Genomic DNA, 71,689 nt, shown 5'->3' with positions numbered 1-71,689 from the left:
AGTATTACTCGCTGCTGGTGCTGCTGATGCTTGTGTTTCCATATATGCTGATGAGATTTCTCCACCAAGATGAATTTATTCATCTATGGACACGACCTGGCAATTTGGAGTTCAGCAGCAAGCAACTACATTGCCTGCATATGACCGATCAAGCGAAAATGTCATCTCTTGGTACGAAGGTGCATGCTCGGCTCTCGCATTTGAAGGTGTATAATATATTAATTAAGCCTCCACTCATTTGGATCAACTCTGGGAAAAAGGAAGAAACAACCGACTGATTCTATGGAGGCTTTGGCAAATAATCTCTGTTTATAGGTCAAGAAATGTGTAAATATGCCCATTTTTATTTTTTATTTTACTTTTATCTTCAATTTGTCCTTCTGTATTTCTTTAGTATTTTCGTTTTCTCTTTTCCTCTCTTTTTCCCCTTCTCTTCGTACACATTAACAGCTGCAGCAACTTTGTTCAATTTGTATAGTTGAAATGGTTTCCAACTAATTATAGTTTAATTGTTAATCTTAACTGTTATTCTATCCCTTCAGCATTTATTATATTTTATATAACTGCAAATGTAATATGCTTGCATAACCATCATGATTAGCCTGTATGGAAAATGTAATATGCTTACATTACATGGTTTGTTGTTTTTCTTGTTTACATTCAAATTCTTGAATACTATATAACAGAACAGATGCAATTGCTCACAGGCTGAAAATCAATCACATCCATAAATTTATAACCATTATTCAGTTGAAAAACATATTTTCTGGGAGTCAAAAACTAGAATAAACATTATTCAAACGAACCTATTACTTACACCAATCGAAAATATGTGAAAAATTAAATATACACCAAGCTAACAATCACATCCTCCCTCCACCCATATTTTGGCTTGTGGGCCCGGACAAGCTTGGTGTCGCATTACTCGTCGTCGGTCTGAATCTCCCATCCCCACTGCTGAACACATCAAGATCTTAAAACAATCTATATGAAGGGATGAAGGGCTGCACAGCTGGCCCATGGGTCTAGGAGTCGAGTACGTATACATAGGATTATGACTGCTGAAGTAGCCTGGCCCATGGTGGAGGAGGGTACGCATACTGGGGATTAAGAGGATATTGGTGTTGATATTGTGATGACTGCTGCTGAGGCTGAGTATTATATACTGATGATTGTTTGTTGTATGGAGGTTGTTGCGGTGTCTGAGGCTGAGCCCACGGAGATAAGCCTCGGGGGAAACTGAAACTGTATGGTCTGGAGAAGAATTCTGCTCATTCGAGCTGCTACCTGTTGACAAAACGATGCTAAGGAATGCAGGCGCGCATTGCTCATTGCATGGCTCGACAGAGCTTGGATGAGTTTTGAGAAGCATCGCTCCCAGCTTTTGAATGTGTGCAGGAATTAAGTTCAGAAATACTGAAAGGCAGAAAAATAAGGTTAATATAAAAGTCCAATTAAGTAGAAAAGTAGTATCTTCAGGTTTAGTTAGGAAATTGTATAAAAAGGCAGGCACTATACAAGTATTTACCCTCAGATCTTGGTGAGGATATCTTCTTCCCAATCCACCAAACATGTGATCAGGGTTACAACTTTATCACTCTGAAAGCAGCATCAAACAAAAGAATCACATCAACGTTTAATCATGTATTTGAGCATTAGCAGAGCATCAAAATAAACACTCATTCAATGTGCACTTCATCCTACCATCACAAATCTATACAAACTTAGCCTTTTTCTTCACCATCTCCTCAACTATCTGCAATATGAAAATGCACATAATCACCACACTTCTTGGCAAACATCAACCAAAGCAAGCAACTCCACTTTCGGTTTCCTGTGCTGCAACCGTTTCTTCACAACATCTTTTCCACTGACACACAACCAAATTCCATCTTGAATACAAAACCCGATACATACAGATATATAATCAATCAAAAACACAACTAAAAAATCCTCCATCAACAACCATCAATTCCTTTTTTATGGATAAAATCATAACATTAAAAATTCCCTCACTACACAAGAAAGTATCCTCCTATTTTAACATAACTTGAATCAAGAATCTTGATTTATCCCAATTCCAAAATGCAAACACAAGCCCAAAACAGAAACCAACATGTTTACAAAACATTTTCAAAAATAATAAAGCTGAAACATAAAAAAGAATTGACATGTAAAAAAATATTATGTAATAGCTTTTTGTTTGGTATAATGGTTTGTAAATAGGATTAACTTACAAATAGACAAAATTAACCCAATTAATTACCAACCTCTGTTGTTTAAATACTATTCATTCGTAAATCCTAGTTTTTTTTACCGATCTTCATCGTCGTTGTTAGCGCAGATCACTTCAACTTTCTCCCGTCATCCATTATAGAAGAACTTATTAATTCCTTGTTGTATTCACGCGTTTTCGTAGACCAATCAACCATTTTATATGAGATTTTTGGTGTTTATGTCATTGTTACTTCGAAATTTAAAGGTTGTCATTGATATTGTTCCATTATTTTTTGCGTTTATGGGAATACAATGTTCAAATTTTCAAGGTTATGATTTTCATATAGGGGTTATGCATCCATTCATTATTATTTTATTAGATTTTGAGCACAAGCGATGCTATGTTAAAGATTTTTTAATTAGGCTACTTGATTTTTTAATGTATTTGATTACTACGCCTTACACAACTCCATTAATTAATTAGTTATTTGTCAGTTCATCTATCAACTGCATTTTTTCATACATAATTCATTTTGAGAAGCTAACCATACGATCTCCCAACAAGAAGAAGTACATTGACAGAGAGGTTCATACAAAATCAGTAGAAAGAGGTTTCTTTCTGAACTACAAGGTTCATAACAAAACATGCTCCTTCTTGGAGTTTACATGATGTCCAAGTAAAATGAAAGCAAGGTCACAGAATAAGTTTGTTTACACCAATTAGCTTAATATAAAACCAATACTATTGCCATAAATAGAACAATCAAAATCACTCTGAATCAATAGCTATTGACCTAGCTTTGATGGAACAACATATTGTTGTCTGCTTCCTTTAAAAGGCTGCGTCACCACAAAATCAGTCGCTCATTGGCGCCAGGTCCATCGTTTCATACCTCGTTGACATGAGCCTGTAAAAAAATCAGCCAAATAATTTTAAGCCATTTATGATTAATAACAAAGTTCAAATCAAAATAAATATCTTTCCCACATTGAGCCACATATCATTCGCCATATCATCCATCTTTCGAGTCCATTATGTAGAAGGTTCAACGCAGTCAACCTGATATGGATCCATGTAGATCATCATCCATTAACCCAAGCAAAACTCAATTGTAGATGCTTGATCAATATTTTTGGTGAAGTAGATTTTCTATTTATCAAAATAAACAAAGACAAATCATAGATCCAACAAGAATTCATGAATCTAAGATGAAACAAGAAGGATTAACATTGGATAGTGTGGAAATTGGAATATAAAGTCATTGATGAAGCAAGCTAAGACTAAGGAATATGATTTCAGCAAAAACTAAGGAATAAAATGCGTCAATTTGCCCGGCCGGGTGAATATTAGGGTGTTAAATCATCCGGCCGGGTGAAAGTCTCTGGACTCCGGCTTCCTTCCGTGCACTACCCGGCCGGGTGGACGAGATGACCAAAAGTCACCCTGCCGGGTGGAACTCTTTGACCCTCTCACGCCTTGGACGGGCCACCCGGGCGGGTGGCAGCATGTACTTGGCCGGGTGGGGAAGTTTGGCTACAGCTCCTCTAGAAGGTTGTACCCGGCCAGGTGTTTTGGTGCGTCAAATCCCACCCGGTCGGGTGGAATGCTTCCTCCTTCAAATTTCAGCAAATTCCTCATCGCGGGCTCCCCGTTCTTCATGAATCCCAAAAGGCTCGTTCTATAATGTTATGTGCTTTTGTGTGCCTCAAGTTAAACAATTCTTGAGCATTTTGAGATCTCTGTGTATTAGTCCCCCACTCCATCAAATGATATCTTACCCCTTTGTACGGCGTTAGGAACGCATTACAATTTGCATAGCCATTATCATACAAGTAATAATATCCTATAATACACAATGAGTAAAAATTGTGTTTATGTTACGACAACAAAAAATAGATAGTTTTGAAAGAATAAACAGAATTATAGATTTCAAATTATTTGTCACCTCTAGGGGCTTTTAATCCGTTTACCTTGTTCACTGCATCGTGTAGCACGCGACTATCACCTGCCAACCAGGTAAAACATACACAAACCTCATATTTCGATTTCAAACATCCAACGTATTTGTTGAAATTTGACACTTTCTTGTCCTATACCTCGACTTATATGTACTACTGACCATTTCATTTATGACCCATCTAATGCTCCTAAGCAACCCTAATAAAAAGTTACAAATAAACCACCATTAGAAAATGTATTGCATTAGATGCAAACACAAATAATTACAATAACCAGTAACACCATAAACCATTTCTATAGTGAATCGATACAATCTTCATTAACAGGCTCTGGCTTTACAAGAAGTAATGTGTGAAGCTTCAAAATGACATTCATAATCAAATGGATGTAGTGGGACATTGTTTCACCTGATCTCCAAAAATCAAACCTGAAAATCCTATTCTTCTTATGGTGTGCCAAAGTTGACAAAAACAAACTTGTTCTACTACGTTTACATGTTTCCCCTCTTTTAGGCACCCTATATGTTTTGATAGGCGGCAAAGACGACCAAATGTGTTTCGGTCCATACGAAGTGTTAGGGTTTGTATACTAGAAATCACCTTTCGAGTGATTGAATACTGTAAAACTCTATATTTTATTTTCCAATGAATGCAACAGATTATTTTTGTCATAATGTTGTTATGTTTTACATTTAATGGATGTTTATTGCATATTTAAATGTATAAGCAACGTAACAAAGTCTAAGTCTTTGTTTTAGTAGACCAGTTGTGGGCGTCGTCCACTTTAAGGTAACACGGTCAGTTTTGAACAAAGAAAAATAAAAATTTCACAACCTAGATAGGCCTAGACTACCTATCTTGAAAGGTTGCAATGTCAGTCCGCATATTTCTAAGCCTTACTGAAATAAGATGACATTGGTGTGGTATAGCACTGAATTGGATCTAACGGCAAGACGAGTCTTTATGCTATCTACTGAAAGACGAGGTCTTGATAATTAATTTCTTAATCAATGTACGTTAGGATTGAGCATACGATATTGATCATGTACTACTTTGACTTACCAATAGGAGCATGTTTTTCGTAACCCAAGGATCCTGGTATATTGGGTAGTGGTGGTTAATATCTAGCGGTGCTAGGATTGCTATTATGTTGAATCGTGCGCGAGGTGAGTCTCGTTTGATAACATCCACAAGAGGAGCTCGAAACAAGGTTTTATTATTCGAAACCTAGCTAGTTGGAGTTTGATTACTCTATGAATAATGAATAAGTGTTTCTTGTTAAGTCCACTCTGGGAGTTAATAATATATTAATTAATTAAGTCCATAGCAGACATTAATTAATTAATGGATGTTTCTATCTTAAGCACGAGAAATAAATGACAAACAAATGGAAACCCGGAATACTTGTAATTTCGGATTTGGATGGGCAGTGCAATATTACTTCTGTAGTGGCTGCTCGTAATATTCCAATATAAGCTTATATTAAATTGTGGGTTCAATTTAATTAGTAAAAAGCTAATTGGGGGAGGCCATATCCAAATTCTTCCTTAGATCCCTGACTGGGCCCAATATGTGACTTAATATAAATAGGAGAATAAAGGATATAGAAAATACAAGATTTATTTTATAAAATTTTCGTCTCCCTCTCCTTCAAGCAGAGGGACAATTTTTGCTCTCCTCCGTGAGTAGATTTTGTCTTCTTTATTTAAGTCTTAGTACTCTGGTGAGATCAGCCCGCACTGATATCAGATTATAGTCCGGGAACCAGTCAGAAGATCTGTGGTTTAGTATACAAGATCTTCACATGGAGAAGGCGCGAGCTATGTTCGATTCTTCAGTGAATCAACAAGGTAAATTGGCTTACTCCGTAGCAAACATGTTTTAGGTGTTAATAGCGGTAAAGCATGTTTAAATTCAAGTTATGAGCATGATACATGTGAGAATTACGCGAATAGAATTTGTCTAAATAATCTGCTACATAGATCAGAATTATTATGTGATCCGTTTGAATGCACGCTTCCGCTGCCAACCCCTTCACGAAGGTTATTCATGCAATCTGAATCCGTTATACCTAAAAGTCTGTCCATATGCTTCACTTGAGTAGGAACCCTTCCAATCATGGTATATGTTGTACAAAATCAGTACGCCTTTGCTTCCTAGAATTTTTTAGCTTTGAAATACATGTTGATGAAGGTTCACAAATTCTGGTACGAGATGAACAAAAAATGGTGGTGGGAGAGAGAAGAATCGCAGAGATGGCATTGGGAAAGAGTTGAATCGAAGATGACGGTGTCAGAGAAAAGAAACGCAGATAATGGTGGGAGTGAGATGAATCGCGTAGATGTGGAAGGAGAAATTTTAGAATATGAGTCTCAATTCGCTGAACTATCAGAATTTAGGATTAAATTTACTGACCTTTCAGAATATGGGATCGAGGCAAGCGAATTTTTCAGAATAAGAGCTTTTTGGTTTTTTCTCATTTTTCTACGTTTTTTCTTAGTATTTTCCAAACAAAATAAATGAAAGGATCATCCTCTCCTTATCCCTCTCTCTTCCCTTCTCCCTCTCCTTCCAGTTACTTGTTGTCTCTCACCCTCATCCTCCCCTTTGCTGCCTCTACCCTCCTTATTGCGCCCCTCGTCACCTTCTCCTACCTCTTCCCTTTACTCCACGACCGCCTCTGCTCGTTCTTCCTCAATATGAGGATTGCCATACTCAACCGCAATCTGAGCCATACTCAACCTCAAGCTCACCCAAACCATCCTCTCATTCTCCTTCTCCTTCTTCTTCTCACTCTCTCTCCCCTTCTCTCTCTTCATGTCCATAGACTTCAACAGTTGTGTCCCCTCATCCACTAGTCCAACATAACTCCAAGGAATAAAAACTCCTACATATGTAACCTGGTTAGATTTTATGCCTTGTTTCTTCATTCTGATGAAGAGATCCAGAGCTTCTTGTACGAAGCCAAACTATGCGTATCCCACAATTTAACTACTCCACGAGACAACACTCGAATTGGAAATGCAGTAAAAAAAACCTTTCCAGCTCTTTCAAGTGATCCGCACTAGGCATACATATCAATCCATTCATTTTCTAGAGTTGAGCCCATACTTCATAGCGCAACAGCTAACGACAAGGAGAGGGTGAAGGGGAGAGAGAGGGAGAGGATGGTTCTTTCATTTATTTTGATTGGAAAGTAATAAGAAAAAGAATAGAAATAAAAAGGAGAAATGCCAAAAAACATTTTTTTCTAAAAAATTCGCAAGCCCGATCCCATATTCTGAAAGGTATGTGTATTTAATTCAAAATTTTGAAATGTCAGCGAATTAAGACCCATATTTTGAAATTTCTCGATAGAGATGGGAGACGTGATTTTACAAATGAGAATTATCTGCTAGGACAACAAAATTCAGGGATATATATGTAATTCTACCTTACCAATCTGGTTGGAATTTCAAGGCGGATAAATAAACCACCACTTTATTGGGTTATATTAACAAGGTAAAACATGAAGAAGAAGATGGGCCTGACCAGGCTAGAGTATAAACACGGTCCGTTGATAAATTAGCCAACACACCAAACAACTAGTAATACCAAGATAAATTATTTTATTCTGGCAAAATATAGCTATCAAACGAGGCCTAAGAATTTATAATCTGCTTCTCGTTTTAAACAATAAACTCTTTTAAGTGATTGCTTTTGTCAGACGATGTTGTAGACAAAATATCTGATTAAAATAATACTAGTATCCACTCTAACCATATTATGCAAGATTGATTGTTTTATTAGGTATGAACCATAAAGAGTTTGTAAGTACTACTCTCTTTGTTCCATAAATATATGTGCACTTTCAATTTTCATCTGTCCCATAACAATATGACATTTCCATTTATAGAAAGTTGTCCCCAACTTATTACCCATTGAAAGTCTATCTTCTTTTGAGTGTTGTCTGTCACTCTTCTGTCGTTTTGGATCACTCAAGTTAAATCGTCAAACTGATCCAGCTGGCCAGGTGTATGTCTTCTACCTGCAAAATGCCGGTGAGTGGATCCAGTGGAGATTCAGCCTGGTTAACTTGACTTAGATCCGACTTGAGTGAGAGCTCAAAAGCACTTTCAAAACCTTAACCCACAGTACTATTAACTAGTATATGGAAGTAAGGATCGATCCCACAGAGATGATTTGTTTTACATTGGTTGCGGACACGAATGGAAATGACTGCTGCCACGCTTCACTACGGTGGGTTAAGTTAAGCTACTTGACTGGAGAGACTAAACTAACTAAACCGATCCACTTGCTAAACCGAATGAAATCTACTTGCTCAACTCATCATGTAGTTTCCTGAACTGGACAAACAGAATAAAGTGAACGACTGTCAGTCTCCTGCAAAACGTACTATAGAGTAAAAGTTTTCTAACAACTTCATCTACTTCACGGAATCAACATAAAACACAGAGCATAATCAGATCTGAGTATTCACGAATAACACATCTTTTCATAACAACTTGTAAATTTAAAATTTCCCCTAAGAACTAAACTATACTCACGTAAACAAGAAACTAACTCATAATCATGCGGAAATACCAACTATCCTTCCCAGTGTCAGATTTCTCCTCCATCCAGGAAATCATCCTTCCCACAAGGTCGACGACCTTGATCATCTGCTTTTTCTTCTCATTCATCAGTGTTCGTTGCGTTGTATTTTCTGCAACCAGCCCGTCCACCATCTCCTCTATCCCTCTTTTCCATGTGGAAGGTACAGTCACCTCGTCATCTCCTGCCTCAACTTTATCTTGAGTTTTCTAGGGCTGGACCTTCTTGGTTCCCTATCGATTTCCCCTTCTTTTTTCTTTCGAATTCTTGCATTTCCCTAATCGCCTCTCTACCCCTTGCTTACTGGCTTGACTAGAGCTGCCCTTCATCTCCTCCTCATCCTCCTCAGAATCTATCACCACGATCTCCACCAGATTATCTGTCTGCTTACCGCCTGCTGCTACTTGTTCCATTCCTACCGACCGCCCTTCGCAGATCCTCTCCCCTTCGGCCTTATTACTCCCCTCTCCTACGCTATCGGTGTCTGCAGGTAAGTTGTAAGAGGAGGAAGAAGCAGGGGAGGCGGCCTCGGTATCCAGGAGGGATACTGCATCGCTTGAACTTTCAGGGAAGACCGGATCAGAGGGAATAGTTTTGGCTTCCCCGACATTTGTGGCCTGGTAAGTGAACGGGTAGGGCATCTCTCCCGTTGGCCTGACTCTCCTCATTACACTCCTAGGACTTCCTGATTGTGACTCGCCTGGGGACGTCCCCGAAGACTGAGTGGTGTCGGTAGTTGATGACGACGAGGTTGTGGGTATTGAGGGTTCCTGGCGAGGTGTCGACGGAATCAATCGTACTCGTCGGCCGGATAAGGGGTTCTACAAACGGCCGGAAGCGGAGGCTTTGTCCATCGTCAGTAATTAGGGTGGTCTTCGCCTGGAAAATTGATGAAAGGAATTGGGGATTTCTTGTTTGAGAGATTGTGAAGGTAAACGAAATGTGGGAGAGTGGGAGAGAAGCGCGGATATATGAGTATAGGGGGAGAGGAAATGGTTGCTATGACGACAGCGTCTGTTCGCCTTCCTGCGCAAATTTTCAAATTTCAAAGTTAAATGATTTCGCTTTTTACTTTTCTCGGTTAAAAATAAAATTACACTGGATGTTCCTCTCTCTCACTTATCCTGCCAAATCCTAACTAAAAAAGCGAAAGAAACAAATTAAGAGATTTTTGTGGAGTACTGGCCAGAGATTTTCTTTCAAGAATTTAAAAGATTTAGCATTTAAATTTAAGACTCCCTCCAGATACGTTAAAAAAAATTTGAGAAAAAATATTTTTGCTATTTTCTGAAATAAATTTGTTTAAGATTTTTTTCTTAAAATAAAGCAAAAATTAAAAACATTTATTCCCAGCTGTGGGCAATTCTCGAAGTCCATTCGATCAAGTGCCTTGCTCAGGCATGTGAACTGAGTTGAGTAAGTGAATCTCCAAGAATTGTCCAACGAACACTTATTCACTTGATCAAGTGGACTGTGTATAGCGGGGTTTCTTCCGATACACATACTGCCTATTTACCAATTATAGATCAGGATACTCCCTTCAAACTTTGTAATTCCCAGGAGGTGGTGGATTGGTGGAGGCGAAAGTTGTTCCTTGCTTTTCTGATTTTGACCTGCTTCGGTTTCCACCAAGACTTGGGGAGTAGTACTCTCTGCCCAATTAATCATCTCTGCACCTCTATGCTTACAGATTGGCAGCTTCCTTTTCTCCTTATAGTCTCCATCCTCTGGTTCCCGTTGCAATCTTTGCAATCAACTGGATCAATTGGTTTTGAGTTTCCTTTCAACTTGATCAGTTCAGAGGCTGACAACCCGTTATGCGAACGATCATCAACTGGGGATCCTGAACTAGCTTTTCTTCTTCCTATCCACTGATTTTTCTGAAGATACATTACCATCATGATAGCCTGCATTTTCTTGTGATTCTTGTAAGTCCCCTGAATTTTCTTCTTTTCCTTGGGGCGTAGTCCAGTGTCATGAGACTTTTCCACTTCAAATGGCTCAAGCCATGGCTCTAGTTGCACCCAGTAGATGGATCTTGCGGCTCCTCTTTTAGGCCTTCCCTCCTTCAGCTCTGGGTCTTCTTCATCGTAGCATCAATCTTGCTTATCTATGACCGAGGGTGGTCTCTCTCCCGGTGCATTTTCTCCCTTTACTCTGGGTGCAATTTTCTTTATTCCTTCTTCGAAGTCATGCCTTGTTCTTGTCTGGAGGTAGAATACTGTAGAGCCGAATTCTTCACGACCCTTGAGGGTATTTTTTTCCTTCTCTTGAGGTTCATCACTCGCCTCCTCTGGCACTTGCTGTGCAGTTCGTCCTTGAGAGGTATGGCGATCGATTCATCCTCTGCTCGGGATTTCTCTTCTATTAGTTCGGCCTCAACAATTCTTACCTCTTCTTACTTCTCCAGTGGTATTTCCGACTCTTGCTCAACATTCGTCGGTCCCTTCTCTTCAAGTTGTCTTACACCCTCTTCACCTAGTATTTGTTCATCTCCCCTAGACCTTGCTCTGCCCTCCTGTATCCCCTTCATGATATCAGCTAGCAGGGAAACTTTCTTAATCATTTCATCCATGCTGGATTTTTGCTCATCATACGATTCGTTGTATTTCTAGGGTCAGCTCGTCATTTGACCTTAAGCAACGCCTCATTCTCTGCTGGGATACAATCAATCCCTCAATCCTTTCCTCTGTAGAGTCTGTATAATGATTCTTGTCTAAGAGTGGTCAAAGACTCTGTTGCGGCTGAGGTTGATATTGATGTTGATTAGGACAAGCTTGGCTTTGGTAACACTGGGGATCTTGAGTTGTCAGTTCCCTCCTTGCCATGTTGGGAGATGATCTTGGGAAGGTGGATAATAACTGGAGTAGTTGGTTTGGTATTCTGGCTGACTAGATCCATAATCTTGAGAAACGGAGTAAGATTCGGGATCTGAATATCCCATTTGCCATGTGGACATTTGGGTGGTAGCTGGATATGGTTCTGACTGGTATGAGAAAGGTGATTACTCTTTCGCCCAGCTCCATTGAGGTAGGGCTTGGTTCATCTCCTGTTCTCCATAGTGGGGGTAGTTGTATTGGTACACACCCTCCTGTCCTCCAGGATTCCAATTCTTGTTCGAACTCCCAATCTCACCCGTGTTCTGGCGATGACTCACTTGATCAGTCTGGAAATGGGGTTTGATTGAAGGTGCTTGCGGTTGACTTGTTTCGATCACTGATTGGAATGCCCTCTCAAGCTCGTCAACCCAGTTCTTCAGCTGCTCGTTGTCCTTCTCCATGGGGGTATTCTCCACATCGCCTTGGGGCAGAGTTTCTAATGTATCATCGTACCCTCTTTTTGCACTTAGAAGTTTCTCCAGGACAATCTTGGCTTTACTCAGCTGGAGCTGGGAAAAATTTCCCCCACTTGATGAATTCACCATGTCCTTATTTTTCGCATCCATCCCATCGTAGAACCTTGAATAGATCTCCACTTCTAATATGTTATGGTTTGGGCATGCATCCAGAAGACCTCTGTATCTGTGCCAATATTTGCTTAAGCTCTCATCATACCCCTGAGTAGCTTCTCTGATTTCCCTTCGGAGTGCACTTGTCTTCGATGCTGGAAAGAATTGGTTGAGAAACTCCTTGAATTCCAACCATGTTTTGATGGTGTTGGGTAACAATCCTCTGAACCAAGTATCCGCTTCACCTTTCAGGGAGAGGGAGACGACCCTTAGCTTGAAGTCCCCCTCACATGACCCATTTGGCCTCTTCTGTACTTTGCAAATTTTGTCGAACTCACGCAAGAACTTGATTGGGCTTTCGGTACTAGCTCCCAAGAATGCGGGTAAAACGGCCACCAAGTCTGGTTTGACATATATTGCTTCTTGCCCGGAGGTGTTGGAGATAGCATGGGCTGGTTCGTTCTCATCGTGGGCACAGAGTGACCCTATCTCTGGATCATCCTCCTCATCACCAACCATGGTAGTTTCCACCTCCTTTGGGTAAGCCATTGATCCTAGCGGACTCATGAAGGTGATGTCCTGACTTTCTTCACGCTGGCATCCGAGTCAGTTGGTTGACTAGAAGGTGGTCTAGGTTGGACAACGTTTGATTCATCTTCTTCCTCTGTCTGCCTCCTGAACTCGGTGCCTTCGAACTGGGAAAAACAAAAAACAACAAAGAGTTTATTTACAAAATTTGCACTAAAATTCTTAAACAAAGCCTGAGACGCTCTGCCCATCTATGTGTTCTCTTGCTTCAGTAGTCCCTTTGGTCCACAACAACACGGGAAACGCTTGATCCACATAGATGAAGACATTGATTCTCTACAGTTGTTGCCCTGAGATGTCTCTCAACTGAAAACAAAAGGAATGAAATATTAACAATATGTGCACCAAAGTGTCTTGCAACAAATGTAGGATAAACGCCATCATCCCTGGCAACGGCGCCATTCGAAAGTCTATCTTCTTTTGAGTGTCGTCTGTCGCTCTTCTGTCGTTTTGGATCACTCAAGTTAAATCGTCAAACTGATCCAGCTGGCCAGGTGTATGTCTTCTACCTGCAAAATGTCGGTGAGTGGATCCAGTGGAGATTCAGACTGGTCAACTTGACTTAGATCCGACTTGAGTGAGAGCTCAAAAGCACTTTCAAAACCTTAACCCACAATACTATTAACTAGTATATGGAAGTAAGGATCGATCCCACAGAGATGATTTGTTTTACATTGGTTGCAGACACGAATGGAAATGACTGCTGCCACGCTTCACTACGGTGGGTTAAGTTAAGCTACTTGACTGGAGAGACTAAACTAACTAAACCGATCCACTTGCTAAACCGAATGAAATCTACTTGCTCAACTCATCATGTAGTTTCCTGAACTGGACAAACAGAATAAAGTGAATGACTGTCAGTCTCCTACAAAACGTACTATAAAGTAAAAATTTTCTAACAACTTCATCTTCTTCACGGAATCAACATAAAACACAGAGCATAATCAGATCTGAGCATTCACGAATAACACATCTTTTCATAACAACTTGTAAATTTAAATTTACCCCTAAGAGCTAAAACATACCCACGTAAACAAGAAACTAACCCATAATCATGCTGAAATACCAACTAATATACCAGATCTAAACACCCTAAAGCACTTCATCCACAAATTGCTTAACAACTGAGCAAGATTCATCGACAACATAACAGATCTAACAGAATTAACAGCAGCAAAACATTTGAGCTAAGATGTACGACATAAATCAGAAATAAATCATAGATCAGAGAGTTCATGCAAAGTAAACCAGCTTTGGAAGCAAACCAAGGTCGTTAAACTAAAATCACTGAATCAAAACGTACATAGTTTGAAACATCAAAACATAAACTAAAAATGAACAAAAACCAAAAGGTAGAAATTGTTTCATCGCTGAGAAGGCCCGTTTCGTGCACCTATTTTAGATATAAATTATGTGTTTTCTACAGTGCTAACACACATTTATAAGTCCAGGTGCGTGCAAAATCTGCCAGACCCAGGAAGGAAGAGTAATAACCAGGGCAGAGAAATAGAAGAGAAAAAGTGAAGAAAAAAAGAGTGAAATCCGTAAGGGCACAATTGTCAATCCACGAAGTCTGTTGCCCTGGGATTTGAGCCACGCTTATAAATACAAGGAAGTTAAAGAAAGAAGTGAGCACTTAGTTATAAATTTCCTTGGGTATTCCGGCTCAGTCTAAAAAATTCACTCACTTAGTTCACGCACTTGGTTCCATGGGAGATATGCGGTAGTTTAATGTGGTGTTTTGTTCAGTTTGGAAGTGTAACACCGCTCCGATAAAGAGCGAAGAAACAATTTACTTTTCGCACGTACTCTATCTCGCCGATTTCCTTGTCGGAAATTTGGCGACTGTTTTGTGACTTAATTTGCAGTTTATGGTTAATCTAGCTTTGTTTTCTGTTTTCATCTGATTCTGTTGTTTACTGTTCTGTTTTGCTGAGTTGGATGCTTTTCGCAATTGAATTGTTGATCGGAGTTGAGATTGTTGAGATCGGAGTGGATCTATTGAATCGGAGTTGAAATGGTGTTGGAAGTTGTGGATCCGATTTAGTTGGTGATGAATCTGATAGATCTAGCTTAGATTTCATTTAATTGTTTGAATCTGTGTACGTAAGTTTGGATTTGCATGGGAAGCTTTGTTATTGTTGATTACTTGGTCCAGTAGATTAGATCTGATAGTTCTTAGTTTAATCTTAGCGTTCGTTGTTTGATTTGAAGTATGCTCTGTTTCATGCTCTATTTTTTTCATTTCGTGTTTGATTATTGAAGAAGATGAAGTCGATCAGTAGTTATTGTCGAGTTTGCTTTAGTTTGTTAATCGCAGCTTTCTGTCAGTAGCTAGTTAGGGAAATCTATTTTTGTCGCTTACTTTTACGTGCTTTGTGTCTGGCTACTTTAGGAAACTCTTTTACTTGACCCAGGAAGTTTGGTGAATATTCTAAGTTGAATTATGTTCAGAATCATGTATGCATTTATGTTCTACGTACTTTCAATTTTCCAGATCTGGTAGTTAGAATAGACTAGATTTAATTTCTCAGGCCTAGTAGTTAAAACTCAGCCCTCATGTTGCGTGGCAGCAGCCGAACCATCCAAAAGTTCTCTCAATGCATTCTAGCCCTTCCATCCTCGTGGATTCGATCCCGACTTCCCTATACTAGCCAATAGTGTAGAGGGTTGAGGTTTTTTTTTAAAAAAAAAATTAACTCCTATATAAGGGAGGAAATTACAAATAAACTCCGATACTATAGATAGGAGGAAAATACAACTGATGTCAAGAGGGCTCGAACTCGGCACCTCATGCAATAATGTCTAAGCTCCTTGCCGCTAGGAGAAAAGCTCTGGACATGTAGAGGGTTGAGGTTTTGAAGTAGGGGGTTGTTGTGACAACGACTGCATTCTGAATGTTCACGATCTCCTAGACCCTGTGCTCTAGTGTATCCTCTGGACCTAAGAATTCACCATCAAAAGAAACACAACAGTCACACCCAAAGACAACACTTCAAATGGCGCCGTTGCCGGGGATGGATGGCGTTGTTTATGTTTGCATTTAGGGATTTTTGGCGTACATAGTTTTAATTTGTTGTTTTTTATTTTCTTTTCAGTTTATGAGCAGAGGCTCAAGGTCTGGACATTGGAATAACTCATTTGGTTGGAGAGACACTCAAACTAGTTGGCAGATAAAGAAAACAGTCTCCCCTGTTACTACCCGATCTGGGTTGACAACAGGAGATCCGGTCCAGCTTAGTTCAGAAAGTGACGACGACCTAGTCCCACCCATCAAGGAGGTGGCGGCTGAACCAGACAACGATCCAGAGATCGGCTCGCTTAATGCTCATTTGAACGGCGAGCCAGCACAACCAATAGTGATCACCCCAGCTCAGAGATTGATAGACATCCAGACCAATGTACTGGAAGTGATGTCACACTTTTATGGCCGCAAGATAGAATGTCCCTACGAGTTTCTACACGAGTTTTGAAAGCTCTGCAGCATTTAGAAGAGGCCACTCAACTCAACCGAGGAAGATTATAGGCTACGTGCTCTTCCTTTCGCACTGAAGGGAGAGGCGAACACCTGGCTACTGAGGCTGCTGGCAAACTCTATAAACTCATGGGCGGATTTCAGGCTACTATTTTTGGACTATTTTTTTCCGTCGAATAAGACGAATGCAATTAAGAAAGAGATTCTAGCATGCCGACAGGATTATGATGTGTCTCTGAGCCAATATTGGTCGCGATTCAAAGGATTGCTCGATTCAAGCCCTAACAACCGAATGTGTGAAGTAGAGGTTTACAACATCTTTTATGAAGGGGCGAATCCGGAATCCAAGGATTTACTAAACTCTTCGAGCGGGAAAACTTTTATCAAGAAACGAGTAAGCAAGGCCCGAGTGATTTTGGGTAGCTAATCGATGCTAAGAAGGCTTACGACTCACCTCGCACCATCCTTAAGAGGAGGAGTGTGGAGGTAGTGAACGTGTAGAGTGAAGATCGGATAGATGCAAGGATAGATAAACTGGAGAAAGCAATTCTGATTGCCTTAGGAAAGAACAATTCCTCAGACCTAGGAGAGAAGATCAAACAAATGCCAGGTCCATAGTAAGTGTACCAGTGCTATGGTCAGCAAGGCGAGGGAGATATCTAAGCTCAAGCGAATTCCATGGGGAGCTAGAATCCTAACGGAAGTTGGAACCCAGGTAGGCAAAGGGATGCTCCTTGGAGGGATCACCCAAACTTCAGATGGTCCGACAATGATCCGAATCTGCCACCCCAATAACAGAGCAACAACTATGCACACCCTCAGGAGCGACAACCGAATTGGGTGAACAGAAATCAGGAGGCGAGCAATTGGGGCAACCGGCAGCAAAATGACCATCCCAACTGGGCCAGCAGGAATCAGAACAATCCAGCGAGTTCATACGTGCCACCACACCAGAGGAATTACCAAGGCAACCCTCAGAATTCTCAGCCCAACCATCAAGGCCAACAAGGGCAGAATCCGCAATATCACAACATAGGAGGTCCGGGGAACTTCCGGCCGAATCAAGGGCATGGCTCAAACCACCCTCAAGGACCGAACACCAGTCAACAGAGTTCCAGGCAGCCAAAAAGAATTGACGAATTGGTGAATGATCTGGTGAATTCGCAACAGCACATTCAGAACAATATGCAGTCCAACAACGACGTGGTGCATAAGCTTCAAGATGCGCAAACTGAGCAGAAGGCAGCCATGGACATTTTAGCGAAACAGCTCTCTCAGATCGTGACTTCTTTGAGTGAGATGTGCGGGAACGAAGGAAGGATTCCTGCCTCGGTTAAACAACCAGATAGGGCTAACATCAGCCAGATAACCCTGAGATCGGGGTAAGAATATGACGGTCCGAGTGCGAAGAAAGGTGAAGGGCCCATCCCAACTCCACTGCAGGAGGAAACCGCAACAGGGGAAGCTGAAATATGGGAGGTCAAAACAGAGGATGATGACCAGAACAAGAACAGTGAGAAACCAGTGCCTCAAGCAGCTGACCAACACTTCTCAGGTCCAGGAGTTGAGGCGGAGGTGGAAGAAATCAGGAGAGAAAAAGGAGAAACAATGAAAGGCAAGTGAAACCCTTTTCCTACATAGGGGAACTTAGGAAGAAAAAAGAGGATCCAGCGGACTTCATGGAAATTTTTGGGAAGCTGGAAATAAATCTGCCATTTCTCCAAGCTCTAAAGCTGCCCATCTTTAGTAAGTTTATCAAGGAGTTCATCGCCGGGAAGACCAAACCCAGCGGCAAAATAGCGATTGGAGAAACCGTGTCGGCAGTGATTTAGAAGAGAAGAATGCCCTCCAAGCGTACTGATCCAGGTATGTTCACTCTCCCCATTTCAATTGGGAACATTAAGATCGAGCATGCTATGTGTGATCTAGGTGCATCAATAAATGTTTTACCGCTTTCGCTTTATAAGAAACTAGAAGGAGTAAGAATGGTTGATACGAAGGTGGTAATTCAATTAGCTGATAGGTCATGCATCAGTCCTGAGGGCGTGTTAGAAAATGTAATAGTTAGGGTGCATGATTTTCTATACCCTGCTGATTTCAATGTTATCAAGATGAGTGAGTACCAGTCTGCTGAGCCTAGCGGAGTGCTTTTAGAAAGACCATTTTTACGCACCGTGATAAGGCTCATTTCATGCATTGGTTTGATGGTAAAATGTACGCTACTTGATCGGTTTTATCACGCAAAACAAGTGTTAAATGTGCAGAAATGCCACTTGACCAAGGCAACAAGGCCACACTGATTAAGCAAGTACAATAGGCGAAAAAGGCCAGAAAGCAGGGGAGTTGATCAAGGGGAGTAATCAAGCATCAAGGAGGGGACCGCTGGCTTCCAGAAGAAGGACACATGAGACTATGAGCTGGATGGTGCGCAACATTCTGTTATCAAGGACAACGTTCTAGAAGGGGACACGTGCTGCTATATGAGACGCAAGGACGGAGCTGAGTCACGAATCTGTTACAGAAAAACGTCGTCATTCTAGAAGGAAAGCACGTAGCAATCAATGAGTCGCTCTCTCCCAGCATGAGCGAATATTCCCTGCCAAGATTGTTATCTAGCTGGAAGTCATGCCAAGCCTATAAATAGAGGATGTGCCACCACGCAAAGCAGATCCGATCCTTTACTTTCCGTCTTTAGTTTAGTTTAGTTTAGCTCTCTAGTCTAGTTCAGTTCTCTAGACAGCTTAGATAAAGTAATGCTTAGTTAGAAAGGGCGATCGAAGGAGCGCTGCAGAATACTTGATATCTGTCGGCGTATTCTTAAGTTTCCCGCAGAGGATCTCCCCGGTTTTACTTGCTTTCGTATTTCCGAAGTGTTAGCTTAGTTTAAATTTCACGCTGTACTGTTCTGAGATTTAGTTTTAATCAAAGCTGTTTTCGTTTTCATCATGGTGTTTACTGTTTCACGTAGTTAATTTTTATTCCAGTCTGAAATTCACTTGACCTAGTAGTTAAAATTTTCTTGATCGAGTTAGTGACTTAAATTCTGTCTAGAGTAAAAATCAGTAGTTAAAAACTCCCAAGTTAAAAACTTGCCGCTTTACTGTTAAAGTAGTGCAAAATTGGGAGTTTATAAATTACATTGGTGGCGTGCGATAGCGAGATCAACTTGATCAAGTGGCAACGACATTTGCTAACTGATCCATCCAGTTCAGTTATCTCATCCATATAACTTGAATCCAAGAGAAAAATCCGCGATTGTTAGGCCCGCCAAAATGACGCCATTGCCGGGGAAGCATGGTGTTATTTTATGTTTATGTATAGCGCATAGGTGTATATAATTTTGTTTCCTTCTGTTCTCATTTGTTTTTTTTTCTTCTGTTGATGAGAAGGTACCAACGCGGTGGACACTGGAATCATCCATTTTTATACAGAGAAACTAACGCGCGTTGGAGGGTCCAGGACGCCGGCGTAGTTACCACTCATTACAGAGCCGCGCTAGCAGCAGTAGTAGCCGCTGATCAAGCGACCAGCGAAGAAGAAGGAGAGCAGAACACGCAACCTAAACCACCACCACTTGAACAAGCAGAAGCAGAGATGGCCCTCGTCGCCGACGACTCAGGAATTGGCTCTCTGTACGCTCATGATGAGAAGGAGCCCACACACGCCATCGCCGTTACTCCTGGGATGCGGACTATCGCGATCAAGTCAAGAGTACTGGCCGTTTTGTCCCATTTTTACGGCCTTTCAAAAGAATGTTCGTACGCCTTCCTGGAGGAGTTTTGCCGATACTGTGATATCCAGCATGTACCGGCTGGATCTACGTCTGAGGACTATAGGCTGAAGGCCATCCCCTTCGTCTTGAAGGGTGATGCTGGAGTATGGCTGTCGAGACTGCCAGAAGGGTCCATCAAAACACGGGCCGTGTTCCGAATGATATTCCTTGATCGCTTCTTTCCAACGTAAAAAACAAGTGCAGCGGGAGATTACAGAAGCCAGACAAGAGTACGATGAGCTTCTCGGCCAGTATTGGGATAGATTCCAAGGGCTGCTTCAAGCATGCCCCAACCACAAGCTGGGTGTGGGAGATCTATTCGATCTTCTATGGTGGACTGACGGTCGATAGCAAGAATTATCTAAACCTTGCAGCCCAAGGGGATTTCTCAAAGACCCCATTCAGCCAAGCCAAAAACATCCTGGAAAGGCTTATCGAGGCCAAACGCTCGTACGAGATGTCCCGTGGCCAGTACAAAAGGGGTGCAGTGCACGCAGCCGAGGCACGCAATGACGAAAAGATGGAGGAAGCTGCTTGAGGCAGTGGAGAAAGCCAGAACGCCTCCACCAGCTGCACCGAATGAGACGCACTATGCGCCGCCACCACCTCCGCCAGAAGAGCATCACTACTACTATTGCGAATTCCCCCTAAGGTAGAGCCGCTGCCCCAAGTAAATGTCGTTGGCCACTGGAACGCAAATGGCAACTGGATCCAGGGAAAGCAAAGAGATGCCCCATGGAGAGATCACCCAAACTTTCGATGGACTGACCAGAATCAAAGCCAGCTACCACAGCCCTCGACACAGCAAATGCAACCTTCTGAAGGGCATCCTAACTGGCCTGCTCGGATCCAGGATAGACCAAACACTGGAGGGAACAGAATGCAGGGAAGTCAGGCAGGTTGGTCAAATGGACCCCAAGGAAACTGGTCCAGTGGAGGACAGCCCAACTGGTCAAGCCAACAACAGAACGGAAATTGGAGGTACCAACACCAAGGCCCTCAGTCAAGCAGCCGGGGAAGACAGCCAAATAATCGTGGTAAATTATGTCCCACCGTACCAAAGAGGAAACTAGTATTTCCAAGGGAACCAACAGAATCATTTTCCCAGAACCAGCCAGAACGGTATGGACCTTCCGGCTACTATCAACAATGCCATGGAGGAGGTCGTTTTAATCAGAGGTATAACAAACAGCAAAATTAAGGTCCAGGAGATGTAATGATCCCACATCAGCCCCACGATGCAAAGCGAGAAATACAAGAGGCCCAGAGAGAACAGAGGGATGCACTAGATATGCTTACAAAGCAGCTATCTCAGGTCGCCATGTCACTGGGCGAGCTGAGGGGAAATGAAGGAAAAATTTCGGCTACGGTACAGCCACCACCTAGGCGAGAGAATGTCAATGCAGTATCTCTAAAATCAGAAGAAGTTTATCAAAACCCATCTGCGAGTTCTCCAGCACCCACAAACGGGCCCAATCATGAAGAAGGCCCTGAGTCCATCGCATTTGATCAAGTCGCAAAAGAAAGAGAGTCTAGTGCCCTTGAACAAGTCACTAAGAAAGGGAGGATGGTCGAAGCAAAAAGTGTAGCCGTGGTGATCCAACCAAGTGATCTTCCACCAAAGAAGACTGACCCCGGGGTGTTCACACTCCCAATTTCCATCAGAAACTTTCAAATGGAGCACGCAATGTGCGACCTAGGGGCTTACATCAATATCATGCCGTATTCTATATATGAAAAGCTGGGAGAAGCTAAGCTCATCAAAACCGGTATGAGGATACAGCTAGCAGACGGGTTTTGCATTCACCCAGAGGGGATTCTGGAAGATGAAATCGTCAAGGTTAACAAATTCAAGTACCCCACCGACTTCTTCGTCATGAAGATGACAGAGCCAGGAGCGGAGGAGTCTACCAGAGTCCTTTTGGGAAGGCCTATCCTATCTACAGCCAGCACAGTCATAGACGTCTGCCATGGGACGATGAATCTGGTTTTTAATGGAGAACAGATTACATTCGACATTAATAGAGCTGTGAGAAAGCCACAGGACAGTGAGAGCATGCAATCGGTGGATACAATTAGGCCTTGGGAGCAAGGGTATCTAGGAAAGGAGCTCTTCAAAAGACTGCCCACTGATTCCATTGAAGATGAACAGCTTAAGAAGGAAGCAGCTGAATGGTTCGATGCAACGATGACTGGGGAAATGGATGATCAAGCCATTGCAAGGGCAATTATGGATTTCTGTAAGCCGCCACGACCAGCTGAGATCACTCAACCGGCAAGGGTCGAGAAACCACCTGACCAGGCTGACCCATTGAGAGGAATGCTGAAGGAAAATCCCTCGCCTACAAGGCAACTATTGTCTTTACCTACATCGCCAGTTACCCTCAAGAGCCTGTCTAACCAGACGTACCAAAAACCAGTCAAACCAAATCCGCAAGGACATGGAGGACAATTGAAGGAAGAACTGAGACTGGGTCAAGAGGTGGTCAAGTGGAAAACAACAGAGATTAACCCAGACTTGTGCATGAATCCTGCCAGGTTAGAAGAAGAAGTGACACCCCCACCGTAATCGACAATGCAGACTCGACCCCACTTTGAGAAAGGGAGAGCTCATAGTGGGGCAGAAAGAGCTACTCTTCCAGTGTCAACTCAAACTGATACCCAGGCGGCGGAATTCAAAGTGGGCAGACCCTCGTACCATGAAGGCAGTGCACACACAGGAGGCAAACATACTCCCAGGAGACCCCCCCAATTCGTACCATGAGCAGGTAAAAGGAGTGATCGGGTACTCGTGGGTAGTCTGCTTGATCAAGCAACAAATTCTTAATCCATTAAACTGATCAGGTGACATCCCAGGGGAACTCGGTCAAATCCTTGGTAGTTAGTGTAAATAGTTTTACATGTGTTAGTTTTTAATTCTTAGAAATTAAAAGTCAGAAGTAAGGACGGAAGCTGATCAATTGGAACTATTTGAGTTTCATCTGGAATTAATTGTCCACTTGATCAGTGCAATTCGAATTTAATTGGTAGTATAGTACTTTCGTTAATCAGGGCAGGTGATGAAAGGACGTGCGCAGCCACTGAAAGGTGTTAGGAAGCGCCAACTGCTGCATTGGACAGAACGTCCTGGAGAGAGGAAGGAAGCGTATCAGAGAAGCTAAGCCAGCTGGCGCTCTGAAAGGACGCGTCTGTACGTGAAAAGTCGCAATGATCTGAACAGTCGCAGGGATCTCAACCGTAGAGGATCCCAACAGCTGCAATATCGGTATAAAAGGCAGTTTTCAGATCCGGATATCACTTTAACCAAATCGCCTACAATACATTCTCTTTGCTCTCCCATACCGCTCAAGATTCAAACCCTGCCTCAAATCATCATCTTCTTCACCAAAACCTACCACCATTACCAGAAACAATGTTTCTTGAACAACTCCCAACTTCATCCTCCTCCGCCAGTTCCGGTGCCGGCAGTGAGGACCGGAGAACCTCACCCCGAGCCCATGTCCTTGGCCCATCCTTGGCCCTAGTCCTGAAATGTTTGACCTTGATTTCTTTGTTAGAACTCAGGTACTGGAGAAGACGCAAGGAAGGGGTTTTCAATTTTATGCAGCCGGTTGGCGGGAACAACAGAGGAGCCTACCTAGAAGGAGAACGAGGCTGGAGGAGACCTCAGCAACCCTTGCCGAAGAAGAAAAGGAGAATACACATCAGGTGACCACTCCGAGGATGGAGCGAGAGGAGGCTGCAAGTGTTGATAACGCATGGAAGCTCCGAATGGAGCAGACGTTGATGCAGCTGGTGGAGAGTTCAAATACTCAACTGGTCCGATTCGAGGTATTAAATTTGTGGCAATACCGAGTGAACAGTCCTAACATCTCTGGTGAGAAATGGGTGACTGAGTGAATCCAACAGTGGTTTTTAAATTGAGCAATCTTGACGAACTGACACCTTGATCAAGTAGAAGCAAAAAGGAAGAAACATAAGCTGCTGCCAAATGGATTGACCTCGACCTCGGGTATGGTCGTTGGAAATTTATTCGATCTAATGCATCTATGTGAATATGTGTTTTTATTTCGAGTCTTGTTTTCTTTTTTTCGTTTTCTTTTAATGAGTAAACCATGCCTGAAATTTGCCTTATCTTTTTCTTTTCTTTTTTCTTTATACTTGGGGACAAGTATGTTTTAAGTGTGAGCAGTTTGATAAGGCTCATTTCATGCATCGGTTTCGGGGTAAAATGTACGCTACTTGATCGGTTTTATCGCGCAAAATAAGTGTTAAATGTGCAGAAATGCCACATGACCAAGGCAACAAGGCCAGACTGATTAAGCAAGTACAATAGGTGAAAAAGGCCAGAAAGCAAGGGAGTTGATCAAGGGGAGTAATCAAGCATCAAGGAGGGGACCGCTGGCTTCCAGAAGAAGGATACATGAGACTATGAGCTGGATGGTGAGCAACATTCTGTTATCAAGGACAACGTTCTACAGTGGGACACGTGCTGGTATATGAGACACAAGGACGGAGCTAAGTCACGAATCTGTTACAGAAAAGCGTCGTCATTCTAGAAGGAAAGCACATAGCAATCAATGAGTCGCTCACTCTCAGCATGAGCGAATATTCCCTGACAAGATCGTTATCCAGCTGGAAGTCATGCCAAGCCTATAAATAGAGGATGTGCCACCACGCAAAGCAGATCCGATCCTTTACTTTCCGTCTTTAGTTTAGTTTAGTTTAGCTCTCTAGTCTAGTTCAGTTCTCTAGATAGCTTAGATAAAGTAATGCTTAGTTAGAAAGGGCGATCGAAGGAGCGCTGCAGAATACTTGATATCTGTCGGCGTATTCTTAAGTTTCCCGCCAAGGATCTCCCCGGTTTTACTTGCTTTCGTATTTCCAAAGTGTTAGCTTAGTTTAAATTTCACGTTGTAATGTTCTGAGTTTTAGTTTTAATCAAAGAGAAAAAGCCGCGATCGTTAGGCCCGCCACACCGCTAAGACAATCATTGATGTTTTTGATGGAACCATTTGTTTAGATTATCATGGAGAGAAGTTTACTTTTAACATTGATGAGGCTATGAAGAAGCCATTGGACATAGAAAATATGCATGCTATTGATGTGATTAACCCCCTGGTCCAAGAATTTCTTAAGACAAAGTTGATGCAGGACAGGTGGAAAATTCAGAATTGAGTCACTCCATTGACAAGGAAGTGGCCAATTGGTGCGAGGCAGTTAACACACTGGGAATGACAGATGAAGAGTTAGCCGACGTAATTCTGGAATTCTGTAAGAGCCCTGAACCTGCCAGGTCTAAGGGATCAGCTTGTGTAGCCAAGGTGGAAAATTTACCTAAGCCTGAAGGATTAATCACCAAGGAGGTAAAGAAGAACCCATTACCCCAGGATACAAGTTCAGCAAAGAAAGAACTGAAGACATTACCCCCAGGCCTCAGATATGCCTATTTAGAAGAGAATGAAATGTTCTCCGTGATCGTCAACAGCAATCTAACCAGGGAGCAAGAAGACGAACTACTAGAAGTGCTCAGAAGGAATAAGACAGCCATAGGTTGGACTCTGTCAGACCTGGTGGGAATTAGTCCTGACCTTTGCATGCATCATATTCGCTTAGAGGAAGGAGCGAAACCCCACTGAGACCCGCAGAGGAAGTTGAACCCGAATATGAGAGAAGAAGTCCTTAAGGAAGTGCTCAAGCTGCTGTCATTGGGGATCATATACTCCATTCCCGACAGTAAATGGGTAAACCCAGTCCATATGGTACCAAAGAAGTCGGGAATCCAAGTGGTGACAAATGAGAAAATTGAGTTGGTACCTAAAAGATTAGTAACCGGTTGGCGGATGTGAATAGATTACCGGAAATTGAATGAGGCCACGTGGAAAGACCATTTTCCGTTGCCATTCATAGATCAAATGTTGGAAAGATTGGCAGGCAAGAAGTTTTTCTGTTTTCTGGACGGATATAATGGATACTTTCAGATTTACATTAATCCAGAAGATCAAGAAAAGACGACCTTCACATGCCCATTTGGGACGTACGCATATAGAAGGATGCCCTTTGGATTGTGTAATGCGCCAGGCACTTTTCATAGGTGCTTGATGAGTATTTTCTCAGACTTATTGGAGGAATGTATCGAGATTTTTATGGATGACTTCACAGTCTACGGGAATTCTTTCGAGGCCTGCCTCGCCAGCTTGGATCTAGTACTACAAAGATGCAGATAGAAAAATCTGGTGCTGAATTTTGAAAAGTGCCACTTTATGGTACAAGAGGGAATTATTCCGGGACACGTTGTCTCAGAAAAGGGTATTCAAGTAGATAAGGCGAAGGTAGATGTAATCTCAAGGCTTCCGTACCCTACAAATCGGAAGCAGATTAGGGGATTTTTAGGCCATGCTGGATTCTACCGAAGGTTTATCAAGGACTTTGCAAAACATGCACAACCACTTACCCGCCTCCTGCAGAATGACGTAGACTTCAGCTTTCGACGGAGACGGCCACTTTGGAATGGAAGAAGGAACTGGAAGGAGTGAGGGTCGACATAAAGGATATCAAAACTGAGTTATCAGTGTTGACCTCCACGGTTCTAGGGCTAAAGGAGCCACTAGGGGTGCACACCAATAGAATGACCGAAGCTCTGACCTTGATGATGAAAATGGTCAACTTCCTGGAACAGAGGACACCTCAACCCCACCAAGGCTCTTCCCTAGGAACTACTCCCCAGAAATCCACCTCGACTGCCCCAGTGACTATGCCAGTGAATAAGAGAAAGGAGCCCGCCCCGTCCACTACCAACGAATCAGCCGACACATCAACCAAGCGACGGAAAGAAGATGAAGATACCACCACCACTGTTCTTGCGAGGAGAGAAATCCCGAGGCCAAGCCAGCCCAAGGCCAGGAAGGATGCAACACCACCACCCCCAAGAGGAGTAGCACAGAAGCCTGGTCCCCGCAGGGGCCAGGGACAGAATTGATCCGACACCCCCGAGTAACCAAGTAATTTTAATTTCCATTTTCATTTTGGTTTTAGTCTAGTTTTCTTTTTAGTATGCATGCTAAGTTGTTGTTTTATGCTTTCTTCCACTTAGGCCATGGCTTGGCCTAAGTGGGAGAAGTTTGTGTGCTTAGTATGTGTTGTTTTCTATGTTCTTGTGTATCTGCTCACACTTAGCCCATGGCTTGGCCTAAGTGTGAGAAGATTGTTTTGTACATGTTTTGTTGAGTTTTGCCTTCTTACACTTAGCCCAATGCTTGGTCTAAGTGTGAGGAGTTTGTGCTTTGTGTTTTTTGTGTTTATGTCGCCACTAACAGTCCTGCTTTCCACTTCATAAGGATTGCTTGGGGACAAGCATAAATGAAGTGGGAGGGGGGAAGCAGTTAGTGCAGTTAGTGTCTTGTACATATTCTGTTAGGTCTAAGAGTTAGTAGAAGTTTTTTTTAGGTTCTGTGTTTGCATAACTGGTATAATAAATAGCAAAAACCCCTTAGGGAGAGTAATTGAAGTGAGAATACATGCTAATTTGTGAATCCCTTTTTCCTTAATAAATCAAAGTCAAATGGATGAAGTAAGAACGATAGAAATTGCCTAAATTTTAAGCTTACTGTGAAGCCCTCTTAAAGGTGAGTTATAAGCCTAGAGTAGAACACTTTCTACTAAACACTTAAAAATTAAGCATGACTGCCATTGATGATAAAGGAAAAATGACACAGATAGTAAGGACTAAAGGCAATAGGGATAACTATTTTGAGCTTAATTCTTTCGAACTTGTTGAACCTGCCTCATTGGAAAGGCACCCCTTAGTGAACTCTTTGGGCCTATACTAAACTGACATTTGTTGGAACCTTTAGCCTTCATGCCATGTGAACAAAGGGGCAGGGATGGAGTAGCTCGATGGTAGGGGTAGAAGATAGATTGAGAAACAAGGGAAAAATGAGAAAAAGTTAGAAATAATAAACGGGCAAGGAAAGTTGTAACTTGACCCGAGAAAAATAGTTGGAATGTGGGCAGAAAAAAATGTATACATGTTATCAGGCCCGGGAAAAAGAAAAAAATAGAAATGCAAAAAATGGGCAGGAACAGTTGTTACCAAGTTTTGCCACTGAGTTCACATGTCTGTATCATGTTTTACCTGTACTTCTCGAACTTAGGACCTTAGGATTCTCACCGATATACACTGTAACTCCGTAGCCCAATTATAACCCAATGAAAGACCTTAAGGAACTACTTTGTGGCATCAAACTTAAGGCATCAATGGTATGGCAAAAATGAAAAGCGAATGATCCTTATGTCCCTGGCGAGGAACGAGTGATCGTGTGAATCTAACAGAAGGTAAAATTTTAGGCTATCTTGACGAACTGACAGCTTGACTAGATAGAAGAAAGGAGGGGGAAGAATCTGAGGCTATAAATGCTCGGATTGACCTTAAACTTGTGGGGATGACTGCTAGAAAAAAATACCAGTTTATGCACTTATGTGTTTTCTTTTCCTTTGTGATTTCTGTGTGTTTCTTTTTTTTCCTAGGTCTAGAAGTTTACGTTTTAGGACGGTTGAAAGGGGAGGATGCATCGAAACTTACCTTTTTTTTCTTTCTTTCTTGTCTTTCATACTTGAGGACAAGTATGGTTTAAGTGTGAGCAGTTAGATAAGGCTCGTTTCGTGCACCTATTTTAGATATAAATTCTGTGTTTTCTACAGTGCTAACACACATTTATAAGTCCAGGTGCGTGAAAAATCTGCCACCCAGGAAGGAAGAGCAATCACCAAGGTAGAGAAATAGAAGAGGAAAAGTAAAGAAAAAAGAGCAAAATCCGTAAGGGAACAATTGTCAATCCACGAAGTCTGTTGCCCTAGGGATTTGAGCTACGCCTATAAATACAAGGAAGCTAAAGAAAGAAGGGAGCACTTAGTTAGAAAATTTCCTTGGGTATTCCGACTTACTCTAAAAAATTCACTCACTTAGTTCACGCACTTGGCTCCATGGGAGATCTGGGGTAGTTTAATGTGGTGCTTTGTTCAGTTTAGAAGTGTAACACCGCTCCGATAAAGAGTGAAGAAACAATTTACTTTTCGCACGTACTCTATCTCACTGATTTCCTTGCCAGAAATTGGGCGACTGTTTTGTGACTTAATTTGCAGTTTATGGTTAATCTAGCTTCGTTTTCTGTTTTCGTCTGATTCTGTTGTTTACTGTTCTGTTTTGCTGAGTTGGATTCTTTTCGCAATTGAATTGTTGATCGGAGTTGAGATCGTTGAGATCGGAGTGGATAAATTGAATCGGAGTTGAAATGGTGATGGAAGTTGTGGATTTGATCTAGTTGGTGATGAATCTGATAGATCTAGCTTAGATTTCTTTTAATTATTTGAATCTGTGTACGTAAGTTTGGATCTGCATGGGAACCTTTGATATTGCTGATTACTTGGTCCAGTAGATTAAATCTGATAGTTCTTAGTTTAATCTTAGTGTTCGTTGTTTGATTTGAAGTATGCTCTGTTTCATGCTCTGTTTTGTTCATTTCGTGTTTGCTTGTTGAAGAAGATGAAGTCGATCAGTAGTTATAGTTGAGTTTGCTTTAGTTTGTTAATCGCAGCTTTCTGTCAGTAGCTAGTTAGATAAATCTGTTTTTGTCGCTTACTTTTACGTGTTTTGTGTCTGACTACTTTAGGAAACTCTTTTACTTGACCCAGGAAGTTTGGTGAATATTCTAAGTTGAATTCTGTTCAGAATCATGTTATGTTATACGTACTTTCAATTCTACAGATCTGGTAGTTAGAATATAATAGATTTAATTTCTCAGACCTAGTAGTTAAAACTCAGCCCTCATGTTGTGTGGCAGCAGCCGAACCATCCAAAAGTCCTCTCAATGCATTCTAACCCTTCCATCCTCGTGGATTCGATCCCGATTTCCCTATACTAGCCAATAGTGTAGAGGGTTGAGGTTTTGAAGTAGGGGGTTGCTGTGACAATAGAGTAGGAGGTTTCTCAGACCCTGTGCTCTAGCGAATCCTCTGGACCTAAGAATTCACCATAAAAAGAAACACAACAGTCACACCCAAAGACAACACTTCAATCACCCCTTCTCGAAACGGAATTATAGAACCAATAGATGGAAATGATAAAACCAACACCACCGCGCTGCTAAACTAAACTAAACTAAGAACTAAGTGTGTATGCGACAGAATTTAGGAATTTGGAGTAGATTGAGCTACCATTTCAGCCCTAGAAGAGAGTTGAATTCTAAGGAGTGTGTCTCTGTGTCAATATGCCTCCTCCTCCTACTCGGGCTTAGATTCCTATTTATAGAGAGGCGTAGGGCTCTTATCCTTAGGGTACCGTCCTCTCGAATTGTCATTCCTGACCTTGGCTTTTGGTGGGGGTTTTTAGCTCCATCTTCTATGCGGGACTTCGGCTGGCTCCATTTGATCCTGACTTGATCAGTTCGCGCAGCAAAGCGTCTCCTTTTCCTTCCTCCGTTCGTCCGCCCAACTGATCAGTTCATTTCTTGAATATGGCGGACTTTCATACACACCTGACTCACATTTGCACATTAGTATCATAGAATTGGGTTTATTTTATCACGAAACAAATGCACGAAACGAGCCTCATCACCCATATACATCAATATATTTACAACTTATACCACTATGACCCACGATTATAACTATATAAAAACTAATACTCTCTCATTTCCATGTTAATTGAGTCATTTTCTATTTTGGAAAGTTCCAAGACATATATGAGTCATTTTTATTTTTGGCAAAAAGTAACTCTCTCTCTTCATCTCTCTTACTTTAGTATTTCTTACTGTATCTACCACACTTAACACATTATTCTTAATCTCTGTGCTGAAACAAAGAGAACCAAGATTTTAAATAATTCAATCAAATTACAAGGATTCTTTGGAATCCATGACTTTGCCTAAATGCTAAATAAGAAGGTCCGCAACAATCCAACAAACCAAATTTGATGAGATTCTTCTCATGTGTTGAGAATTACTTCTTCCATCCCACTCCGTCATTCAATTTTAGTTTGTCTCACTCAAGATATCTATTTTCTATATTTAAAATTAAATTCTGTTTCCTATCTCCTTATTAAAATATTCAAATATTTATTTTCTATTTACTTACACTACCTAATAATTTCTCATAAAATCCCATAATACTCAATATCTTTCTCTTTACTTACACTACCTAATAATTTCTCATAAAATCCCCTGATGCTCAATATCTTGAGTGGGAAGGAGATAGCATCTCATTTCATCTCTCTTAGAAGTTTGTTGTATTCAACTTTGAAACCAACGCATTTCCCAAACTAGTATTAACACAAATGCTATGTACGGGACATAAGAGTTTCAAGTAATGAATTCAAAATATAATAAATATATAGAAAATAAGAATTCAAAGCAATGTGAAGATTAAAAAAAAGCTAGCATTTTATTGGACCATTGTTTGTCCAACTATTTGCCTTCAAAAATTGTTTTTGGATAGATTTCATATTTAGTTATTAATTATTGTTTTTGGATAGATTTCATATTTAGTTATATTAATTAATAAATCTTATATTATATTATTTAATTTAATTTAAGGAGTACTGTTCTGCTGCACAACTTATGTGGCGGCTGTGAGCGACTATGATCCACGTAGGAGAGAGTCTGATATTTTAGTTCTTTCTGTTTTGAATTCTAATCTCCACCCTATGCATTATATATTTTAATTCATTCAATATTTTAGGCTTAGATTTATTTTCCTTTTTTATTTCTCTTTCTACTTGTACAAATCTATTCCACCTATTTCCTTAAATATTATATATTCTGCAACCCTTCACACGTTTCCTCCATCAGAATTTTCGCTACTTAAATATTAGGTTCTAGTATTGTTCGCTACTTATTTTTTTGTCTATATTAATGTTTTTTAAATTAATTTTTTTAGTCTAAGGAGTGAAAATATGAATGATGAATTGCATATTCCTTAAACTGCGAATGATCGAAAGCCAGAAATTGGAATGAAATTTGCATCAATATTGGCGATCTTTCTAATATAAGAACAAAGGGATGCGGTAAGAGAATGCTATCTTCAACAGAGAAGTCAACTTTAAAGGCTAGAGCTTGTTATGGATGTGGGCTAAGTGGAGTATCACGTAACAAACGTAATTGCCCAAAATTGCATGACTAGTACGTGAATAATTATTGAATTTTATCATTTATATTTTATGGTTGTTTTAGTAATCAATCAATTTAACTTTACTATTTTCACTCTTATCTTCAAATTTCAGATTAGTCGCATATGATGGTTACGACGGCAATGATTTTGCATACGAAAATGACTGATCTCCATAGTTTTTTAGTGAAATTATTTTTATGTTGTTTCTGTATTGCTGCTAAGATATTATGAGAGTACATCTAGTTTTTTTACGAGAGTAATCATTTGTTTTCATCTTCTCGATGCATTAAATTTGGTTTTATGAGATTGGTCATTTATTTTGTGTTATTTTTATGGACAAAACATGTATAATAATTGAACTGAAATAGATAATTATGTACAAAAGACACATAATAAAGAATGGATAGTTGAAATAATTAGCAGTATTTTACAAGAACTTCAAAGCTAACGAACGGAGTACTAAATTGAGATGCTACTTTATTTGATCAGAAACTTATAAAATAAGATTTCTTTAATGATCATCAGCAATAATTCAGTTATTACTAGTCACTTATATCATGAGTGATGAAGCAACCGATATAGGTAGTCTGCTTTTGGAAGTTGAATATCCAATTTCATGCCCAATCTTCACTATCAGTTAATAGTATGAACTACTCATATCACCTAATAATTCTGTAGATTTGGAAGAAAGCATAAAATCAAAACATCAAAGACTAAAATATGAGCCAGTGACAAGTGTATAACAAAACCCAAATCTTATTCTGATCAATCAAATTTCATCATTGGGGATGAAAAATTAGAAGAAAAATTATTTACGATTCACCACATCCCTCTTCTAGTTTCATCTTCCAAGTCTATATTCTTGAAAAATTACACAAACATAAAATCCACCCCACCACACACCCCTCCTTCCCTTTCATTAAATTGAGGAATTCGACCGATGGAGAAAAAACATTCACCAAAAACCAAGTGTTGCCATCACCAGATCCCTCTCCGGATTTCCAACGGGATTACAACCAATTATGTTGATCGTGCTGCCGTTGAACTCCCCACTGTGAAGACAAAGTTTATGTCTCGGCAGTCGCCCAAGTCTGCAGATCCGCGAAGGTCGCCAACCCCTGGCCGCGCCCGAGCGCCGAATTGATGTTCGATCTCGCGACCTAATCGACGCTTGTGTTGCTTACGAAGTCCAACCGTCTCCGCAGTCTTATCATATCCTCTTCAAAATTTTGATTCAGAGCCGCCCTTCAAATTGCCAGCACCAAATCCTACAAATTTAGAGCCACATTGAGAAAGTCGAAAACTTCGAGACGCCCGCTTGCGTCTTCGTCGATCTAATCAGATTTACGGTGAAAACGACATGTTCGATGATGCTGTTGAGCTTTTCTTGGCGACTCCAAGGTTTAGGTGTGAGCCGTCAGTGGAAACTGATGGGGTGCGTACTAAACAAGCCCAACAGCAATGACGGCCCATCAGCCCAAAGCCCAAGGAAGAGTATGAGTTCGGCATTACCAAAGAGTTCGGCCTCAGCCTACAGCTCGGTAAAAGCCAACCTATCAAGCTCTGCTCTCAGGTCGGCATCAAGCTCTACTCTCAGATCGGCAACCAAAGCAGGAGTATGAGTTCGGCATTACCAAAGAGTTCGGCCTCAGCCTACAGCTCGGTAAAAGCCAACCAATCAAGCTCTGCTCTCAGGTCGGCATCAAGCTCTACTCTCAGATCGGCAACCAAAGCAGTTCGGTCTCAGTATTCGACCGAACAAGGAGTTAGTGGACCCATACAGGATGTCCAACACACCCACTACCACGTGGTGTCAACTCAGGCCACGATCGTAGGCCATGACCTACGCTACATCCACGATCTTAGGCCATGACCTACACGACATCCACGACTTAGGGTGGTGATGCAAGCCACGATCTTAGTCCAAGATATAAATGGAACTTAGATCTGATATGAGGAGGTTAAGCTCTCTAGAGATAAAACACCATATAGCAAATAGCAAGTTTGTATTTGTAAGCTGTAGAAAACAGATCAAGCAATACAATCTTGCCCTCCCTTTTTCCCGTGGACGTAGATTTACTTCAGTAAATCGAACCACGTAAATTCTTTGTGTCTGTATTTTCATTCTCTACCAGCATTTGCTAACATCAAAAATTCGCGGATCCATCACTGGCGCCGTCTGTGGGAAGCAGAGAACAAAATTTGTGATAAAGCGAATTTTTGATCCATTTTTTTCCACCCAAAAAATGCATACCAGATCGCAGAGTACCCGTATTCCTGCCCGTGAGAACCAGGAGGAAGCCAATCCATCCCATAGGTCTGGAAAACAGCCTAGGGATAAATCCACCACCAGTTCTCATGGCGAAGGAACAGGCCGCTCCAAAAATCGTCCCACTGAGTCTTCCCAGCAGCCTGATTTGAATGAGGCTGTCAAGCTGTTCTTGGCTGAGAAGCAGGATGAGTTCTTAGCCTTCCTGCAAAAGAGCCAAGAGCCGAAGACGAAAGCGGAGGATTCTCCTTCCTCATCCAGACATGAAAGTCACTACCGCAGTAGTGCCGTGTCTTCCAGGAAGAAGAATCCTCAACCCCGACATATTCCTGCTCTTCCTCGGTACCGGAATCACAGGAGAACTCAATCTCCTCCATACCGACGAGATATCGGATTCGCCGTGTACGGAGCACTGAAGACTCCGTTCTCGGACGACATCACCCGAACTCCCCTACCGCAGAACTACCGAACTCCGTCGATGACTTACGACGGGCTCGTGGACCCTCACGATTTCTTGGGGCGCTATCAGTATAACATGGCGAACCAGGGTCTCAACGAGGTCCACATGTGCAAGCTGTTTCCCGAGCTGCTCATCGGGAACGCGAGAAGGTGGTTCGATAGCCTCCCCCAGGGCAGCATCAGATCTTACCGAGATCTAATGGATGCCTTCCACAGGAGGTTCTTTCAGAAAGCGGAAGCCCGAATCACTTCGGCTCAGCTGCTTTCCATTCGTCAAGGTCGCGACGAAAAAATCAGCGACTTTATGACAAGATTCCACAAGGAATGCCTGCAAGTAGACGATCTCAACGATCTGCTTGTCATCTCGGCATTCCAAAATGGAATCCTGCCCGGAGCTCTCTACAGGAAGCTCGTTGAGTGCGGTCCGCAGACAGCTCAGGAAATGTGGGACATTGCGGACCAGTACTCCCGGGCCGATGAGGCAGACCGTCGCAAACGGTCGTTAGACAGCTCATCGTCCCGAGGAGACAGGAGGAAGCCCGATCATAGCGATCAGGGACATCCTCGCCGAACTCCTTTTGGCGATCAGGGACATCCTCGCCGAACTCCTTTTGAAAGGATTCAAAGGACTCCGGTGCAAGACAGATTGGGACCCCGTCTCAATCCCGAGAAGCCGCCCGCTCAGTTCGTACCGCTGAACAAGCCGAGAGCGGAAATTTTCGAACTACACTCCGACCTGTTCGAAAAGCCAAAGCGGATGACGAAATCTGCCGCGCGCCGACCCCAGGATAACTACTGCTCCTACCATCAAGACCACGGTCACGATACCGAGGAGTGCAGAAACTTGGCTGCAGGTATCGATGTTCTTGTGAGGGCAGGGACATTGAAAAAATACCAAAGCAAGCAGTCAAAGAAGAATAAGAAGCAGAGAGGTGCGAACTGCGCTCCTCAGGATCCGAAAAGGCAGCCGGATCCCGAAGACGATGACGAGCCGCAATATGATGGAGTAATCCTGACTATTGACGCTCTCCCTGCCGGGAAGACCAAGTCGTCCCTGAAGTCAGAGCGCAGGGGCTCCAATCGAGAGGAGCCAACGCATAAAAGGCTGAAGCAGGACGAAGTGATTACGTTCTCGGATGCTGATCCCGTCCCGGCCATCTCTCCTCACCAAGACGCCATTGTCATCCAAGCCGGAGTGGCAAACAAACTGATCCACAGGGTGTTTGTGGATACAGGAGCGTCAGTCAGCATTCTTTTTAAAGAGTGCTTCGACAAACTAGAAGTGGACCCAGCTCGGCTCAGCCCGGCTCCGCTTCCCCTGAAGAGCTTCGCCCAGGAGGACACCCGCCCTGAAGGTATTATCAGCCTTCCGATCACGGTGGGGAAAGCGCCTACTAGCTCCAGTACGATGATTGAGTTTTTCGTGGTAAAAGCTCGGTCCCCGTACAACGTCATCCTGGGAAGAGACTGGCTCAACACAGTTCGGGCCGTTTGCTCCACCTATCACCTCACCATCAAGATCCCTACTAAAGGAGGGATAGCGGTCATCCGAGGTGACCAAAAAAGAGCAAAGGAATGCCTGCAAATTGCGCTTAGAAGTGCCGAGCAGTCAGATCGGCACCACCAAGCATAGCAATCACAGCAGCCGGAGTCAGAGGCGATGACCGAAGTCATACCGGAGCCGAACTCGATGACAGTTCAGCTGTACGAAGACGATCCATCCAGAACGGTTAAGATCGGCTTCGCGGGAACGCCTCTACTTCGGGAAAAAACCATCCAGCTCCTCAAGGAGTACAAAGACGTCTTTGCATGGTCTCCGTTGGACATGACCGGAGTGCCCCCCGAGGTAATCACTCATCGTTTAAATATTGATCCTTCGGTCCGGCCGATAAAACAGAAGCAAAGACTCTTTGCGGCAGAACGAAGTCAAGTCATCCATGACGAAGTCCGTCAATTATTGAAGGCGGATGTGTTATTCGAAGTGAAGTATCCTTCGTGGGTGGCCAATCCTGTCATGATCAAGAAAAAGGAAGGAGGATGGCGGATGTGCATAGATTTCACCGATCTAAATAAGCACTGTCCCAAAGATTGCTATCCCCTTCCGAACATAGATAAAAAAGTAGAAGCTCTGATAGGCTTTGAAATTTTTTGTTTTCTTGATCTATACAAAGGATACCATCAGGTTTTAATGGATGAGATTGACGCTTCAAAAACGGCCTTCATTACTGATTTCGGCATTTTCGCTTATAAAAAGATGCCATTCGGTTTAAAGAATGCCGGAGCCACTTATCAAAGGATGGTAGACAAGCTTTTTCGGCACCTGATTGGAAAGGAAGTCGAAGTATATGTTGACGATATAGTCGTCAAGAGCAAAAGCACCTCGGAGTACGAGCACAACCTCAAGTCCACTCTCAACGTGCTCAAGAAAGCCAACCTCAAACTTAATCCCCAAAAGTGTACCTTTTTGGTAGATTCGGGAAAGTTTCTGGGTTGTTGGGTTTCAAAAGACGGACTCAAGGCAAACCCCTCAAAAGTTCAAGTCGTTCAGAACATGGCAATGCCGAAGTCCATACATGACGTGCAAAGGCTAACCGGATGTCTAGCCGCACTGAGTCGATTCCTTTCCCAAGCAGCCGAAAAGCAACTGCCGTTCTTCAAGGTGTTGAAAAAGGCACCAAAGTTCGAGTGGGGAGCCGAGCAGAAAAAGGCCTTTGACGAGCTCAAAAGTTATCTAGCCGAGCTTCCTATTCTCTCTGCTCCAGCCGAAGCCGAAGTACTATTCTTATACTTAGCGGCATCGGATCAAACCATCAGCGCGGTGCTTGTACGAGAAGAAGGCCTAAAGCAGTTTCCCATCTACTTTACAAGCCGAGCATTAAGAGGTCCAGAAACAAGGTATCAACCTCTGGAAAAAATTGCTCTGGCGTTAGTAAATGCAGCAAGGAGACTGCGGCCATACTTCTATGCTCACAAGGTATGCGTCTTAACCGATCTACCTCTTCGGCAAGTTTTGACCAAGCCAGAAGCATCAGGCAGAATCGCCAAGTGGGCTATAGAGTTGGGAGAGCACACAATTGAATATCTACCTCGGAAAGCCATCAAGGGACAAGCCTTGGCAGATTTTCTTGCAGAAGCGAAGTTCGATCAAGCAATTCCTATTATTGCCGAACAGAAGAATTCTGCCAATGCCGAACTAGCACAGCCCTTGGAATCCGAAGTAGAGCCGCCGGACTGCTGGAGCGGATTCGTAGATGGAGCTTCAAACAAGATGGGAAGTGGAGCTGGTATTTTACTTGTCGCTCCCGACGGACACGAGGTAACCTACTCACTTCGTTTCCTATTCCCCACTACTAATAATGAAGCCGAGTACGAAGCCCTCCTGGCCGGACTCCAGTTAGCGCAAAGTCTACTCGTCAAATCTCTCAAAGTCCATTGTGATTCACAAGTCATAGTAAATCACATGTTGGGTACAAGTGAAGCCCGTGACGAGAGAATGAAGAAGTATTTGGACAAAGCGCAAAGCATCAGCCGAAGTTTCTCCTATTTTCGGATAATCCGCATTCCCAGAGCGGAAAATAGCCGAGCAGATACCTTAAGTAAGTTGGCCTCAGATCCGAGCTCAAAGGCGGAAGAATTAATGCATCGAAGCATTGATGAAGCCGAGGTACATTCTGTATCCAGCTCGCCGAACTGGATGACGCCGATCTTGCAGTATCTGGATCAAGGACAATTGCCCGAGGATAAGAGAGAAGCTCGGAAGATCACGTGCCGAGCTCTTCGGTACGAACTTCATGAAGGAGTCCTCTTTAGAAAGTCTTACCTCCAGCCGTTATTGCGGTGCGTAGGACCAGAAGAGACGGACTACATCCTCAGAGAAGTTCATGAAGGATCGTGCGGTAGCCACATCGGAGCCAGAGCTTTAGCTAAAAAAGTTCTGAGATGGGGATATTATTGGCCAACCATGGTACAAGAGGCAGTGCAGCTCGTCAAGAAGTGTACGAAGTGCCAAATTCATGCAAATGTCCCAAGGATGCCGCAGACCGATCTATACACTATGCAAAGCCCTTGGCCTTTCATGCAATGGGGCATAGACATAGTGGGACCACTTCCTCAAGCTCCTCGGCAAATGAAATTCCTTATCGTTGCCGTGGACTACTTCACGAAGTGGGTGGAGGCTGAACCATTAGCTACGATAACGAGCTCAAAGGCATTGGACTTCGTCTGGAAGAACATAGTGTGCCGATTTGGCATACCCCACATCCTCATCTCGGATAATGGGACTCAGTTCACCGACAAGACGTTCAAGAATTGGTGCCAAGAGCTGAACATTCAACAGCGGTTCACTTCGGTCTCCCATCCCCAAGCAAACGGACAAACGGAAGTAACGAACCGGATTCTGGTGAAAGGGTTAAAAGCTCGGTTAGAACAAGCCAAAGGACAATGGGTAGAAAATCTCCCTCAAGTCCTATGGTCCTACCGAACTACACCCAAAACCTCCAACGGTGAAACTCCGTATAGCCTGGTGTACGGCACTGAAGCCGTAATTCCGGTGGAGATCGGCGTACCCAGTCCCCGAACCCTAAATTTCTCCTCAGAAATGAATGACGACGGACTGAGAGCAGAACTAGATCTCGCCGAAGAAAGAAGAGAATTGGCGTGCATAAAAGCAGCCAAGTATAAGGAGCAAGTAGCCCGGTATTATAACCAAAGGGTGAAAAAGCTTCAATTTCAAGTGGGAGATCTCGTCTTGAGAAACAACGAAGTAAGCCGAGCAGAAAAGCTGGGCAAACTCGAACCCACATGGGAGGGTCCATATCGGGTGTCCGAAGTCCTCGGCAAAGGGTCTTATAAATTGACTCACATGTCAGGAGAACAAGTACCCCGAACATGGCACGTCTCCAACCTCAAGAAGTTCCACTTGTAAGAGACAAAGTCCGGTCAGTCCGTCTCGTGTCTAGTTCGGTCATAGGGGTATGTGTTTTTATTTGTTTGTTTTTTACTTGTACCTTTTACTTGTCGTTTTAAAAAAAGGTTTAAAGTTTTTTTCCTTCGTCTTTTTCATTTTTTCCCTATGTGTTTTGTCTCTATGTGCTTGTCGTCTCTTACAAATGGTACCAAGGTATATCGTTCTTTAAAGACTGATCCCCTTTTTAGATCGATTATTAAAGACTATTGTGAGTCCAAGCTTCTAAGGAGGATATAAGACCACAATTCAGCTTAACAAGCAGTCCGTCTGAAACGAACTGCAATAAGCCAACGATTGTGAGTCCAAGCTTCCAAGGAGGATACAAGACCGCAATTCAGCTTAATAAGCACTTCGTCTGAAACGAACTGCAATTAGGGAAAGTCCGATCCACGCGATAAACCTCGCCGAATTAGGACGACCAAGTTCGGTCAAAGAAGTTTACCTCATAAGACCGGGGACGACCATGTCTAGTCAAAGAGGTTTACTGCATAAGACCACTTCGGTTAACTGGGAAAGTCCGATCCACGCGATAAAACTCGCCGAATTAGGACAAGGGAAAGTTCGATCCCGGCGACAAAAATCGCCAAATTAGAACACAAACCAAGTCCGGTCAAAGATGTTTATTTCATCAGACCAAAGACGAGTCCGGTCGAAGATGTTTATTTCATCAGACCAAAGACGAGTCCGGTCAAAGATGTTTATTTCATCAGACCAAGGACCAAGTCCGGTCAAAGAAATTTACTTCATAAGACCGAGGACAAGTACGATGAAATTTTTTCGCTAAGCTGTAAATACAGTGTTAGAAGCGAAAACAAAATTTCATTTATCAAATCTTGTTCAGCATACAACTCCGCTACCCTACAAAATGGCGTTACGCTATTACAAAGGACTATTCTACTGTCCAGGGTTGCTGAAGTTAAGCCACCTATCTGCAAAATCCTCTGGAAGCCGAGTTCGGTTGTTCCGAGCAGATGAAGAATAAGCAGGTCGACGAGATGCTATCCTCGACCCAACGCCTCTTCCCCGAGCCCGAGAAGTCCTAACACCTCGGCGATGAAGAGTCTCTGCAATAAGCATCTGCTGATCTTGCTCGCTCATAGTCACAACTCCTCGGCGAATTTCAGTCCGTCCCCGTCTTGACGATTCCGGTTGCTCCTGAGCCCGTTCTCGTCTTGACGTTTCCGGCTGTTCCGGAGTTCGTTGTTGGCTGGGAGTAGGATTTTGAACAAGGGAACCAGAGGTTTGATCTGGAGTGCGAGCATCTGTTGGCGCGATATGCCGGAGGAATCTCTCAATTGAGGGACGCCGGGCAAGAACAATGTCATACCGAGAAGCCCAGCGCCGCAATGATTTCACGACTTGTTGGCAAGCCGAGCTCTCCAGCGCATTGTTCCTCCGGAGTACATTATACTCCTCCCACAGTTCGTCAACTCGTTCCTGAACTTCTGATATGGTCATTCCCCCGCGCACACGGATGTAATCCTCATACGCAGTCCTCTCAGCAATGGCCGTATTCAGCTCGGCCTCCAGATCTTTCTTATCGGACTCTAAGTCCTTGATATCGACCTCCAGCTTCACTAAACGAGCCAGAAGCTCGTCATTCTTCGTCTGATCGGCTATAGCTCTTCTCTCAGCTTCGTCCAAAGCCGAAGAGTACAGCCGTTTCCAGTGAAGTATCTCCATCTCCTTGGGTACAAAGCAGCTATATTAGTTCGGCAGCTATACCGAGCAGATAGTAAAATACAACAGGAATAAAGGCGAGTACGAAAAGCTATACGAAGACAAATGTAGAGAATTTTTCATTCACAAGGAAAATTTTTTACACTAGGGCTTCAAGGCCATTTTACAAGGAAGAAACTAGACTAAGAGAAGGGAGACGAAATCATACTCCGCCTGCTTCGTCTCCGGCTCCTCGGTCTGGTACAGCTTCCTTCTCCTGGGCTACCTCAGCCTCGGCCTCGCCTCCTGCCGGCCTCGCCTCCGCCTCCTGATCGGCCTCCTTCTCCGGATGCCCGGCCTGATCGACTTCGGCCTCCCGCTCCAGCGGCTCGGCCTCACCCTCTCCGTTGTAAGTCGAAGCGGGTGAAACGGGTCCCACGGAGGCAAAGATAGCCTCCAGGTTCTCGTCCCGATCAGCTCGACAACTCCGGACTCGGTCTGCAGAAAGCAGGACCGAAGATGAAGCGAGCTCCTCAAGGAGCGGCAGATTCTGAAGCCGAGCTGCTATCTCTCGGCTGTACAGAGGCAGCACGACGTCGGCCCCCTGCTCGCCCTTATCGGCAATTAGCCTTACCAGGCTACCGACAAAGGCCGAGAACTGGCTGCTCAAAAAGAGTTTCTCCGTGTAAACACGGAGAGCCTCCCCTTGGGCAACCACGGCAGCAGCATCGCTCCGCTTCGCCTGCTCTCGCTGGATGACGAGCTGGTTTTTGGCAAACTGAGCTTCATCCTGGGCCGAAATCCTAGCAGCTCTGGCCTTCTCAAAGTTAGCCTCAGCCTGTTCGGCCCGATGACAAGCAGCTGCCAACTTCCTCTGCATCTCGGCATAGTCATTGGACGCTTTGGAGAGTTCGACGGCGACGAGCTTGGAGAGCATATCGTTCCTCTGAAAATGAATAAAGAAAAAAGTCAACAAAGGGACCACAAAAAATACAGAAAAAAAAAAGCAAGGCCAGAAAATCAAGAAGAGAATTCACCTCGGCGAAGTCCGTGGGCCATAAAAACGGCTCACAGATATGTTCCGAAGGAGGCGCCAAGACCACGTCTTTCTCTGGCGCTCTCGGGGGCTTCTGGGCCTTCCCCCTCCCCTTTGCCGAAGTTGACTCCGGCTTCTTCGGATCCGGAGAGGTTTTTTGCCTTTTCGGAGTCCTCTCGGCATCAGACGCCGAGCTGGCGGTTTTCGGCCTCTCCGGCTCCTTGGACTCCGAAGATTTTCGGGTAGCCTTGTTCAGCATGTACACTGCCAAAAAGTAAGAAAGCAAGGTTAGTTTTCTTCGTTAAAGCAGTAGAACATAAAGGTAAAGAGAAATCCTCACCCTCGGCCTCTTCGTCCGAAGACGAGATGTCGAACACGACGTCGCCCTTGACGAGCTCAGACTCCGTGTATTGTTTCCTAACTATGGGAATCTTGTTGAGCTCGTCATCGAGCTCGGCCAATGGTTCTAACCGAGGGTGAGGAATCACGGACTTCGGCCCTCTCCAGGGGAAGCCCGGAGCCGCTGTCCTATTATAAAAAAAGAAGCGGTTTTGCCATTTCGGCCACTTGGTTTTGCAGAATGCCCTAAAAGGCTGTAAGGGGATCAAGTAAAACCAAGATCCCTTCCTTTTAAATTGGAAAAAATTAAGGATTGCCCGCAGAGACAGATCCTTATCTAACCTACGGAGTTCGGCAGCAAAAGCCGACAAGTGCCTCCAAGAATTCGGAGTCACCTGACCTAAAGGGAGTTGAAAAAAATCAAGAAACTCTACAAAAGGTGGGGGAAGAGGGAAACGAAGCCCGCATTCTAAGCAGGCTTCGTAAACGGTGGCATAACCCTCCGGCGGATCGTTAGCCCTATGATCATCGTCGGGAACCACCGCCTTCCCCCCAGGAAAAGAGTATTTTTCGTAAAGGGATATCACAGTATCCTTACTCAAGATACTGTGAAAATACTCTACGGTCTTCTCCCCGGATTCTTTCCGGCTAGAAGACCCCTTACCCCCTTTTCTACCGCTACCAGACTCAGACGAAGAAGAAGCAGACATGGTTCTTACTCTTTGAAAGTTTGAAGAAATCCTGAGGAAATTTTTGAAAGCGGAAGGAAATTTTTCACGCAAAAGATAGAGAGTGCAGAAGAAGCCAATAGCAAAGGTGTTCAAATGATGAAGAAAGGCGGTATTTATCAGATTTGGAAAAGATTTCAAATCATCGCACCGTTTCATATCCCACCTTTTCAGGATTCGACGGCCGGATTTTACTGTCGCATTTAATGCCGCATTTAATGCAGTCACGCGCAGGGCACGTCCCCCGACTTCAGCCTCCCCCCGTATTCCAGAATGCCGAAGTGACTCGCTTCGCCGAAGTGATTCACTTCGCTTTTCGGGGGGGGTAGTGATGGGGTGCGTACTAAACAAGCCCAACAGCAATGACGGCCCATCAGCCCAAAGCCCAAGGAAGAGTATGAGTTCGGCATTACCAAAGAGTTCGGCCTCAGCCTACAGCTCGGTAAAAGCCAACCTATCAAGCTCTGCTCTCAGGTCGGCATCAAGCTCTACTCTCAGATCGGCAACCAAAGCAGGAGTATGAGTTCGGCATTACCAAAGAGTTCGGCCTCAGCCTACAGCTCGGTAAAAGCCAACCAATCAAGCTCTGCTCTCAGGTCGGCATCAAGCTCTACTCTCAGATCGGCAACCAAAGCAGTTCGGTCTCAGTATTCGACCGAACAAGGAGTTAGTGGACCCATACAGGATGTCCAACACACCCACTACCACGTGGTGTCAACTCAGGCCACGATCGTAGGCCATGACCTACGCTACATCCACGATCTTAGGCCATGACCTACACGACATCCACGACTTAGGGTGGTGATGCAAGCCACGATCTTAGTCCAAGATATAAATGGAACTTAGATCTGATATGAGGAGGTTAAGCTCTCTAGAGATAAAACACCATATAGCAAATAGCAAGTTTGTATTTGTAAGCTGTAGAAAACAGATCAAGCAATACAATCTTGCCCTCCCTTTTTCCCGTGGACGTAGATTTACTTCAGTAAATCGAACCACGTAAATTCTTTGTGTCTGTATTTTCATTCTCTACCAGCATTTGCTAACATCAAAAATTCGCGGATCCATCAGAAACGTTGAACGCTTTGCGTTCAGTTCTCTGTAAGGTCGAAAATGGGATGAAGATTGTGCCTACAATATTGGTCAAGAGCCAATCGATGAATATTCGGATTGAGGAATCTACTTTCGAGATCTTAATTAGGGCTCTTTGCGGGATTGGGAGGGCGAGTGATGCCTTGGGGATACTGAATCAATTGGTGGAGGAAGGTTTCGATTTGGATCAAAAGGTTTGTTCTTTGATGCTCGCGACGATGTGCCGGCAGCTGAATGACGGTGTCGGCGGCGATGGTGGTGGTGAAATTTGGGGGGTTTTTTGATGAGCTCAAATGTTTAGGGTTTAAACCCAAAAGCGATGATTTCTTGAATGTAATTAGGGTTTTGGTGAAAAAGGGGAAAGGCATGGATGCATTAGGATTAGTGAAACAGATGAAGATGAATAAAATTGAGGCTAATGTAATGCGGTACCATGTAGTGCTTGATTGGTTGATCTGCAACAAGGAGTTTTCAGTTGCGGATAAGGTGTTTGATGAATTGGTTGTGTTAGGGTTAGTCCCAAATATACACACTTACAATGTGTATATAAATGGTCTATGCTTGCAAGGAAAGGTAGAGGAAGGGATATCAATGTTTCGTTCGATGGGGATGTTAGGCTGTGTGCCCGACTTGAACACGTATAGGGCTATCTCAAGCGCACTCTAAAGGGCAGGGGAGCTAAGTCGGGTCCGAGAAATGCAGCTGATGTGCGCGTGTTTAGATCAGCATATGTATGAGATATCGATTGGTAGCTTTGTTGTTGATGGTGACGTGGAAGGGGCTTACGGTTGGATAGATGAATTGTTGGATAAAAGCTGTATTTATCGATCGAAGAGCATAGATAAAATCATGTGTTGATTGGTTTGCAGGGAAGAGCAGAGGAGCTGGTTGAGAAGATGGTCGTTGGGGATCTTGCAACCGGCGTAGAAGGTAAAGAATAGTGGGATGCAAAAGTTAATTGAATATGTGAACCACTTTTTTATATTAGTTTTATAATAAAATATGAGTGAAATGAGCATGTGAAATATGAGACTTACTTGTCATTTACGGTAAAAGTGAAATATAACTTTTATTTTAAAACTCGGAGGGAGTAAATACTATCCATGTCCAATTAAAATACTGTAGAAACTATTTTCATTCTGATCGGTCACTTAAAATTAAAAAATTTCTATTTTAGAAAATCTTTCTTTCTCTAATAACTTAGGGGGTGTTCGGGTAACAAGATCATGTCTCAGGATTAAATATGTAGTGTGTTTGGTTCATGAGATTCTATCATACAAAATGGATAATAATAATGGGATAATTAGTCATAGTTAACCATCCTTGACTAAAATAATCTCACAACTTAATTATAGATTATATATTGACTTTCTCCCTCCCACTACAAGTGAGGCGTTCCAACTCTTATGTTATTTTGCAAAAATGATAATAAATAATTAGAATTAAGAGAAAGTAAAGTAAGTAAGAGATTAATGTATATACGACTCTCTTCTATATTATTTTCTCTATTACTTTACTTTCTCTCGACACTAACTATTTATTACCATATTCGCAAAACAATGCCAAAAAGAAACGTCTCACTTGTAGTGGGACAGAAGGAATACTATTTTATCTAATAAATCGAATGTCAGCTGCCAGAGATTTAGTATATTAACTCCATATTTAGAGCGCGCGATCACCAATTTACATTAGTATCAAACACGAACGGGAATTACTTGAAAAAGATAGAGCATCGAATTTAGCAATCCGACGTGGCATCTTCCCAAGCATTGAGCCGCCGGTCAAAGTCAAACCCACAAGGTTTGACCAAGCCCCCAATTTTCCACAGTCAAACCTCTCAGCTCCTTCCCAGAAACCATATCTCCTTGCACTTTTCTTCCCTATTTATATATATTCTCTCACCTTCCAAATTTCCATTCAAACCAACAACACAAACACCCTTATATCCATCAATTATGGCATCCTTAAACACAGCTTTTAACTACAGTCCCACATCCCAATACATGAATTCTTCTTTCACTGACATGCTCACATCAAACAAAGACTATTCATTCCCAGCTGCTCTCTCTCCTCCCCCTCTCTCCCCTTCTTTTTTTCTCGACTCTCCTGCCCCTTTTGGATCATCATCTAATGTAAGTTTCTATCTATGTAAATTCAGTTATACTATAAATTAATTTGATTTAATTTAAGGGGGTGTTTGATTTGTGTAGGCTTTCCCCTTCGCCGCCTTATTTGCCAAGGACGAGGCAACCCCGTTTTCCGATTTCTCCTTCCAATCCCAAACCCAAACGGCACTTTCCGATTCCTCCTCTGCACCGATCATCGCTTCAAGGGTAATATTCATAAACACAATTATTCAATTGCGAGTTACTCTCCCTCTTCGGCTGATGGGTCCGTTTGACTTAGGTCCGATTTTAATTTAAAAAGTTAGTGAAATTTTTATATACTCCATCTATCCCATTAAAAATTAAATATTTTCTTTTTTATTTTCCTATTAAAAATAAAATGACATCATCACTATTTTTTTATTTTTCTTACTTTATTCTGTCCTGGTTAACTCCCAAAGCAATAATACATAAAAAAAAATTCATGTGTTGAAAGGATGGAGTAAATATTAATTTTATAATGAAATATATGTGTGAAAATTGGTGGGATGTGGGATACCGGGATCTATTACCAAAAGTAGTGTATCTATCACCAAAAGTAGTGTAAGGGTGTCAATTAGTTGTGGACGGAGGAAGTATTTGAAGAAATACTCTCGTACTCTCTCAGTCCTATAACAATTTTCTTTTCTATCGGTCCCATTAAAATATCTCATTTCCATTTGTGGAAAGTTCTTTTAAACACATTACTCATATAAATTAATTTATTTACAACTTATACAACTAGGATCCATCATTAAATAATAATAATAATATAAGTCACATTATCCACTAACAGTATTTTAATTCTCATCTTTCTTATTTTACAAATTATGCGATTAATTCTTGTTTCGTTTTAATTCTCATCTTTCTTATTTTACAAATTATGCGATTAATTCTTGTTTCAAATGTCCTTATTTCTCTAGGGATGGAAGGAGTATTAATTATAGAGATTTGAATGTTGAACAGGATTCATTGAAAAGGCAGAGAGAAGATGAAATTGCAAAAGTTGAACAAGTTCCAAGGATAGAGCAGGGGAAATCCGATGACGGCTACAACTGGAGAAAATACGGACAGAAACAAGTGAAGGGAAGCGAGAATCCTCGTAGTTATTACAAGTGCACCTTTGCAAACTGCCCCACCAAGAAGAAAGTGGAGAGGAATTTGGATGGATACATCACTGAGATTGTTTACAAAGGAAGCCACAACCACGCCAAGCCCACAACCAGAAGGTCATCATCCTCCACCCACAACTACAACTACAACAACGTCGCCACCGAGAGCACCACCACCGACAACGACAACTCGTCCGTCTCCGACGACTTCGAGCAAGCCTCGTCCATCAACGACGCCAAGAGATGGTAAGCATATACTCCCCCCCGTCCCAAGGAAGATGACCTCTTTCTTGGGCGACACGGGATTTTATGCAATTTTATTTTGTGTGTTAAGTGGAGATAGTAAAGTAAGAGATAGAGAATAAAGTAGAGATAAATGGTGTTTCCAATTTTAGTAATGGATCATCTTGGTTGAGACAATCCAAAGAGGAAAGTGAGTTATATTCAATGGGACGGAGGGAGTACTATATCATTTTTTTCTTTTTTTTATTAAACTTATACCGTGATTTCAGTTGTGTACAATATTTGTTTCATTTACTAACAAAAATGACTTTTTTTTGTCAGGAAAGTGGACGATGAGAATGACAGTGGTTGTGGGAATAGAGCCGTTCGAGAGCCACGAGTGGTAGTGCAGACAACTAGTGAAATCGACATTCTTGATGACGGCTACCGGTGGAGGAAATATGGGCAGAAAGTGGTGAAGGGCAACCCCAATCCTAGGTATGAAAACGAAGCAGACGTGTCTATCTATCTATACAGTTTAAAATTAAAAACTAAAAGAATCTTACATAAATCCCTACAATTGTATTATTGCAGGAGTTACTACAAGTGCACCTCCAATGGGTGTCCGGTGAGGAAACACGTGGAGCGCGCATTCCACGACAAGAGGGCCGTGATCACCACATACGAAGGGAAGCACAACCACGAGGTCCCTGCAGCGCGTGGAAGCAACTGCTATGCAACTAGCAGGCCTCAACCACAAGTAATGAGGCCTCCCGCACCCGCACCTTATAACAATCCCATGTCCGTAACCAAAGACGAGCCCTCGTTTTTTGACTTGTTTCTAGATTGAACAAATGACAAATCACACGCCATTTTCGTTGTAAATGTACCATGTAAGCCTAGCTCTGTAATAGCCTTAGCTCATATTTTTTCATTTATTTCAACTACAACTTGATCCTTTTTTATAATTCAGTTTTTTTACTAATTAATACAACAATTCTCACGTAGTATATTTTGATTGAAAAAGAAGAAAGAAGAGAGTAATTGAAGTTAAAAGAAATGTAGTATGAAGATATTCATATGTTTAGTGTTGACAGAGGTTGTAACCAGAAATGAGTGAGGAGATGACGAAACAGAGAAAGGCGAAAAAGGCCATGCTTATTGCAGCCGCGGAGGCGTCAGTGAAAACATTGTCTGAACCTTGCCTCATTCTGTTAGTCAAAGGTATTGCAGCAGAAGCTGCCGATATCAACAAGTATGCACCAATCTGCAATAACCCTCCTCTAGTTTAAGCTCTCTAAAATACTAAAACAAAATCAAATTAAGCCGAACAAACCTGATCGCAGCCATAATCAATCGCAGCTGAATTCGGCCATGAGAATAGATTTTTATTTGTTGCAAGTTTGTGAATTTGGCGCCACGATTGGAAAGATGCATATGAGGTCGACAGAATTGCCACCACCAGTACATACCTGCAGAAATATTTTTGGATAGAATTTAGAATGGAACGAAACAATAGTACTCCCTCGGTCTCATTTCATGTGACACGTTTCTTTTTTGGCACGTGTTTTGAAAAAATCACAATAAATAGTTAAAGCTCTCTCTTAAGTTTTCATCTACTTTTAATTATTTATGTGATTTTTTCAAAACACGTGCGAAAAAAAAATATGTCACGTGAAATGGGACAGAGGGAGTATGTTTTAAAATCTTAAGGACAATGACCTGTATTCTTCGTAATGGTAAAAATCTCGCCAATCGCCATGAATGTTGGTGGCCATGATGATGAGGGTCAAGAAAGAGAAGATGAAGCCGAACACACGCGAGGCTAACGAGCATTTTTGGAGAAGATCTTCGGTCTTCCACCTCTCCATGATCACATCCACGGACAGTCCGCCACTCTCCAAATCAGTGGCGGCCGGGGCCGGGTGTGTAGTGACATTCTCTGGTGTGGGTGTGGGTGTGGGCTCGTTTCCCATCTTCGATTGTTGTTGTTATTCATAACAATACTGAGTCTCACTCTCATAATTTTATATTCTTCTCTCTCTCTCAATCCGATAATTGCTTCGGACAAAATGGGAGTTTGTGGCCATGCGAGATGCATGTTTTAGATCAACGCTTCTTCAGATCTTTTCATCTTTTTTCTTCTTTACTTTGGCAAAATTAGTACTCCTATTCACATTTTATTTGGTAAGTAACTATTATTTGATTACGTCTATCTGCCTATACATATATACAATGAGAGTTTTAGAAAATATAATAAGCACATTATTAATTTTTTAATAAAAGTAGAAAAGTAAAAAAGTTTTATTTATTTATACTATAAAAAAACGTTGTTTGTGCTTGCAAATAAGCATATATGCTCGCAAAACGTCATTTTGCAAGCACTTTGCAAGCAAGAAGGGTGCTTCCTATTTGGCTAATTGCAAAACTTGCAAGCACATGCTGAAAAATTTGTGAGCACATTGGCTGGTGCTTGCAAAATGGCTCGCTAAGTCTCGTGGTCAAATTAGTACTTTGCAAGCACTTTTTGCTCTCAAAATTTCCTCAATGTGGTTGCGAATTCAACATCGGCGAGCATTTTGTTGTGCTCGCAAATAATTCCATTTTTTGACTTCATTTTGCAAGCACCACTGTGCTCGCTTGTTCGGCATCTATTTGAAATATTTTTTCTATTATATTTTTATAATTTTTTTAAAAATTGATATTAGGATTTATTTTTTTCCAATCATAGTATGAAATAACTCAATAGAATGACGAAAGTTCAAATTTTACATTGATAGGAAATATTGTTTTACCCTTCAATTCAATTAGATCACAAATTTAGTTCAAATACTACTAGCTCCCACAATTTAGTTCAAATACGACAATTCGCGTCTTCTCGACTCTTGAACATGCTGATTGACGACCTTTACTAGCTCCCGCAATTCTTCGATCTCCTGCAATGGTTGTACTCGTCGCTCGAGAAGTTCATTGACCTTGTCAGTGCTAAGGCCATACGAGCCGGAGGAAGATGCAGAGCCAGCAGCTAAGCTGGTAGCAAATGGAAAATACAACAGTTATTTACTGCCCTAGCAAATAAATTAATCGAAATACATAGCATGTATATAAGCTGACAACAGTTACTAGCAAGTAAATTAGTAACACAATGTAGGCTGCCAAAATCAGGAAGTTAAAGGTCAATTTTATGGTATGATGGAATGGTGGTCAAGGGAAATCACACGCACTTAAAATCAACATCCAACAATATCAAAGAAGAAATGATCACAAACTTAGAAGATATTAGACACATAGAAAACGCACATCTGCATATTCATAATTCTTCTACTCAATAAGACAATAACGAAGAGAAAAAAAAAAGAAAGAGAAAACCCATACACACTCAATTACCTCGGTATGTTCTAAGTTATGCAGGTTTCAGAGCTGAGAAAATGTTATGTTTTTTCTTACAAGGGATGGGGGTGAATAATACCATTGAACTACAACAATAAAGTAGTTGGACAAATATTATTTGAACATTGAGAATATTTGAAGACCTCGTTCCTCAATGAACATGATATGTATGTACAAAAATCAAGTAAAACAAATACCATTGCCTCGAACTGGTAAGAAAATAAAGTAACAGAAATTGAGCTATCTAGTAAACAATAGATTAGTGTACAATACTATTTGTTACCTATTTAGGCTAATCTTGAATATTAACTGCTCCGTGAACTTGTTTCAATATCGTCACAATCTTCTTTGCTGGCAAGAACAATGATCTCATAGACAAAATCTAAATATCACAATCTTAACAATATAACATCCAGACATAAGTAAAAGTCACAAGGATTTTATATAATTCAGTAAGACCATCAAAATCGGAAAAAAAAAAATAGGCAGAAGATGCATTAATCAACAAATTTTAGTTATCAGAAAATTGATAATTTTAATTAAAGCAATGTGTTGAAGGAATATATCGGCAAAGAGAGGCCAATAACGATAGAGATCAGCAACGTGGGGCAATAGTGCTCGCTAGAATCCATTGCAATGGCAACGGGGTACGTAGCTATCGCTGTGGTGGAAAGCAAACACGGTGTGAGACACCTATTTTGCATTTTGCTCGCTTTTTGTGCTCGAAATTCTTCTAGAAATTGCAAGCAATCAAGCGGTTCTTTTTTGTAGTGTTATAGGATAAGTAGGGGAAGTAGAAGTAAAATGTTTTAAAATACTCAATTAAAAAATTAAAGTAAAAATATAATCATGCATCTAGAAATATAACTTCTGTAATATAGAAAAGAAAAGAATTTTGTATGCATATAAGCTAGAAGAAGAAATACAGTGGAACAATGAATTCCATCGGAAAGCTCAGTAGACAACTTTGCCTCCGAACCCACAAAAATGGAAGATACAAAAAGATATAAGGAACTAAATTTTTAGTGGGCTTCAATTTGATGAAATGAAGAAATTGATTAGGAGGAAATCAGGGAATCAAGGCAAGAAGGAAATCAATGAGAATCAAAGTGTACTTATGCAAGTTAAGTTTTTGATAATCCCTCCACTCAACTTAAGGGAAGTGTTAGAAAAGGAAAGGAATGTAAGAATTAAATCATAACCTTGTGATCCAAGAATACTTGGAGACTAAGATTACTTTGGAGCACAACTTTTACCATGTTTACTTACGTTGTAATCCTTAAAGGGTCTCATATCATTGAATAATATAACCAAGTCATCTATCACAATATAGTCTTCAAAGTTCTCCGATATTATTTAATTTGAGTATTTACATTTCCGCATTTCAATTCTATTTTACAACAAGGTATCAGAGCAGGTTCGATCACATGGATCGATCGTTGTCTCTATAGCAAAAAATAAAAAATAAAAATCCCAAAATAACCAGCAAATTTGCCACAACAATTTATCCAATACTTACCCATATAAAAAAATAGTTAGCCATCTACGATAGCAATGATGATGCTTTAGTTTAGCAATTTGACCGACAAAATAGTTATAGCCTATATGTGTTGATGTGAAGAAGGATTCCGCACGATGGTTGGATAACCACAAGAAACCAACCAATTAGGAATTGTTCGACCAAGGGGTGAAAAGTATCAGACCTAATAATTCCTCTATTTCCCTTCGAACCGAAAAAGACCTGCCGGTGGGAGAAGAGCTAAAAATCGAGAAAGAGAGGGCAGAGAAGTCCGCTGGTGAGAAGGACACCGAGAAGGCTCCAGGAGGCCATGAACAATGGAAGAAGACCGATTTAATATAGAAGGATGATGCAAGGGAGTATCCATCTAGAGGGAGTGGATAGAGGAAGACGACTCCCGATTTGGTACCACCAAAATGGCCCGAGAGAAACTCGCTATGACCGGCAGCACGGCATCCGAGAAAGGAGTCAAAGCAATTGACAAATTATCCAGCAGAGGGGGAGAGGTCGTACCCTGCCGAAAGAGATGGAGTCAGGGAGAGGCCGTACCCTGCCGAAAGAGATGGAGTCGCCAAGAGAGCGAGAAAGGTCATTGAGAAAGCCTCAGTTCAGAAGGCTAAAGATGCTGCATATCTTTCGAGAGTGGCCGAGGAATTTCACCAACAAGCAGCCAAAGTCTGTGAGGTGAGGGAGAGAGAGAAAAAGACACCGCACAACCATTGAGGCGAGAGAGAGAGAGAGAGAGAATGTGATGAAAAGGAACTCGCTGAGACCAGCAACAAGGCACCCGGCAAAGGAGGTGAAACAATCGAGGAATTGCCCGATAGAGGGGAGAGGAAGTACCCTCCGGACAATTCCTTTCTTCCTCTTCGAACATACGAAAGAACCAGTGAGAAGAGGTTGTCATGAAGCTAGCAGCCCGAGTCTCCGAGATGGAGATGCCAAAACGGAAAGAGATCGTTAGTGGTCGCTAATTAAGCAGCACCGCCCAACCGCAGTCAAGAAAAGAAAACAGAGAAGTCCTCGGTATATTCGGACGAGAGGAAGTGGAAGTATCCGACCGAAACTGCATTCATGCATCAAAAGTTGCATTTTGATTTTGGCTAAACATGTGCATGTCCTGGGGTTAAAAGTCCTTTTAGACTAATTGGTTTTATTATCTGGTGTCTGAACACAACTGAAAGTCCTACTTAACTAGGTGATGCAAGCCATTTAGGTTTTGAGGCAACATGGTGTTCCCTATCTAATGAACTTTGTGTTCTTTGGTGATTATGAATACCTTGTAGGCTGCGATGAAGCAACATCAGACTAAGGCTCTCCCCATATGCTCCCAATGATGTCCAAGGTGGAGAATGTTGAATATTAGTGGACCAATTGGTTTGGGCTTATGTATTTAATTGAATTGGGCTGGTCCTAATTTAATTAATTGATTTGGCCAAATCTTTGGTGAGGGCAGCCCACTGCCCAGTCCAGCCTGTCTCTTACCTGCCTACTCCGATGTGTGCCACGTAGCTACTCCACTTGGATCACTAACACCAGCCGCTGGATCTATGCCTGTGTTAGTTGTGTGAGTTAAAGTGTAATCCGACGTTTCCTTTTCTCTCATTCTATTCACTACTCTCTCTCTAGTGTGATGAGCTCTCCTTTCTCTCTACACTCTCTTTCTCTGAGGCTGTTATCGCCGATTACTTCTTCGATCTTCTTTCCCCGCCGATGAATCTTTGTATTAGTGAGATCAATCGGTTGACTTCTTGGTTCTAGGTTACTGCTTTGGTTTCCTTCGAGGTTTGGGGTTAGATGTATTATAGTTGTCAGATCTGGTGTGTTCGGAGTGATCTGAGAGAGATCTGGTATTGTGACGGTGAGATCTGTGAGTTTGGTGAAGATCCGCGTGTTGAGTAGGCCAAAGCTGGTGTTGGTCGGTATGGCAGTGGCTTCTGATTACTAAGTTCGACGATTCTCCTTTGATGACTCTTGGTTGAAGCGTTTGGGGAGGTTCTTGGCCTGACTTAGTCGTTGTTGTGACCTGAGCCACATTTGTGCTTCTTTCTCTTGTTTTATGGTTTGTTGGTTTAAATCCTTCGGGATTAGTTTCTTGTATTACCGATATGTTTACTTAGTGTGCAGGAAAATAGGTGGAGCTGGAGACTCAAGTCTGGTGGAAGACTTGAGAATAGCTAGGGTTCTGATTAGTGTACCTTGTACTAAGTATACTTGTAATCTTGTTTTTCCCTTTGTACTCGGCTGGTTCCCTCTGAGATTAGCCATCTCAGTACGCGGTATAACAAAGAGGTCCCGATAATTAGTGAATCCATGGTGGTTTGATCCCAACAGTGGTATCAGAGCCCTGGTTCAGGGAGGGGCCTGTGCGGCTCGAAGTTCGGTGGATTGCGTTTGCAAGTTCTCCAATGTCTCTGTGTGAGCTTGACCAAGACCTGTGGTGACCTGTAACATGTGTGGTCGACATGTGGTCTTGGTCTGGTGGTCTTGGTTTGAGGGGAGGATTGTGAGGGCAAATCAATATCCCACATTGGAGAAAGAATAAAAGTTGCAAGCATATATATGGGCTACCCAACTCCATTAGTATGAGGCCTTTTGGGGAGTACCCCAAGAGCAAAACCGTAAGGGCTTTGCCCAAAGCGGACAATATCATACTAATGTGGAGTTCGGGTGTGCACCACCGATCCCAACAAGTCGCTTCGGCAGGGGTAGCAGCAAACGCAAGAGGCCGACGACTGCGTGGCGAGGGGGAGTGAGATAGTGGCACCACACAGCCGTAGACGGGGTCGCGCACGGTTGTGTGGCCAAAAAGATGAAGGAACCAGTTGAAGAACGGTCACACCCAGAGAAGGATAAGAGGGCCAAAAAGAGCTGCTGACAGTTGAGACGAAAGTTTAGCCACCGCCTACAACAGGCGGGACAAGGCGAGTGGAATAGCGAGCACACCTAAAGTTGCATCAGCCTGCACGGGAAGGGATGACTAAGAAAGGAGCCTGGAAAAATGTTGAGAAAAGGCCGCAAGAGAGCTGCCGCAGAAGGAGAAAGGAGGCGCTTGTTTCAAGTCATCCGCATGAGATAGTGTTATTGGGCTTAAGAAGAATGAGAAAATTAAAATAATGGGCTCATAGTTCGAGCTGGAATGGGTTGAGAAGGGTCCCCCGAAATTAAGCTTTAGGCTGCAAATTAAATTCAGTCCAAAGACAAGTTAACTCCTCGACATGAGTCAAAACTGTCAGGATTAGATCTTCGATATGAGTAAAAAACTGTCTGAATGAGCTCATCGACTGATACGAGCATATCTACATCATATTTTATTATTTATTCTATTATTATGTTAGCATATCTTTCCCATATTATTAGTTTCTTGTTCCTTAAGTTAGGGTATCCACTATTATAAATAGTGGACATTGTTATTCCTTTCGATCATTCAAGAAATATCAAATTATCTTATTTTCCTTTTATCGTGTTTTACTTTTTTTTGCAATCCTAAATCTTGGTTTGATCGACGGGCAAAGCTCTCGCGACTACCGTTTATCCCTCCGTCGATCGTCTTTCCGACACCGAAAACTTGTTAACAGAAATCATCTCTTAACACAATCTTCATCTTCAATCATCTTCATCCTCCACCCATGAATTCCAATGAGGAAATCATTATGTCTTCACTATGTGACCGGATAATGACTTTCTGCAATAGATTCAACAAGAGATTGGACGTGATTGACGAATGAGGGCAGCACGGATATCAACATTACAACCACCATTAGCCACTGACAGCAGCATACGGACAACCGCCATGTGCGAGCTTCGATTCCGGAGTTACCAACACTGCCTGGCCACCACCCACCAATTGCTCTTGAGCCTGAGATGCAGTCGCGACAACACGGTTACATGGAGTGGCATCAGCTGTCCACCCAACAATTGTGGGAGTTGCGCCTACCCGATCCGGGACTGCCTTATGGTGCGGCGCAATACAGTTCAGTCCCTTACACCCTATCACCAACAGGGAGGCCAAGATTTGCAGCCACCGTTGCATCCGAACACTCACCCATCGAACGGTCGTCACGCACCACCTTAATACCCGCCACCACCATCCCCCTGGCCGAGTCTAAGTTGGTATTCGCAAGCGCACCTGTCATAGCCACCGCAATCGACATCCTACTTGAATTCTTGTTGGGACCCATCAGGAGTGCATCTCACGCAACCCTCGTATCAGCCGCCGTTGTCACACGACTATCACCAGCCGCCAGAACTTTCCTCCACAACAGCCCTACCCCACCAAAATTACCCGCAGCTGCCGCTTCCAAACACCTACCAGTTGCCGCCGCTACCTCTAAACACTCACCAACCACCGCCTCCTCTAAACACCTACCAGCCACTGCCGAATTGCTTGGATGAGAAAGTCACAAATTAGAGTGGAAGGTTTTCATCGTGTGGAGATAGTACTCTTGTGCATGAGATTTCAAAGAGTGCGAACCATGAGCAAGAAGAGTGCTCTAATTCTTCTTTGGGGGAGAGAATAATTCATATGACGGGGCTTTCCAATGTTTCTGCTACTGGTTTAGGAGAAACCTCAGAAATTATGTTGCACAAAGAAATTAAGGAAGTTTATGTCATTGATGTTAAAGTTAATAACCAAGTTGTCGATGTCGGTGCGATTGAAATTGTTAGTCATTGTTCAACAACGCTCGATGTCGACACTCGGTTGATCTCTTCGCGCAACACTGGGGATGATTTCAGTGGTCCGATTGAAGTCCCTATCCTCGACCTACAGGATGATGATGGGCTCCCTTCACCCACGGCTCATTCGGTGAACTCACAATCTCCGTCGAAGAATAAGGTTTTGAATGAAAGGAAGCAGAGAAGTGTGGCTGACTTCAGGGGAGAAAACAAATATTTTAGGCCGAAAAGTGGGAAGCTAGAAGTGTTAGATAAACGTGACTCTAATGTCGAGAAGTCCATGACCACACGAAAGGGGAAAATGGTTGACGATGGAGAACTAAAGGGAGCTGGCAGTGAGCAGCCTTCTTCAACAGGGACGAGGGATGGTGTAAACAGAGGGGAATTGTCACGAAAATCAAAGCAAATCAATGTCTCTTCTACTGAAGAAGCATTGTCTATCCCAGGAGAGAGTAAAAAGAGCAAATGCTTATCTCCTCCGTGTACAAATCTTGTATGGAGAGTGGGTAACTCAAGTGATCCTACGTCAGCAGTACAAGTTGAAAATGATGAAACTACCACAACGACAGAGGCAGGAGCTAGTGTTAATTATTGTAACGCATATACTGAGCTGCATTACTAAGCATTCTCCAAGTACAAAATTCTGATGGTTGGACGCAATTTAGGTGGTACTACCACGTCTTTCTTGTTTTCTCCATTTGAGTCATGGCTTGTGGCCAAGCACTTGAAGAAAAGCTTTGAATAACAATGGGTCTCGCTAGCTTTCTCCAAGGCAATATTCCTAGGAAATAGTCTTGTGTCTATGGAAGCAGGTTTCCTCATAAATATGTGGGTTGATTTGGGGCATGTATCTACTTTAAATGTTGCTATTATATTTCTTGCTAGTAGAGTGGTTGTGGTGTTATCACCATGAACTGAGGATTATGGCAATCCTTCCGAGAGCAAGGACTTGCTCATTCAAATTAAAAGTTATTGGGGTACAAAACAACAATCTTGTGTATTTGATCCAGGAGGAGACACCTCGCAAAGTTTCTTCTATCAACGCTCTTCATTACTTCTTAGTTCCCACCTTGAGGACAAGGTTGATTTTAATCATGGGAAAGTTGATACGAGCATATCTACATCATATTTTATTATTTATTATATTTATATTATTATAAATAGTGGACATTGTTATTCCTTTCGATCATTCAAGAAATATCAAATTATCTTTGATGCGAATCTAGATATTCAACATCATAAATCACCAAGACATCGCGGGCAATGGGTTGATTGGGGTCCGAGAATAAGGTGGAGACATGGCAAGGAGTCAAGCTAGATTCAGAGGTCTCATTCAAACTGGAATTTCACTATGAAGCTAAAATCCAAATCCACTCCTCAGACCATCATTGTCTTAATCATCGAAAGAGCTTCGCGGGGGTATCTTGCATGCCTCCATCGGAACCCGGATGAGGAAGTTATGATCGTTTGAAGAAAGCCGCGCAAATGCAAAACGAAACGCGCGGGCGGGCGATTTTGCAAGGGGAAAATGCCTGACCGGGCATTTTGACAGTTTTTGGTCGTGAACTACAGAGAGTTCGCCCGACCGGGCGTTTTGCATGAGGAAAAATGCCCAACCGGGCTTTTTGCGCGACTTGCGTTTTTGGACTCTTTTGTGTCTTTTATTCAGCATTTTTTTTCTCTTGTATAAATACCCATGTCTAGGGTTTTTGTGGGCAGACTTTGAACATTATTGAAGAACAAAGACTCCATTGTGAGCACCCATCTTCATCATTGAAGATTTATCCAAAATCCCTTGTGGTTGCATTTAATCCATTGTCGGACTTAGATTATTTGTTAAGGTATGCTTGCTAGTTCTTGTGTTACTAGTTGGTGGAGCCATTAGGTTTTTGTTTGTGAAAGTAGCTATTGGGTTTTCTTTCTTGAGCATGAATCTAAATCATAACACTTACCATCTTCTTCTTCTTTTCCATCTTTCTATCGTCATATTTCTTGTTATTGGATATTATTGCAAGAACAAATCCGGGCAACATATGTTTCTTGAATCATTAAGATTCACATTATTTGGTATCAAGAGCCATTAGTTCTTGTTCTTGTAAGTTTGAACAAAATAAAATTGTAAAAAAAAGAGTCATACTTCAAAATATATCCATGGGCTTTAGCTATAAATTGTTATATGTTTCATTGGGTATGTCAATGTGATTTTTCCAAAGTTGTAGACCAAAATTGCATCAATTGTTGGGTCTATTGTTGTTAGGTGAAATTGTGCACACAAAGTGTTTGTTGATTTGTCTCATTGGCCTAGCACCTTACTTTCACTTATCTTTTGGCTTCTAGAACTAGTAATTACTTGCCTAGTTGCATATCTTGTTTGTGAATTGTGCTACCCTTGTGGATTATCATCATTGAGAGCAAGTGGGGGAGAGTATCCTAGCCACCAAAATTTCTAAGCCTTCCGAGCGAAATTGGGAGTGAGTTTTGGGGAAAGGGGTACATATTATGGGAAGTGAGCTCCTCACTAAATTCTTCATTCTCAGGTGTGTGTGTTGTTTGTGTTACTAACAAAAAGGGACTTGTCCATAGTCTTGTGCAATTTGTTTTGTAGGTACTTGAAATGGTGAACTCTAGGCATGGCTCGCCTATAAAGGAAGTTGCCTCATCATCCGATGTTACTATCAAAGAGATGTTCTCCTCAATCATGAAGGAGATGCACGAGGTGCGGGACAATGTGAATGCTATGCAAGGAGGATTTATGGCGTTTCATGAGGATATAAGCATTCTTAGAGATAGAGTTAGGCATAACCATTCCATAGCACCTAGTGACCGAGAGAGACATGGTAGGAGTGACTACAAGTCAAGGTACCATGATGATGGACTTGTTAGAGGGAGTAGAAGGGAACGAGCTCCAATGTTTCATAGAGAGTCTCACTCTAGGTGGATGAGGGACCATGATCATCATAAGGTGCATGAGTGGTTAAAGGGGGAGAAAGTCTCAAATAAAGCAAGTAAGAGCTCAGGCCCTCGACATGGTGGTGGAGACACAAGCCGAAGAAGCATCCCACCAAAGAAGGTGGACCTATCTCACCCTAGCTATCACACGAAGGTTTCGTCGTGGTTGTCATCCAATTTTCCTCTTTCAAAGAGCTTGATTCAAAGTGAGTGTGACAATGTTAACTACATTATTGAAGAGCGTGTCAAGCATATGGTGGATTTTGTTGCTAGTGATGATGAAGAGCTACTTGAGGAGGAAAAGGAGTCCACAGCCACACATGAAGAAGACGCACACCCAACTTTCAATGATGGTGTGTCTAGCAGAGTGGAAGCCGAGGACGAATGTGAGCCATTTAATGCCCTTCAAATCTTGAACACCGAACCAAAGCCACATGAGGTTGCTAATGGAAACAAGCACTTGGGAGAGAATCGAGAGAAAGAGAAAAGACGAAAATGTGAGAAGCAAAAGCCAAGAGAGAGTGGTGGGGGTGAGTGTGAATCAAAGAAACCAAGAGAGAAAAACTACAAGCATGTGAGGAAAAAAAGTTGCTTGTTAGATTCTAAGATCAATCTTGGGAGGGCTCTAAATCACCATATCATTTTTGCCCTTGGTGAGGAGAATACACCTTATTTCACTAACTCTTATGACTTGTCTTTTCTCTTTGATGACTTTTTGAGACAAGAATTGAGAGGATTATAATGTGAACCCCGGGTCGTGGATGTACCGAGTAACTTCTTACCGATAATAAGCTCATGGAAGCAATATCAAGATGAATCACTCATAGCCCAAGGTTCAAGTACACTATCCTTGCTTACTTGTGGTGTTTCTTTGAAGTGCTTAGATATGATAGATGTGTTGGACAATAATTTGCTTTGGAAAATTAATTTGAACCATGTTGAGCCTATCTTGTACTTAAAACATGATTTTGTAAATTCAAGAGTGACACATGTGAATAAGATTGATTTTACAAAGCCGACTTGTGATGATAGCTTTGTCATTGGTGATTTGTGGCATCGAGAGCTCGAATCTTCGAATGCCAAGTCTATCTTTGCATCATATGTTGACCCTTTCTTGATAAATCCATACATTGATAGATGTATCATTTCTCTTATGGATTTTAGCTTGAATGTTGGAATGACCTCCTTACATGCTAAGATGACTAAACTTTCTTTTGTTGGAAATTTTGAGTTTCTTAAGTGTGTCAATGGAATTAGCAGACCTAAGATGAGTACATATATTGTTGATTTTATTCCTTGGTCTACTACATGCTTTTATTGGAAATTGGTATAACCCTTCAATGGGATTGGGATATTCTATGGCTATATCGTGAAGAATTTTTTCACCCACGTGTCTCTTGTGGATAGTATTGTGATTAATGGCACGAGAATGCATTGTTCCAATATTTGTGGATTTGTTCTAAAATTGTTCGAGCAATTACGTGGGACTTATTTTGATGAGACTCTTATGCTATGTGTGGTTGCTTTTTACAAGTTTCATATGTATGGCTTTGTGCTTATTGTGCCTAGGAGTAAATGGATACATTGCTCCTATATTTTTGACCATTTTTTGAAATTGTTGAGGCAATGGTGTGAAATCTACGTTGATGAATATATTTAATTGATTGTTATCTTTTCGTGCAAGCTTCATTTGAGTTATAATGAATCTACTCTATATGTTGAACATGAGTGTGTCAATTTGAGCAAGAATGATGTGTCAATGGTTGATGATGATCTTTCATTACATAATCTTTCATTACATAATCTTAAGAATGAGATCTTCTTTTGTGTCTTTTATTCAGCACTTTTTTTTTCTCTTGTATAAATACTCATGTCTAGGGTTTTTGTGGGCAGACTTTGAACATTATTGAAGAACAAAGACTCCATTGTTAGCACCCATCTTCATCATTGAAGATTTATCCAAAATCCCTTGTGGTTACCTTTAATCTATTGTCGGGCTTAGATTATTTGTTAAGGTATGCTTGCTAGTTCTTGTGTTGCTAGTTGGTGGAGCCATTAGGTTTTTGTTTGTGAAAGTAGCCATTGGGCTTGAATCTAAATCATAACACTTATCATCTTCTTCTTCTTTTCCATCTTTCTATTGTCATATTTCTTGTTTGGGTTATTGGATATTATTGCAAGAACAAATCCGGGCAACATATGTTTCTTGAATCCTTAAGATTCACATTAATCTTATTTTCATTTTATCGTGTTTTACTTTCTTTTGCAATTCTAAATCTTGGTTTGATCGACGGGCAAAGCTCCCGCGACTATCGTTTATCCCTCCGCTGATCGTCTCTCCGGAAACTTGTTAAAAGAAATCATCTGTTAACATTAACACAACTGTTTGATTTAGCTCCTCGACACGAGTAAAAAGGTCTAATGTTAGATAAAAAATGAAATGGCTCCTAGAATACTTGGAGCACAAGTTTTACCATGTTTAGTTACTTTGTAATCCCTATATAAAAGGTCTAATAACTTTAAATAATATAACCAAGCAATCTATCACAATATAGTCTTCAAAGTTTCTATTGTTTTTAATTTAAGTATTTACTTTTCCGCATTTCAATTATATTTTCCAACATAATTTATTTATCCAGGCCATCCACATCCATGTCTCAACATCGTCTCATCATTTCACTATTCATGGGCCCACTGGACTTTTTACCTCATCTCTTAACTAAGAGATAACACCTGCAACCCTCCATCTCTTAACCATCTCATCCCTTAACTATTCATTCAATTTCATTTTTTTTTTATTTCCAACAAATTCAATTAATAAAAACACTTCATTAAATAAAAGAAAATTGCAATTTAAAATCCTAAAAATATTTGTGTGTGGAAAAAATGGTGGGGGAATTGGGTTATTTATAGATGAATGTGGGAAAAAAAGAAAAGAAAAAAAAATCTGCAAAAAAACGTTAAAAAAAAGGTTAAAAAAATAGTCAATTTTTTTAATGATTTTTTTTAAAAAAAATAATTAAAAATAGCCTAAAATCGACGCCCACTCGCAGAGCCGGCGAGTGGGCGTCACGCCCCAACCGCTGCTCGCCGCGTGGCTGACGCGCGTGGCGAGACAGCCTGCCAACCACCCCTCCCCAGCGGGCTACGAGACGCGACGGAGCACCCGCATCGCTGCATGCAAATTCTTAAAAAGTTATTGATAGTACTTTTTATTATCTATCCGAATATTCTTATTTTTATATTTTTTTCTTTTAAATTAAGTTGATATTGTTTGTTACCACGTATAGAAGAGAGCTTTTAAGATTTTAACATAAAAACTTAAATTTTGTATATTTTGAAAAATAGGAAAGGAGAGCGATATAATATGACCCACCGTAATGAAAACGAAGGAATATCCCATGAGGAATGAGACAGTGAAGAAATCATGTGAGGGAGAAGACCGTGTTAGTGAGAAAGACGAGAATACGAGCGACTGAGAGATGAAGATGAGCTTGATCCGAATTTTCTTTATACTCCCTGTTCTGTCTCCTACTAATTGTTCACTTTTGCCATTTTTATCCATTCCCCATTTAATTGTCTACTTTCAATTTTTACCATAATGGCAACTACTCATATTCCACCAACCCATTTAATTAACATTTGAAATTTTAAAAATAATATATAAAAATGAGATTCATATTCTACTAACTATTTCGACACACTTTCCTTTACGTTTTTTAAAATTCTTACGGAAACTAAAATGGACAATTATTGAGGGACGAAAATAATACAATATTGGTATAAGACCTATAAAACCGTTAAAAGTTTGCAAAAGGTGAAGTTTCGATGAAGTCATACCAAATAAGTGTATAGTGCTATTTTTCACACACAACATAATTTATAAATTAAAATATATGGCAAATTTGCTCCTAATCTTTTACTAGCAAATATGATTATTCAAATAAATAAATTAAACTATAATTTATATTTTCACTCTTTCACCAATGATTAATTACTACAACAAGAAAACTTCCTTTTGATGTGGAGGTGAAGTTGATTTGTAATTTATTCTTCTTAACATTTTAAAATATCTAGATATACATTTTTTAGTTCAATTTTTGGTATATGATTATAGCCACTGTAATGTGTTTGGATTATTTGTCAGTTTTTATTAAATATATATATTTTTTTTGTTGCTTATTAAATTTTGGTTATATATATTTATTTCAATATTAAAAAGAAGTTTTATATTAGCCCAACTTTGTAATTTCGCATCAGGCCCAAATATATTGAATGATTCTTCTCTAAATTATAAACCCTAATTGCAAAACCCACCATTCTGCATTCTCCTCTGAATCCTCCAAATTCAAAAATGGTTCGGAGCTTGAAGAATCCCAAAAAGGCGAAACGCAAACAAAAGGTAAAAAAAAATCCAATTTATCCATTTCTGATTAAATGCTTTTTCTGTACCCGTGTTTGTCAATGAATTAAGTTGTTATCGGAAAAGGGGTCGAAGAAAGATGAAGGATCATCAAATTCGGGGCCAACGGTTCCGGCAAAAGTGTGGCAACCGGGCGTAGACGCATTGGAGGAAGGAGAGGAGCTTCAGTGCGACCTGTCTGCTTACAATTCTTATCACGGTTTTCACATTGGATGGCCTTGTTTGAGGTAATCTATTCATTTAGCCCTTTCTTATTCACCTTGATTCCTTCGCTTCCATTGTCTCTCTCTGTGTGTATGAGAGAGAGGTGGGGATTGGGAATTTATCAATTTTTTCCTGTTATTCACTGTTACAAATTTGCAATTTTGATAGAGGGATGATGAGCACTTATGGTTAGGGGAAGCAGTTGATCTAGTGACTGGTTGAAATTTGTACATTTATCTATTAGAAAAGCATAATGGCTGGTGAATAATTTATCTACTAGAGTTGTTAAAACTTGAATTATTGAGCCATTTCTATTGCATGCCCTGATGAGGTCTCATCATCATTTTCATTGTTATTTCCTTTTCATAATCGAGAGCTGATCGTTTGTTTGGTTTGATTTGAGCCAGTTTTGATATTCTGCGGGATTCTTTGGGCCTGGTGCGCACTGAGTTTCCACACACCATCTATTCTATCGCTGGAACACAGGTGATTCTACAGTCTGTGCCTGTATATAATGATTCGTTACTTAATTAAGCATATGAATAGCTATCGCTCTGGATCTGGATGTCAATATATATATATATAGATGCTGATCATGCAATATATATACAAAATGCCAAAAAATGTTAACGACACAGGCTTAATACTTTGTCAAAAATGAGCCAGTTTCTTGATGTCTTTGTCAAAAAATGTTACACATTCTTCTTAAGTTTATGGAAGGTATTTTATTACATTAATCAGGTCTACATTTCCCATTTTGGTAGGCAGAGAAGTCCTCCTGGAACTACATTGGGATATTTAAGATTTTAAACATTTCTGGGAAGAGGCGTGACTTAGTCCCTACCAAATCAAATAATGAAGATACGGATATGGAGAGTGATAGTGATGAGGATGATGAAGAGGAAGGTGGTGGAACCAAGACCCCAGTTTTGCAGGTATAATTATGTACTAATTCTGTAATTATTGGTAGTTTTTAGTTCAACATAAATTCACGCTTCTTAGTCATTTTGTCTGTCTACAGGTGCGTAAGGTCAGTCATGAAGGGGGTGTAAACCGGATTCGTGCTATGGCACAACATCCTCATATATGTGCATCATGGGCAGACACTGGCCTTGTTCAGGTACACTTGTAGTATTACTTGAATTGTCTAATAATATCTACACTTAGTTCAAGGGCATCGGGCCTTGGCTCTCGTGTGTACAACCTAACTTGATGGATGCCTTGCAGGTGTGGGACTTCAGCTCTCATTTACATGCTCTGGGAGAAGCTGACACTGCAACTAATAATGGAGGATCGAACGAGTTTAATCAAGCTCCTCTAGTTAAGTTTGCTGGACACAAGGATGAAGGATATGCCATTGACTGGAGTCCCGTTGTTCCCGGAAGGCTTTTGTCAGGTATTACGAGATGACTTTTGGATATGGCTACACACTGCACAGTTTGTTTATAACTTCCCTGCTGTCTCCACACCCACAGGGGACTGCAAGAACCATATTCATCTTTGGGAGCCAGCATCAGAGTCAACATGGAATGTCGACTCTACTCCCTTTGTTGGTCACACTGCCAGTGTCGAAGATTTACAGGTTAACATCACATTTCTGGTTTTTCATCACCCTAGAAATGATTTAAAACTTGCATTCATCGGTAGTTAGGTTTTCTCTGTATGCAGTGGAGTCCCACAGAACCATATGTCTTCGCCTCATGCTCGGTCGATGGAACTGTTGCAATTTGGGATACTCGTGCTGGGAAGTCTCCTGCAGTTTCTATCAAAGCACACAAAGCTGATGTGAATGTTATCACGTGGAACAGGTGATTATTACTTTTGTCAAGTCATGTTGGTCTAATATGGTTCTCTGTGTATTTCATTTTCGTTGTTTCTTTCTTGAGTAGCCTGGCGAGCTGTATGCTAGCATCAGGTAGTGATGATGGGACGTTTTCCATCCGAGATCTTAGATTACTCAAGGTATTGAATAGTATTATTAACCTCTCTCATGTGTGTGCGTGTACGTTTTTTGTAACTTCCTTTTTCTGCTGCACAGGAAGGGGACTCTGTAGTTGCACATTTTGAGTACCATAAGCATCCCATTACATCCATTGAATGGAGTCCGCACGAGGCCTCCACCTTGGCCGTGTCTTCAGCAGACAACCAGTTAACGTAAGAAACCTCTAGCTACGGTTCAATTCCCATAAAACTTGAATTTCATGATTTGGCTTATCTATTCTCAGAATATGGGACCTTTCCCTTGAGAGAGATGAAGAAGAGGAGACTGAGTTCAGAGCCAAGACGAAAGAACAAGTAAACGCCCCCAATGACTTGCCACCACAGCTTCTATTTGTTCATCAGGTGATCAATGCCACTCCTTTATCGATAAAAATATATTCACGAATATGTAACAACATAGCCTCATCATGTTTGTTTACCTAAACACCGCAGGGTCAAAAGGACTTGAAAGAACTTCATTGGCACCCCCAGATACTGGGAATGCTCATATCCACCGCAGCAGATGGCTTCAACATCTTGATGCCTTCGAACATCGAAACCCCACTTCCTGCTGATAATGCTTGAGATCTCTCAGCAGAGCGCGATTTTGCCAAACATCCGGTAATGGGCACTCTATGTAAAGAATGAATTTATCAAATTTGTTTCCTGTTGTAGTCAATACCTCATGTTGGATTTATCTGTTGTGTTGAATTCTGTATTGAATGTGCAATGATGGAGGTTGAGATTTGTGTTGAATTTTGTATGAGTTTTAAGCTGGAAAATAAATTATGTGGCGAAAAAGTTGGAAAATAATTCACCATCTTTTAGCAATTTGCGATATTGATTCTATTTGAACAATACCTATATTTTTGGTGGGAAGAATGTCGTGATTTTATTTATTTGAATGTCGAGTTGATTTATAATCTGTTCTACCATGAACAAATGATCTTGTCACATCAATTTTCAGCAAAATAGAACCGTTAAATTTGTTACTTTCTGAAACGGTTAAGATAGTCTAAATTATAGATTTGCCAAGTCGTTGTGCCCCAGCCATTGATAAAAACAATGAATCCAGAAAGTAAATCTAAATTAGTCCCAGCTTTTGGGCTTGTGACGTCACACGACTCTAACAAAAAAAATAGTGGCGGATGATCTAACTTTTTATATAATCATGAATATAGTTTTTCTGAATTAAATATTCTCATACCTTATAAGGGTATTTTTTGTCACTCCATTCTATTAGGTCATCCACAATAGCAATAGCCTAGCCATAGCCTAGCCACAAGCTCCTCCTGCCACATCATCAACACTAAAAATCCTCATGCCACATAAATAGTCCAGCCATAGCCTAGCCACATCATAAATAGCCCAGCCACATCAATAGCCACATCACTCAAAATTATATAAATCAAATAATTAACAATCACACAAAATACGCAATTTAATTTACGAGACATATACGAGAAAATTCAATAATATTATTAAAATTTAAAAAGTACATTAATTAAAAAAATTACATAATTAACAAAAAAACTACTGCCGTGCAGTCCTCCGCGCCCATAACTCTTCAATTAAATCCTTTTGGAGTCGAATATGAGCCTCCGTTTGGCGCATGTCGGCATGTGCTTGGAGGCGGTCGTCTTCATCGTGAGGTACCCTACTCCGTACGTTGGGGGCGGCCACGCCGTGGCTTGGACCGGCTTCATTATCATCGTTGACCCAATCAGTCAGTTGTACACCTACATCTTCGACAATCATGTACATCTTCGACAATCATGTACTCCTCAGCATCCCCACCACTACTACCACCGGCGTTACTCATTTCTAGATGTTGATCTTGTACAGAAATTAAGATACAGAGAGTACTCGTTAAAACAAGTGGTGCGAATGAAAATGACGTATCTGGCGCGTATATATAGTGTTTCGAAAAAAAAAATCGCGCTAGGCGGTGCGCTAGGCGATCCGGACGCTACAATAGCGCCGAGGGGATCGCCCAGCGCACCGCCTAGCGCCACGGAACCGCCGAGCGCTAGGCGGTTTTTAATTCCGGAAATGGCTGGGCGGTTGCAATAGATCGCCTAGTGCACTGCCTAGCGCCGACGCTCAGCTAAGCGGTGCGCTAGGCGCTATTATGGATGGCCTTACAGAGGTATGATTTCTGCCACTGTCAATAACTTTTTATGGATTTCTTAATAAGTACTTCATATGATTAAAGTTATTACTGTTCACACTTTCTAATTTTTCTATAATAGTATACTCCCTCTTTCCCTTAAATGTTGTCACGGTTTGATCGGGCACATGTTTTAAGAAATGTAATGTAAAGTGAGTTGAAAAAGTTGGTAGGATGTGAGTCGTACTTTTAAAGTGTTAGTTTTATAATAAAATGTTAGTAGAAATAGCTTAGTGGAATGTGAGGTCAATTACCAAAAATGGGAAATGTGACAATTTGTGAGACAGGAGAAATTGGAAAAATGTGACAAAATTTCAGGGATAGAGGGAGTAAAATAATAAAACGAAACTTTTTCTTCCTTATAAATACTGCATTAATTTTTTACGCGTTTCTATTTTTCCTAAATCTTTGTTTTACCTGATTTTCGAATCAGTTTTATTTATTGTGAAACTATCCCAATTTTGCATGTGGACTTAATTTATAGTATTTCTGAAAGAAATGAAGTGTTAAATTTGTTAGAGCATTTGTAATAAAGAGAGCCTATCTGTCAGCTCATCTTCAACTTGTTCTTAATATTTCCAAATCAGTATATCAATAATTTATTTTAATTATTGGTGTTTCTTGAATATAAAATAGTAAAAATAAAATAAATTAGAGAAAAAAATAGAAAAATCATAATTCACTAAAATAACAAAAAAATACTATTACATAAAATAAGATCGACACTCTAAGAGCATCCACAGTGGGCGCCCTAAAGCCCGCCCGATGCATCGGGCGAGCCTTAGGGCGCCCACTGCAGCTCCACGCCCTATGCCATTTCCTTCCTCCGCACCTTATGCATAGTCCGCGGACGATGAACCATTTTTTGCATCCTCCGGCCTATTCTCTGCCCCATTCCGGGGGTAAGGAGGATAGTCCGGACGATGCACACATTTTCACTTTTTTTTAAATTTTTTTTTGTATTTTCTTCTATATATATCACCAATTTTTTTACTTCATTTCATACCTTTCACTCCACTCTCTTCCCCCTCTCAATTTCTCTCTAAAGTCAATTTGGTAATTTAACCCCTAGCACGTCACATTCTTTTACCCGGATTCTAAATCAAGCATACCAAATAGCTTCAACAATTAGGTGTTTTTTAGATTTTATTATTTAATTCAAGTAATGTCATTTTTACATAATCTCGTTTGATCACATTTTCTTTTCAGTTTATCTCATTTGATATGACCATTAGAGCATCCCATCGCCACTCTCCGGGGCGGACGACGTCCATGCCAGCGGCGTGACACAGCCCTGTCCGCCGCGGTGCTCGCGCCAACGGCACTGCCCTGCTCTGCTCGATAATAAGAGCATGTTCTTGCCGCTGAGCATGGCGACGTGTCAGCGTGCGATTGGCCAACGACAATGCAGTTGTAATTTCTTTTTCTTTTTAAATTGAAAATAATACCAAAAATTAAAAAAAAATAGATTCCCAAAAAATATAGCAGTTTATTACCGTTTTTTTTATTTTTTAATCCCAAAATCATCTATAAATACACACATTCATCATCCATTTTCTCATACAACACATTCAGCATACATCTTCCTCTCTTACTCAAACCCTCTCTAAAAATTCAAAAATGGATTTCACCGATATCATGGTTGAAGCGGAGCTCGAAGAATAAGAATACTATGAACAATATCATACCGCCTATGAAGCCTATGTCGCCGCCGCCACCCCGCCCCTCCTCCTCAACCAACTAGATCAAAACGCCACTACATTCCTCGTGACCGGGAGGGAGCCGATGAAGGGCTCGTTGCAGACTATTTTTCTGACACACCGTGGTTTCCGAAAGATTACTTCCGGTGACGTTTTCGCATGTCAAAACAGTTGTTTATGCATATTGTCAACACATTTTCGGCCCGTATTGAATACTTTCAATCACGTAGACACGCAACAGGTCGACAAAGTCTCTCGGCATTGCAGAAGTGTACTTTTGCCCTCCGACAACTTGCTACTGGGCAAACGGCTGGCCTCTTCGATAAGTATTTCCTTGTGGGTGAGTCAACTGGAGTCCTATGCCTCAAAAAATTTTGCGACGTCATTCGTTCTGCTTTCGGTGAGGAATTCCTTTGGGCACCCACCACCGAAGATTG

General features: G+C 41.6%; 4 protein-coding genes, 1 long non-coding RNA gene and 1 pseudogene across 6 annotated transcripts in view; 4 read left to right on the top strand and 2 right to left on the bottom strand.

Moving 5' to 3' along the window:
- Window positions 1–533, top strand: part of LOC121799267 (regulatory-associated protein of TOR 1-like) — an 11,181-nt gene extending 10,648 nt beyond the window's left edge. For both annotated transcript variants that reach the window (XM_042198585.1, XM_042198587.1), the window contains exon 23: window positions 1–533. This exon is cut by the window's left edge and continues 266 nt beyond it. In XM_042198585.1, coding sequence (XP_042054519.1) covers window positions 1–73 — 73 coding nt within the window. In that variant the 3' untranslated portion in view covers window positions 74–533.
- A 25,185-nt stretch (window positions 534–25,718) lies between these two features.
- LOC121800895 lies at window positions 25,719–45,703 on the top strand (annotated as a pseudogene).
- Window positions 45,704–46,666: 963 nt separating this feature from the next.
- On the top strand, window positions 46,667–49,208 carry LOC121799598 (probable WRKY transcription factor 33). The gene is made up of 5 exons (XM_042199003.1): window positions 46,667–46,894; window positions 46,973–47,095; window positions 47,873–48,264; window positions 48,583–48,738; window positions 48,835–49,208. The coding sequence occupies exons 1-5, from the start codon at window positions 46,718–46,720 to the stop codon at window positions 49,088–49,090; spliced, it is 1,104 nt and encodes a 367-aa protein (XP_042054937.1). The 5' UTR covers window positions 46,667–46,717; the 3' UTR covers window positions 49,091–49,208.
- A 182-nt stretch (window positions 49,209–49,390) lies between these two features.
- Window positions 49,391–50,341, bottom strand: LOC121799599 (CASP-like protein 4B2). The gene is made up of 2 exons (XM_042199004.1): window positions 49,963–50,341; window positions 49,391–49,712 (listed from the first exon to the last, which is right to left on the bottom strand). The coding sequence occupies exons 1-2, from the start codon at window positions 50,214–50,216 to the stop codon at window positions 49,562–49,564; spliced, it is 405 nt and encodes a 134-aa protein (XP_042054938.1). The 5' UTR covers window positions 50,217–50,341; the 3' UTR covers window positions 49,391–49,561.
- Window positions 50,342–50,996: 655 nt separating this feature from the next.
- Window positions 50,997–52,765, bottom strand: LOC121800459. Its single transcript, XR_006050510.1, has 2 exons — window positions 51,914–52,765; window positions 50,997–51,270 (listed from the first exon to the last, which is right to left on the bottom strand). It is a non-coding gene; the product is annotated as an uncharacterized LOC121800459 (long non-coding RNA).
- Window positions 52,766–65,038: 12,273 nt separating this feature from the next.
- LOC121801497 (glutamate-rich WD repeat-containing protein 1-like) lies at window positions 65,039–68,213 on the top strand. Its single transcript, XM_042200998.1, has 12 exons — window positions 65,039–65,177; window positions 65,265–65,425; window positions 65,810–65,888; window positions 66,167–66,337; window positions 66,424–66,522; window positions 66,630–66,798; window positions 66,878–66,984; window positions 67,071–67,210; window positions 67,292–67,364; window positions 67,441–67,556; window positions 67,628–67,745; window positions 67,836–68,213. Exons 1-12 carry the CDS (start codon window positions 65,130–65,132, stop codon window positions 67,965–67,967), a joined length of 1,413 nt encoding a protein of 470 aa, XP_042056932.1. The 5' UTR covers window positions 65,039–65,129; the 3' UTR covers window positions 67,968–68,213.
- Window positions 68,214–71,689: the final 3,476 nt, after the last annotated feature.

Source organism: Salvia splendens, chromosome 4 (genome assembly GCF_004379255.2).
Source record: "Salvia splendens isolate huo1 chromosome 4, SspV2, whole genome shotgun sequence".
In the NCBI taxonomy this organism is placed as follows: Eukaryota; Viridiplantae; Streptophyta; class Magnoliopsida; order Lamiales; family Lamiaceae; genus Salvia; species Salvia splendens.
Note: the sequence above shows the minus strand (reverse complement) of the source record. Positions and strands in the feature narration are given on the sequence as shown.

Coding starts and splice junctions, on each gene's coding strand:
- LOC121799599 (XM_042199004.1), bottom strand. CDS start 50,216: ATGGGAAACGAGCCCACACCCACACCCACACCAGAGAATGTCACTACA. Junction 49,713..49,962: donor TACCATTACGAAGAATACAG/GTCATTGTCCTT, acceptor ATATTTCTGCAG/GTATGTACTGGTGGTGGCAA.
- LOC121801497 (XM_042200998.1), top strand. CDS start 65,130: ATGGTTCGGAGCTTGAAGAATCCCAAAAAGGCGAAACGCAAACAAAAG. Junction 65,426..65,809: donor ATTGGATGGCCTTGTTTGAG/GTAATCTATTCA, acceptor GATTTGAGCCAG/TTTTGATATTCTGCGGGATT. Junction 67,746..67,835: donor AGCTTCTATTTGTTCATCAG/GTGATCAATGCC, acceptor TAAACACCGCAG/GGTCAAAAGGACTTGAAAGA.
- LOC121799598 (XM_042199003.1), top strand. CDS start 46,718: ATGGCATCCTTAAACACAGCTTTTAACTACAGTCCCACATCCCAATAC. Junction 47,096..47,872: donor CACCGATCATCGCTTCAAGG/GTAATATTCATA, acceptor AATGTTGAACAG/GATTCATTGAAAAGGCAGAG. Junction 48,265..48,582: donor ATCAACGACGCCAAGAGATG/GTAAGCATATAC, acceptor TTTTTTTGTCAG/GAAAGTGGACGATGAGAATG.